The sequence below is a fragment of the Drosophila willistoni genome (genome assembly GCF_018902025.1).
Source record: "Drosophila willistoni isolate 14030-0811.24 chromosome 2L unlocalized genomic scaffold, UCI_dwil_1.1 Seg168, whole genome shotgun sequence".
Classification (NCBI taxonomy): Eukaryota; Metazoa; Arthropoda; class Insecta; order Diptera; family Drosophilidae; genus Drosophila; species Drosophila willistoni.
This window is the reverse complement of record NW_025814047.1, coordinates 16692189-16764277: the sequence shown is the minus strand read 5'-3', so window position 1 is coordinate 16764277 and position 72089 is coordinate 16692189. Positions and strand designations below refer to the sequence as shown.

At 37.5% G+C, this 72089-nt stretch overlaps 1 protein-coding gene across 1 annotated transcript; it reads left to right on the top strand.

Moving 5' to 3' along the window:
* Window positions 1-12804: 12804 nt before the first annotated feature.
* LOC111519658 lies at window positions 12805-62354 on the top strand. The gene is made up of 4 exons (XM_047009675.1): window positions 12805-13688; window positions 53868-54043; window positions 62067-62163; window positions 62232-62354. Exons 1-4 carry the CDS (start codon window positions 13005-13007, stop codon window positions 62352-62354), a joined length of 1080 nt encoding a protein of 359 aa, XP_046865631.1. The 5' UTR covers window positions 12805-13004.
* The last annotated feature ends 9735 nt before the right edge of the window (window positions 62355-72089 follow it).

The following is a 72089-nucleotide window of genomic DNA, read 5'->3' as shown; positions in this document are numbered from 1 at the left end:
CCATGTCCGTCCGTCCGTCCGTCTGGATCAACGCAAACTCCTAGACCGTAAGAGCTACAGAGCTGAAATTTTGCATATAGGCTTGCATATACTGCAGGGGTTGTATATCTCAGATTCAGCCGGATCGGACCACTATATCATATCGCTCCCATACAAACTGCAAATTCACGAACAGTGACTTTTCTCAATAACTTCATTATTTTGAGCTATTGTCGTGAAATTTAATATTGGTGAGTTAATTACACATATAAACGACTATGCCAAATTTTATCAAGATCGGGTGACTATATCATATAGCTCCCATAGGAACGATCTTTCGAAAACAGTGACTTTTTGTGAATAACTTCGTTAGTTTTAACGCGATTGCTTTCAACTTAAACATTTGTTAGTTTAATATATCTGTTGATGACTGTGCCGATTTTGATAAAGATCGGGTGACTATATCATATAGCTCCCATCGGAACGATTAGTGGAAAACAGTGACTTTGATCAATATCTTTCCTATGCTAAGATTGTAGGCCGTTCTTTCGCAAACTTTAGCCTTTTTAGAAAAAACGTTTTTCCATTTTGATGGCTATAGGTCCTTACCTCTTTCCTTAAAGAGTTACCAAAAAAGTAGCAAGGGTATACAAACTTTGACGCGGTCGAAGTTAGCCCCGGCCCTCTGGGTTTTAACTCTTCTAGCTTCTTGCTCCACTGTACTGAGAACATTTTTTTGAATTTTGGACATGTCTGTGGTATGTTTATATTTGCACTTTGTCTAATTATTTTGACTAAATTCGCTATTTCCTTGTTTACCTCATTGCTATTTGGCCTCTTTAAGTGAAAAAGTTCAGTTTGGGTAGCAAACTTTAGCCAATCCGCCATATCAAGTCTAAATTTAGGACGTCTATCTTGGTGTTCATAGCTTGTACTGCCAAAAATAGTTATGTAGATGGGGAAGTGGTCGCTCCCATGGAGGTCTGTGTCTGCTTTCCACTTAAGATGTGGTAGCAGATTCGGGGTCGTCAGAGTGAGATCTACATGTGTCATCGTATGGTGAGTAGAGTAGTGAGTTGGTGTGCCGTCGTTTAGGGTAATGAAGTTTGACTGGGAAATAAATTTGAATACAATATTCCCTTTAACATTGTTTTTTGGTGATCCCCAGCTTTGGTGCCAGCTATTAAAGTCTCCGCATATTATGGTATTAATGCTCGGGCTACCAAACATATTTTCTAAATTATGTTTGTTGAATTGTTTATTTGGTGGGATGTATGTGTTTATAATTTTGACTTTATATTTGGAATGAAGGATTATTTCAACGGCATCGAAATCATTATTTGTTCTGAGCGAGTCATATTGGAGAGATTCGTGGATTAGCATAGCTACTCCTCCATGTGAATTCTTTGATGAGTTTTTGTGGATTATTGTGAAGTTAAGTGGGATAGGGATATTAGGTTGGGAGTGGATGTGGGTTTCTTGAAGGCAAATAATTTTTGGGCTAACTGCTTTTATCGTTATTTGTAGTTGGTCGTAATTATTTACGTAACCATTGCAATTCCATTGAATTATTATTATCATTACTTCTAAATCTAAGTATGTTATTTATAACGATTTTACGAATTTATTAGTTGGTTAGTTTTACTTTTAAGTTGACTTTCTAGTTTGTCAGATTTGTCTTCAGCTTTTAGAGATTTGGTAAGAGGATTAGGTTTTGAGTGACTTCTCAGCTTACGATCTGATTCCGGTATCGATTTTTTTGGATGGTCATTTCTCAATGTTGGGTCTCCTTCCATGTCTTCTTCGGTGCCTTGTGTTGTTCCGGTAATGGGTGTTGGGTCGCTATCCATTATGTCATCGTATCTTTTGACTTGGCGAGGTTGGGCTTTATTTTGATTCTGTGGTGTTGGGCTGATGCTTGCTGGATGAGATGATTTGTCATTGGAGATGTTAGACTGCATTGATGCAATCTTTGCGTAAGGCGTAGGTTGATGTAGGTGGCGTGTGACATAAATTCGTGTAGCCGTTTTGTGATCGACTCTTTCTATTATTTTGATTGCCAATATTTCTTTTTGTTTTACAAACGCTGGACAAGATCTGTCTAACGGGCTATGGTTGAATTCGTCATTTATATCATGTATGCATTTGATGCAAAATTTAGGCTTGGTACATTATTAACCTTCTTTGTGCATGTCTGTGAAGCAGATTTGGCAATGTTGTTTTTCTTTTGGGGAGTTTTTTGTTGCATGTCCTAATCTAAAGCATTTTTTGCATTTAAGAGGTAGGGGAATGTAAGGTCGAACCTTAACCCTTTCGTATCCAATCATCATTGTAGTTGGAAGTTTTGTCGTCTCAAATGTTAAAATGACAAGTCCGGTTTCAACCAGTTCACCGTTTTTTTTATTTTTTGTACATAGGTTATTTTCTGTGTACTCAGTTCTTCTAATATTTCTTTTTCGTCAACGATCCGCAGGTCATTGGAGTAGATGACGCCTCTTGAAGAGTTCAACGACTTATGTTCGCTTGCGCACACTGGGAAGTCGTGAAACTGTGTTATTTTAATTAGTCGCTGCGCTTGGTTTTTGGTACATGATTCTACTTCTCCGTTGCACGAGTTATCAATGACTTTTTTAATAATGAAGGGTGACACTTTTTCGAAGCTGTTGTTATCTATTCTTCTTATTACAACTAATTTCGCTTCCGTGTCGGTAGATTTGTCCCACGGTGTTGGGATGCTTATGTCGGGCGGTCGCAACATTGTCGTTGTTGTTGGGCTGGCGCCCGCTTAGTTCGACTTCGTGACGAGTTCGTTGATGTTTTGTTTTTGGATGGTTTTTTTGTTTTTTGTGTAATTGTTTTTGCTGAGCGTTTTACTTGTTCAAGTGCACTTGCAAGGTTGTTGCTTTTGTAATTGTTACCACTGGCGGTGACGATTGATAGCACGTCTTTACTCCGTGAAGTTTCGACTGAGACTGATGTCTTCAAATAATTCGTTTTTTGTGTGCGAAAGCAGACAATCATTAATTTTGCTAAGTAGACTCCTTTTCCTTTCTTGGGTTCGAGAATATTTAACAAATAGAAAACAGAAGGTACTTTTTAAGTCTTCTTTTTCCGTTTCTATTCCTGTGACTTCTGGTGTACCTCAAGGTAGTCATCTTGGCCCTCTGCTCTTCACACTATTTATTAACGATCTTCCATCAGTCATTGTTCATTCGCGTGTGCTTATGTATGCTGACGATGTCAAGCTTTGTCTTACTTATAAAGATACAGATTCAATTAGTCGGCTACAAGCTGATCTTAAAAACTTTCAATCCTGGTGCCAGTTTAATCTACTAAATCTTAACACTACCAAATGTAAGGTAATGACTTTTTTTCGTAGCTCTCCTCAACTGGTCACTTATTTTCTAAACAACAGCCCCTTAGAACGTCTAAATAATATGAATGATTTGGGCGTACTTATGGACCATAAGTTAAATTTTAACACCCATATTTCCACCACGGTCGCAAAGGCCATGAGTGTCCTGGGTTTCATTAAAAGATGGTCAAAAGAATTTGATGACCCCTATACAACTAAAGTTCTTTTTACTTCGCTTGTCCGTCCTATTTTAGAGTATGGATCTTGCATTTGGTCACCTCAATATGAGTCGCACCAGATTAGACTAGAATCCGTTCAAAAGCAGTTCTTGCTATTTGCTCTTCGTGGCTTAAGCTGGGATCGCAATGTCAATTTGCCTTCGTATTCTAGTAGACTTCTCTTGATAAACCTTCCGTCCCTAACTAATCGTAGAATTATGCTTGGTGTCATTTTTATGCACAAGCTCCTAATTGGTGATATCGACTCGCCTGAGTTATTAGCTCAGGTGAATTTGTCGGTACCATATAGACGGAGTTGACATACTTTAATACCTTTATCCCTTAGTCGTTGTTCTTCTAACTATGCTATGCATGAACCTTTTAGGGTCCTCTGCTCTGATTACAATCTTCTATCCCCTGTAATCGGCTCAGAGTTTTCTATTAATATGCTTAAAACATCTATCCTATCCCATTTAGTTAATAGATAGCTATAGTATTATGTGTTTGTCTGTCTTTTCTATTGTGTATTTTGTCCACGCGATTCGTGCCGTGCGTTATACGGCTGCACCCCTCGGTCGGTCGGGTGGGAGGTGGGCAGTTATCTGCTAGGGCTCGCGCGTAACAGGCTTTGTCCTGGTGTCGTAGGGGCCACTTGAACGTACTGCGCATAGTATCGTCAACGTCCGCTATTTATTATGAAGTCGTCAAAGTCCTTGGAAACGATCGTTATGTAATCAAAGATATCCCCGGCATACAGATAACTGGACGTAAATACTGTTCTGTATACTCCTCGGAAACCCTGGTGTTCAAATATTCCTGAATTGGAGGTATCTGACGACGAAGATTCTCAATCGAGGGCCATCCGAATGCAGGATTGGCCGAGCTGTCACCAGACAGTTTATAAATATACTGATTCAGCCCTGGGCGAGCGACGTTATGCTCTTCCCCTGGTGTTATCGATAAGTGAAGAAAAAGAAGTTGGTAACAAAACGTAGACGAGAAAGTGTGCGAACGCATAAGCTCCTACGATCGGTGGTAACGGACGGCCATCACGAACGAATCCAACGGCATCGCTTTGCAAAGCTTTCTATTGTTCCCGTAAGCCGCACTCCCCGCGAAAGCTTTCCTGACAGCTTCTCCATCTACAATCTTCTACCGGGTAATGTGATTTACAACCGACATTCTCAAAAGTGGGTTTAGTAGGTGGCAGAAGTATATGTGCAATATGACATTAGTCGGTATTTGGCAGCGATTGCGGTCACATAAATAAGTTTGGTAGGTCCTTTTATTTTATTTTTTTGTAGTTAAAAACCTAAGTAAACGAAGAAAACACGTGGGCAACTTGAAATTACTAGATTGTTGATAAATTGAACTGTACTATGCCACGTGGGATACATTTCAGCACTGAAGAGCGTGGCTATATTCTAGGCATGAAAAAACGAGGGAAAACAATTGCAGCAATTGCTTCCCGCGTGAAACGTCATAGAAACACCATAGCAAACTTTTTCAAAAATGTTATCAATTATGGTCAAATCAAGCGTACCGGCCGACCAAGGAACATCCAAGAACGCTGTGAACGGGAAATTTGGTGTCTTGCTGCCAAAAAGGAGATGTCCTGCAGCGAAATTTGCAGTCATCTGAATCTCAACGTGTCCACGAGACGGGTCAACCAAAAATTTCCGAAAACAAAAACATTTCATATGCTTTGCGAGAGCCTGTCCCGAAGCTAATACCCCGCCACCTTAAGGCCCGTTTGGCGTTTGCCGCAACATACAAATTTTGGATTGACGAGTTCCGCAATGTAATTTTTTCAGACGAGAAAAAATTTAATATAGACGGTCCAGATGGGTGCCACAAGTATTGGCGAGAAATCCTACTGCCACGGCGAACGCGTCACAAACGCAACTTCGGAGGAGGGTCTTTGGATATCCCGGAAAGTTCCGAATATGCTTTATTCCGACAAAAACAAATGCGGAAATGTATATTCAACTTCTAGATATAGAGCTCATTCATTTTTCGGAAAATTTTTATCCTGACGATATAATTTTTCAACAGGATAATACACCAAAACACACGGCAAAGTCATTTTAACGGCCAAGGTTTACAAAAATGGACGTCAATTTGACTCAATAGTGCATCTCAAGGAGGCAGTGGTCGCTGAGTGGGAAAAAATTAGCAAATCCACTCTGGAGAAATTGATAGACTCAATGCGCAGTGGCCTAGACAAGGTTATTCAAGCAAAAGGCCATCATATTAATTACTAAACAAAAATAGATTAGTTGAAGTCATTGATATCAGATAGAATTTCGCCAAAAATTAAATATGCACATATAAGTTTTTCCTATAAAGGATTTTTTTTTTAAATATTTTTATGAGTTTAAAAAAAATTAATTTTTGTTATTGTTTTTTGTTTCTGTTCACGCCACCGGGTGAACAGCAGTGAGTGGTGAAGAGCAGTGTGGTGTGAGGAGTGAGGAGGGTTTTTTATCCTCGCCGGAAACGGTCACTCTGAGGAGCGCGACATTGGTTTCTGATGGGAGGCGCCATATTCAATCCAGGACGAGATTTTCATACGAACACCGGTTCTTTTTTCCTTGAGATTTTTCTTCCAAACCGATTGTACTTTTCTCAACCCGATTCATTTCGTGTGTGTCGGGGTACCTTGTGAATTAAACAAAGCATAACTATTTAAACGAAGTTCTCGCGCGTTCTTAATTCATTACTCGCTCACCAGATCAAGAAGAAATTCGCACCCGCCAAAATTGTAATATCATTGGATCCTTCCGCCCCTCAACGAACAGTTTCTTTTAATTAGGTTTATAAGCTACAAAAAAATTATTTTTTTTTTCATTTGAAATATAATTATACCCTTACAGAGGGTATTATAAAATTGGTCAGATGTTCGTAACGCACAGAAGGAGAGGTTTTCGACCCCATAAAGTATATATATTTCGTCCATGTCCGTCTGTCCGTCCGTCTGTGCGTATGCGTTTTACTCAGCCGTCTTAGGAGCTATCGGGCTGAAATTTTTTTTCGGGATTTTTTATTACCCGGGAAAAATAAAGGACCACTATATCATACAGCTCTAGAAGAACTAGAAGAAACATTTTCATTAAAATTGGAGTATGCTATGAAATTTACATTTGTGATAATATTGGATATAAAACCCCAGATCCCAAAATTTGAATGTGATCGGATAAATATAACAATATAACACAAGTTACAGTCAATATAATAATCTGCTCTGCTCCCAGCTCTGCCGGCAGCGCTGCTTGCTGTCTACTACGTCTTTCGTCATCAACAGAGTACATGCATACACAAACAGACGCAACGCTACATAAACTGTATGTGTATGCGTGTGTTGCTTTGCTTTGGGAATGAAGGAAGAAGAACAAATTGAACATGTAAAATTATTATTACCAAGGACTGCAAGGGTATATACACTTCGGCATAGCCGATGTTAGCTTCTTTGATATTTTTTTCCAAAAATTGTCGTGCACATATACTTATTTCCATAAGGTAGTACAAAGGAAAAGTGCGGGTCGTCGTGGAAAAATATCTCACTCGCGCTCGACAACAATCGCGACTTTTTGCTTGAGTGAAATATAGCAAAACGTCTTTTAACATTAAATGCAAACATTTTAGGTTTTTTCAAGTAAAGCTCAAATTGCCACATTTAACTGCGATCGCACAAGTAGTGCTGGCTACACCAGCAACGCAAGTGTCAGTGGAACGTCCATTTTCAGCCCTGCTCTTTATACTTAGTAAACGTCGGAATTCAAAAGGAGCAGAAAATCTAAGTTCTTTATTAGTAATTAAGCTAAACAATTAGACGAAATTATTGTAGTTTTATAAGGTAGTTTTGAATTCGTATATAATGTTTTGTTTTTATTTTTTCTATTGTTAATCAAGTATTTGATTGAAGCTAGAAAAAAAAAAAATATTCGGAGAAAATAAAATAAAATAAAATAAATATTTTTTAATTATTACTTACATTGAGAATAATAAACAAAAGAAACGAAAAAATAATAAAAAAGTGACAATTATATTACTCCCGAAAAGAGAATCGTTAAAAGAGTTCAAGACGAAGAACTCAACAACGAAGCTAAAGCGAAAACCAAAGCAAAATAGAAAAAACTCTCTTGCTCTGAGTGAAAGCAAATTTGTTGAGTTTTTTCGCTTCTGTTCAGAGATTGAGCGTAAAGAAAAAAGCATTCAATTGATATTTGCGAGCTTTGATGCAACATACAAAATATCATATATGTACATATACTTAAGAGCAGTGCGAAACATCGATGCAGTAACGATACATCGATGCTTCTCCTTTCGTAAAAAACATATATTTTTTCTCCGATGTTCGATGTTTTTGTCAGTTTTTCAATCACTAAGAAAAAACGCAGTAAAAGCTATAACGTATGTTCAGTAAGGCTGGAATCATAGTAAGCGAGAAGAGAAGTTCGCTTAAGTTTAACCATACTGACATGTTCCTTTTTATAAATTGTAACGAGTGGATCTCTGAATATGATTGTTTTATAGTCTTAAGTTTGAAAAAGATTGAATTATGTTTTATAGTACTATATTTGAAAAAGATTGAGTTTCTGTTATATAGTTTTGAGTTCGAAAAAAATGACTTTTTTTAAATAAAAATATATGTATTTATACATATATGTATATATGCATTGTGGGAACCAGCACCGAGATGCTAAGCGGCAATCGACGCCTACAAAGCAAAGCCCTTTAACTCTCTAACTCTCTCTCTCTCTCTATGATCCATTATTACCTCTCTTTCTTGGTTCTAATTAGTATATATTTATTTAGTATATTTGTGACAATCAAAGCGGGAAAATATACATGTGTTTATAAATTTGGAAGTAACGTGTTTTATTGGAAAGTACCGGGTTATTACATTGGCGACGAGGTAAAAAAAAAAAACAATTAATTAAAAACAATATAGCGAACTAGTAAATGAAATAATTAAATAGTGAAAAGAAAAAAAAGGAAAAGAGAAACATTAGCAATATATAAATGCAGCGTGGCTGTGCCAGTGCAAGTCCAATGCCTTGCTACGATCCGTTAGTTTTTTTATTTCTTTTCTTCCTTTCGTTTTGCGTTCTCTGTGCTTACGAGTTCAAGGAAAAAACTGAAGGAAAAATATTTTTTTTTTTTAAGAGAAATCCTAAAACGGTGTAATCATAGTAGGCATAAAACACAAACATACGTAAGCGTATGCATGGACATAAAAAAAAAGTAAAATGCATTTTTCACTCATAATAGAAAAAAAAGAGAAAAAAGCGAAAAGAAATCTGACAAATGTCAGAGGCGAAATGCCGATTAATTATTAAACAAATGTTTAATAAAGAAGTATCTGACAAAGGTCAGAGGTGGAAACCGATAAGATATTAAACAAATGTTTAATAAGAAGAACTATCTGACAAAGGTCAGGGGCGAAAAGCCGATAAGGTGTTAAACAGGTGTTTAATAACAAAAACTATCTGGCAAAGGTCAGAGGCTAAAAGCCGATAAGAGATTAAACAAATGTTTGACAAAAAGTTAAGATATTATCTGATAGTAGTCAGTGGCAGTCTGCCGATGAAAAATTAATAGAACAAATGTGTTGGGAATATTCGATAAAACGCAACTTGCTCGACAGAAGCATTTAATGAATGGTTGATTTTTGTTTTCAGACAAACATCTATACTTATTCGCAATGATCGAAAGCGTCATAAAACCTTTTCTGTGTGAAAGTTCGGGGAACGCATTGCTCCAAAATGAATGGGAAAAGTGGCTGCGCGCTTTTAAGATTTATCTGGAAGTGGAAGAAGTCAAATCTGTAATTCAGAAAAGAACAAAATTGTTACATTTGGGTGGTATCCAATTGCAGACGGTTGCATACGCATTGCCGGGTGCCATAGTAGAATTTAACGAGGCCGATCAAAATTATGTTTTTTCTGTGCCAGTCGATAAACTGACAACTTACTTCTCACCCAAGCAAAACTCGCCTTTTGAAAGACACCTTTTTAGGAAAATCTCTCCTGAATACAAGGTGAAATATTTGGGAAGTTTATTTTGCGTTTGCAAAATTAAAAGAAATTTGTTTGAAAGATAAAATCATTGACACCTGGGCTAGTACGGAACGAAAAAAGAAATTATTGGAAAAAGAACAAACTTTAAGCGAAATTATCGAAGCCTGCCAGGTGGACGAGGAAACAAATAAGCAAATCACTAATATGAAATCAAGGAGAATTAATCAGAGTGATTGTGGAAGGTGCGGACGGATTGAAGAAGATAATCCAGTGGAAAATAAGACAATCCAACGGAATTGTTTTAAGATAGACAGTGATGAGGAGTATGAAGAGATGATGCAATGACTTTAAAAACTTTATCTCGCAAGACTATTGGTTAAATAATTAAATTCAATTAAAGAAAGCAACAGTTTTTAACGTCCGCGGAAATTCGCAAAGTCAATTTAGGGGATACGCCTCAGATAAAATCCTTAAAATTATTTGTATTTTTGAGGCACCGATATCAATCAAGCAGAACCCCGAGCTGATTGCATCATTCTTTGTAATTGAAAAAGGACGGCAGTCAATTCTGGGACGGGAAACAGCAACTAAGTTAAATGTTCTGCGAGTTGGACTACCGGTTAACAACATTGAGATTGTGCCACCATTTCCCAAGTGGAAAGGTGTTAGTGTGAAATTAACAATAGACCCCTACGGTGATCCTATGAAACAACCAATGAGGCGTATTCCTGTTGCGCTCGAAGAGAAGTCAATGCTAAGTTGGAGGAAGCCTACAATCTGGACATTATTGAACCGGTCAAGGGTCACAGCCTTTACGGGAGCTTTTAAAGAAAGATCGGAAGTTTATTTGTGGACCAGCTAACGAAAATGGGTTTCAGAAGCTAAAGTTAGCTTTAACTAAAATCCCGAGTCTCTCATATTTTAACCCTAAAAATAAAACGGGACTAATCGCTGATGCTAGTCCGGTTGCTCTAGGTGCAGTACTGTTGCAATTTAACGATGAGGGCGAGCCCAATATAATTGCATTTGCTAGTAGGAGCTTAACAAATATAGAAAAGCGATACTCCCAAACGGAAAAGGAGAGTTTAGCTTTGGTCTGGGCGGTAGAAAAATACTATTTTTATCTGATAGGTCTAGAGTTCGAATTAGTGACTGACCACAAACCACTAGAAACCATTTTCAAGCCAACATCAAAGCCTACAGCGCGTATCGAAAGATGGCTTCTGCGTCATTTACAAATCAGGAAAGGAAAACATAGCTGATAGTTTTTCCCGTTTGTGTGAGCAAACGCCATCCAGTTCTTACGACATCAAGGATGAGCATAGCATATTGCGAATTATTGAAAACGCTACACCAATATCAATATCGATAACTGAAATAGCTGAAGACAGCACACAGGATGAGGAAATATTGGACGCAATGGTGTGCCTTCAGCAAGGTTCTTGCGACTCGGCAATGTCAAATAAATTATACCCATTTCGACATGAACTGTCAACTATTGGAACAATCATGCTAAGAGGAGTTTGGATTGTTATTCCGGCAACATTGAGACAGAAAGTGTTGGTGCTGGCACATTAGGGACATCCTGGCGAATCAGCCATGAAGCAAAGATTGAGGTCCAAAGACTGGTGGCCCCAAATTGACAGAGATACCGAGAAATTTGTAAAGAATTGTTTTGATTGTATTTTAGTATCCCAAGCGACAAAACCACCGCCTATGAACTTCGGTCGCTACAGATCTTTTAGGGCCACTACCAAACAATGAATATATTTTAGTCTTAATAGACTATTACTCTAGATACATGGAGTTTAAATTCCTTCGCTCCTTTACATCGGAATCACTAATTGGGGCGTGTGGGGAAATTTTCAGTAGGCTTGTTTACCCGAAACAGTTACGAACTGATAATGGCCGACAATATGTAAGCCTTGAATTCAGAAACTATTGTAAATCATACGGCATCGAGCAAATAACAACACCCCCTTATTGGCCACAGGCTAACGGCGAGGTCGAGAATATGAACAAGGCATTAGTCAAGCGGTTGAAGATAGCTCTTCAAAACAAGAAAAATCTTAAGGATGAAATTCAAGCTTTCACACTGATGTATAATGTAACCCCTCATGGGACCACAGGCTCCGCTCCTACAGAGCTGATGTTCAATCGAGTCATTAGGGATAAAATCCCGGGAATACAAGATTTAGTGGGAGTGTTTACAGACTCAGCGGAAAGGGATAATGACTGCATCAATAAACAAAAGGGAAAGGAAACTGCAGACAAAAGGACAGGAGCAAAGGAAGTAAATATCAATGTGGGAGATAAGGTGGTTCTTAAGGATGTAGTTTTTCCCCACAAACTAACACCAAATTTTGACACTACTGAATAAGTAGTGTTGAAAAAAGAAGGGAATATAGTACAAGTATGTGGGGGAGGCAAAACGCTCATAAGAAATGCAAATCACCTTAAAAGGGTCCCTGGTGAAACGGAATCGTCCGATGCTACCAACACAAAATCGTTTCCAATACCTGCCACAAATCAAACTCCACAGCCAGCCGCACAACTCGAGGAGCAAGCGCCAGAAGAGGATTACGAAAACTCTACCGAGGGATTAAAGCTTAAGCTCGTGAGAAAAGGAGGGATGTGGCAACCAGCACCGAGATGCTAAGCGGCAATCGACGCCTACAAAGCAAAGCCCTTTAACTCTCTAACTCTCTCTCTCTCTCTATGATCCTTTATTACCTCTCTCGATTGGTTCTAATTAGTATATATGTATTGAGTATATTTGTGACAATCTTAGCGGCCGCATTGAAGCGGGAAAATATACATGTGTTTATAAATTTGGAAGTAACGTGTTTTATTGGAAAGTTCCGGGTTATTACATACATCAAAAGATGTAGTATCGATACGTCCATGAATACCTGAACACATCAGCTCTAATAAACCTATTTATATATACATACGCAGACTTAGGCCTACAGATAAATGTATTATGGCATATCTTATATGCATAATGTTATGATTTATTTACTATATATGTAAAATATTGTTCTCTTTTATGTTAAAACAATTGCAGCATATATAAATTATTTAGTTCTCTGTGGCAGTTGTAAAATCAGCTGTTAAGATATTCTGTGGGAACCGGGCGTTATGCACCAACCACAAAAGAGATTGTGAAAGATCGTTAGTAGGAATCGGGTAATAGGCGGTTAGTTCCATTTCCATCCCTAATTGATAATCATGTGCGAACTATTAGTTCCGATTCAGGGCGCAGAAAAACCAATTTATTTCTGAGATGAACGTGGATTGTTGCAATGAAATAGTGACAAATAGTGTTTACATTGTTTTTATAATTTATTTTAAAATTCTTTTTTAGTCCCTTGCAATAGTATAGTTTACGACAATTTCGATTGGAAACGTTAAAAAAAAAATTTAATAATGTATTATGTACCACATAAGTTTCGTCAAGTTTGTCGATTGTGTCTCACATTGGTCAGTGAATGCGATATCGCAGAGCTACAAATATACGATTTTACACCAACACAAGCTCAGTCCAATGAAGATGAGATTGCCACTACGACCAACGCCAATGCAAATAACGTTCAAGCTGAATGTTCCTGTAAAATTCTCAACTTTACGAAAGGCGAAGGACCATGTCGATGTGTTAACTCGACCTTAGCAACAGCACCTCTAAACGATATTGAAATGGATGTTGACAAGTCCCCTTGCAGGTCACAATGCACATCTAATGACCCTTCTACTAGCACTATTGCATCAACAGTTACACAGTGCAATGATGAAGGGAATATAAAATACTCCCAGCTTCAGTCATTTCAAAATAAAAACACTTCGACGTCAAAACCGGTGGAATCAGCGGCGTCCGTATATAAATTGCATTCGCTCTTGCCTTTGCATCAAACAGTAGAAAGTGAAAAGGCTGATATTACAAAAGCAAGCGCAATTCCAATCTTACATCAGTCTAATTTTGTTGATGATAAACATTCAATTGGGGAAAAAAAATATTGTAAAAATGGTGGGCTTATAGGAATGAAACAAAAACAATTGCAAGATGATTCATCGTCGCACATTATAATTCAGATATTCAACTGCCTCTCTATTAAGGTAAGCCAAACAGAATTCAATCACACAAGTGTGATAGCAACAAATGTAGAATTAAATATGTACATATGTATGTACTTCAATTACTGACGCCCTGATATTTACATATACATCCATACGTACATATGTATATATGTAAATACATAATTATGTTTGTATGCATACATATGCAAAAAATATACATATTCATGTGTTAATGTGTGAATGTACTTACATATGTATCTGCGTGTGTTATTACGCCATAAATAAAAATAGTCATAATTAATTTTACTTGCACTTTCATATTCGAAATTTACAATCAATCATTACAGAATGCATAATTAATGGAATAAATAGACTATTATGGTTTTATGTTTACATATGTAGATCCATACATACATTAATGCATATATATGTACTTATGTATGTATGTACATGTTGGAGATACACATACATACATATGTACATATATTTGCACAAACACTTAAAAGTACTGCTTTACAAAAGAATACATACACATGTACATACATACATATATACATATATGTATGTACATACATATGCAAATATGCCCAATCATACACAATATGTAAGTATGTATGTATGTCGAAGCAAAATGAATATATTGCAATATTTTTAAACAAATAGAGTAAAAACATAAAAAATTAATGAAGTAAATCGCCTCGCCGTCTTCGGTATACCATGCACCAAGTAAAACAAATATTTGACATTTATATTAAATACATACATATGTATGTGTATACATTTAATGTATGTATTTAAAGTTCTGTTTACATGATGCTTTGAAAGCAAATCGCGCTCACTCATATACATCATACATACATACATACATACACATGTAAGCATATGAGTACCCTACCGCCGCCATCGGGCAACTCTACCTTTTTTAAAAATATGTACATAGATGAAATAGGGGGGTGGCAAAATCTTAATTCCTTGCACTGTCTTAATGAAAGCACTTGCTTAATTGTATGTCTCTAGCTTTGTCAAAATCATTTCTGTTTAAATTGCGCGGGCGTGTAAATATACTTGATCACATACACAAATTTGGTTTACATACCATATTTCATGGTTTTAGCTCTCAGTGTCTCCAAGATCTACAGCTGTGTTCGCAAAAATAGTAGTGAAGTAGATGCTAACAGAGATTTCAAAAATGTTTGCAAATTGGTTGTTCGCATATTCCGTTAATAAAAGTTAATAAAAAGTTTACAAATCTGTCAGTATTAAGTTTAATTAATTAGATAATTCCTTTACCCTTGCAGAGGTTATTTGTTTATTTAAAATATATCCGATGTTTGTAACGCAGTAAAGGAGACGTTTCCGCACAATAAAGTATACAGTCTGTCAAGAAACACTTGACACACTGGAAAAAGCTCAATTTTTTTGACATTATGTACAAAAGTAAAGAGTTTTTGTTTAATTTAAGTAATATTTTTCAATGGTTAACTGTTAAGTATGTATTTTTAAATCAAATTATAAAAAACAATAAAGGTAAAACTTAAAAAACAACCAAAACTTAAATTACACATATTTGACACTGTCAAGAAACTCTTTACACATTTCGTTTTGTTCATCTGTTTTGCTCTTATTCGTAGAAATAACGGTGATTTACCGCTAACTTTGCTTTTGGAAGTTCATCACGCAGCTCTTCTTTTGCATTCGCTTCGATTTGATTGTGAAAATTCGTTGAGTAAGGATCTAATAACCATAATAATCGGATTTTTAAAATGCCCGACAAAAGATTGAGTTTTGAAGTGGTCCAATTGATTTTATAGAATCGTCAATTGGGCAAATCTGTCCCAGAACTCGTAGAAATGTTTTCGGTATCAAGAAAAACAATTGCCACAGTGGTAAAGAAGCTAAGACCGGACATTGTACTCCTTATGTTTGGGGTCGTTGTCTTGGTAAAATTTGAAATTCGCCTTATTGTCGCCTACGCATCCAAATTCGATGGCACTTTGTGCTAAATATGCTTCCAATATTTCCAGATACTGCTAGGCTGCTGTTCATGGTATTATCAATAAATGTCAGTTCATCGACTCCTCGAATGGATATACACCCAAACCGTGACGGAAAGTGTTCCAAAGTTCAAAGTCGGAATAAAATCAATTGGACCACTTCGAAGCACAATCTTTTGCCGGGCTTTTCAAAAATCCGATTATTACGGTTGTTAGATCCTTACTCAACCAATTTTCACAATCAAATCGAAGGGAATGCAAAAGAAGAGCTTCGTAATGAACTTCAAAAGCAAAGTTAGCGGTAAATCACCGTTATTTCTACGAATAAGAGCAAAAGAGATGAACAAATCGAAATGTGTAGAGTTTCTTGACAGTATCAAATATGTGTAATTTAAGTTTTGGTTGTTTTTTAAGTTTTACCTTTATTGTTTTCGTTTCTGTTTTTTATAATTTGATTTAAAAATAACTATTAAACAGTTAACCATTGAAAAAAATTAGTTAAATTAAACAAAAACTCTTTACTTTTGTACATAAAGTCAAAAAATTTAACTTTTTAACACTGTGTAAAGTGTTTCTTGACAGACTGTATATTTTCTTGATCAGCATGAAAATCTAACTTCATATAAGTAGCCATGTGCGTCCGGCCGTCGGTGCAAATCAACTTCACACCTCCATTTGGAAATCTTGTCAAATAAAACGTATATAAACTACAGCGTTGTAAGAAATAATAGAAACGGCAACCTTTTTTGATTTTTAAATCTCGTTTTTCAACGTTGGGCAAATTATCCGACTTGAAAATCAGTGTATTCTTAAACAGGATAGTAGGATAGTAGTTATGTTATTTTAATTCATATCGACCCCTACTTTCGCGAAACTTTTTCTTCATGCTTGATAGTAAAACAAACCCGGTTTTCGATTGGAAAAAAATAGAAACGCTTCGTATATTTTCAGTCAAAAACATTTTAAGTCTCATAGATGTCAATTTTTAGTTTTAATATAATATTCTACATAAAAAATGTTTAAAGTCCATTAAATTTAGTAACATGATATGCAGTATGGGTCGTGGAACGCACTCCCCAGAGAAAGGAAGGGAAACTATAAAAAACTAACAAACTCTGGTCGTTCAATTGCAGAGATCGCCAAAGAAATAAATTGCTCAAAAGTAAAAGGGCTTTCCGCTATTCATTGTGAATACAAGCAAGTAAATCGAGGTCGTAAACGCGTCTCCAACGTCAAATTTCGAACAGGTCATCATGCTGGAAGCGAATAAAAACCCATTCCTTTCATCGGAAAAGCTTAAAAATAAGTTATCCGGGCAAGATTGATATCAAAGCTGTTAAAGGCATATAATGCTCGAAAAGAACCGTGCTTGAGCAAGAAAAATATAAAACATAGATCAGATTTTGCTACCCAACATGTGCTTCGGGCCTTTTTGAAAAAGTACTGTTTATGATCCAAAACACACTTTAAAGACCGTTAGGCACTAAGGTGGAAACATTATGTTTTGGGGATGCTTTCTTCGTCAAGTGTCGGTCCGTAATTTTGGAGAAATATCCTTAGCAATACAATGCTTCCTTATGCCGAACAAAAATTGCCTTTAAAGTGATATCAGCAGGAAAACGATCCCAAACACTCGTCCGAGCTAGCAAACAAGGAAAATAAAATTAGTGTTTTGAATCGGCCATCTCACTCCCAGAACTTAAACTTAATAAAACTGCCTTTAGGGAATATTAAAGAAAAGAACTTCTTGATATAAACCAAAAATAAGCAAGAATACAGGGAAAATATCTAGGTTAAACGATATTCTTTAAAACCAGCAATTTGCACCAAGTTATTTGATTCCATGAGATATTGTTGCCGCGAAGTCTTAAAAAATAAGGTTGAACAACTAAATATTAATTCAAAAATTTGTTGAAAACAACTTCATATTTTGTACTTTAAAGATTACCGTTTTTTATTTCATCTTCCAAGGGAATGAAAATAAATGCCTTCGGTTTTATTTAAATTTACTTTAAAAAATACAAAACATAATTTTTTTTTTATTCCTTGGTTTAACACAAGTTACAAGTCAATATAAATCACTCCTGTTTGTCCTCCAGCCAACAGCTCTGCCAGCAGCCTACCACGTCATTGCTTTAACCCTAATTCCTTACAGTATCATTTTTTACCATTTTTTTTTTTTTAATATTTTGTTCATTAATTGCTTGATTCAAATAAATTTTTTTTTAGTTTATTTTGTTTTTCGATCTTTTGGTAAACCTATTTTGGATATCTGGTTTTCCTGAACGTGAAAAAATGAAAAGTTACATGTTCCTTTTTAGGGTCAAATTTGACCCTACATGAAAATCCAATCGGATACGTTACAAAAGACCCATGTCCTAAGATAAATGTTCACATAAAAAGCTTTGATGTTTTATAGCATGATAACATTTCTTCATATGATTCGTTTTTTTGTGTGCGTAAGCAGACAATCATTCATTTTTCTTAAAAGACTCATGGAATTCAGACGTAAAACTGTTGCGAAAAAATAAGTCCACAGTGAAGACTTTTAATGAACTTGGATCTTACGATTCTAATAAAATTGAAGAAATAGGTTGTTTAAGATTAAACATCGTGTAAAAACGAAACAAAAACATAACACAAAAATAAGTCATAAAGATTCATATGACTATTATTGCTTAAAACCAAACAAAACATGCATCCACACTCTGTGGAAAACACTTAGGATTTTCACAGCGGCGCGATATCAAGTTGCCAACGCTGAGCATGAAATATAAACAATTTTCAACCCCCGAAAAACGTTCATTTATATACACAACAATTCTTTAAATTTTATTTAAGTTTGAGTTCATAATTTGAATTCAACGAATGAAGATTGGGTTATTTTCCTTCTCCTGGAATCCCTATTCATAGGTTCTAATTGGGAGCTCATTGTTGTCTTCAATTTAGACTTGGAAAAGTCACAAATTGAGCACGAATGTAAGGAGAATCCAGACTTGTTCTCCAAAGATGCGAAAGTTTATTAGCATACAGAACCGTCCTTCAAACAACTGAGGTATAGGAATCTATAATTCAAATCGATAGGTAAATAGGCACAAATAAGTTAAAAACATCAGAGGATAATTGCGCTTGCAAAAACCGGGTTTCACTTGTGACCAAATGATTGGTATATTCTCCTGCAAACGTGTCGAATGACCTATTTTCATATAGGTTTGCTAAGCACATCCGGTATTAGCGCATTTATCATTTATGTACATATATCAACATAAAGTCTGCATCCGCAGTAACATGTCGACGAGAGTGTTTGCAAAACGTGGCATATAAGCTGGTCACACAGAAAATGCTATTACTCCCGTCAAGAATACTCAAAATCAACTTCCATCATTAAGCCAAAAACGCCTATTATGACCAGCCCGAAAATAAGTGCTTGATGCGAATTATGTCCCTACAACGCAGACGGAAATAAGTAAGGGACTACTAAAAGGGTTTTTAAACAAGGAAGTAGGGTTAAATCAACAAAGCAGATGAGCACACATACACAAACTGTAAACGTATGCGTGTATTGTGTAATGATTTGAGTGTAAATTTTCAGATTTTCGTATGTTAATTTACGCGACGCATTCAAACGAAATATGTGAATTATAAAATTAAGAAATTAAACTAATATTTATTAAAATTAATTATTATTTATTTTAAACATTAGCTAAGAAATTACCGAACGTATTAGAGAGCTGAATAAATGATAGAAAAGTCAAAGTCAAATAAATCCATTCGAATTAATATCAAATGAATGAGTGACAACTACACAATGAAATGAATGAGTTTGAATTTTAGTACTTGTCAAATGCCCTAAAATATGTAGCTTTGTTTAATAAAAGACAATGAGTTGAGTGTACTAAATGTACTAAGGCGCTCGAATTATTCGAGTTGTCCTAATTAGATTGGGACGTTTTAAACAACAAAGATTTTAACGTAAATGTAGGGAAATATAATGGTGAAATGAAGGCTATTAAAATTTGAATATTCAATACACAAAAAATTTTACTGTGCCGTTTTGGACGTTTTGGGACAAATCTTGGAAAATCAAATTTAGAAGGATTTTCTAGTTGCCACGAACCGAAAAAACTTAAATAAGGATATCTAATGTATTATAAGCCTGTGGGCCGGGGCTAACTTCGACCGCGTCAATGTTGGTATACCCTTGCAAGTTGTTTCTTACTCCTTCCTTACCTATGGCATTCACAGTGGAAAACCGTTCAATCTAAAAAGTCTAATGTTTGTGAAAGAACGGCTTACAATCTTAGCATAGAAAATAACGAAGTTATTAATCAAAGTCACTGTTTTCCACCGATTGTTCCTATGGTAGCTATATGATATAGTCACCCGATTTTTATCAAATTCGGCACAGTCATTAACAGATATATTAAACCAACAAATGTTCGAGTTGAAAGCAATAATCGCGTTAAAAGTAACGAAGTTATTGACAAAAGTCACTTTTTTGGACCGTTCGTTCCTATGGGAGCTATATGATATAGTCAACCAAACTTGATCAAATTTGGCACAGTCGTTAATAGGCGTAATAAATTCACCAATATTTAATTTCACGACAATAGCTCAGAAAATAACGAAGTTATTGAGTAAAGTCACTGTTCGTGACTTTGCCGTTTGTATGGGAGCTATATGATATAGTGATCCGATCCGGCTGAATCAGAGATATACAACCCCTGCAGTACAACCCAAACCACTATTGATTGGTACGGCAAGTTTTTTTTCTAAGTTCGAATTTCGATTGGTTCTATTTATCTCCAATTGCTAATTCAATACACAAGTTTAAGGTTATTTTATTATCTTTCATTTGGTATCAAAATACTATTTTTTTCATATCAAAAAAAGATAAGCCTCTTCTGTTACTGTGCGGTGTTTTCTTTCCCATTGTTAACGCTGCCACTACCCGTCGGTCCTGCCTGATTCACTCATTACACCAGCCTGGCATTTAAACAATATAGATTCCTATCTATTGACTAACTTCATGTATTTCTATCAAAAATCGATGTAATCGATCATTTTAACATTGTTTGATCTGCCCAGTTGCAGATGGTACAAAACTCCAATGCTCAATAGCATGTGGAGTGGAGTGAGGAAAATTAAGTCTTCTCCTCTTCGAATTCCAGAAAGAAGTCATTTTTATATTTCGTTTTCATGAGTTAGAAGCTCTTCATGAGCCATGTAACAGAAGCTTTTAGAACATGTTAATGTAAATACAGTGGTAGAAATTCCGATAATCTTAAACGAATAATATAAGAAATTTTAATATATACAAATCTAAGTTAACAATGACGTCTCCTCCAACATACTCCCCCATTGAAGGATGAAGTATGACTCCTTCAATTTACATCAACGTCATCTCTTAAAGACAATGGAGCAAGTTTGCAGATTGGGCGACGAATAATTCCTTTCTTGGTGCGAACATCGGCTACTCTGACCCTTCCATCTGCACCAAGTATGGCTTCGACCACACGACCAGTAATCCAGCGTTGCGGTGGGAGATTGTCTTCATGGATGAGAACTAATTGATCCTTTGCGATGTTGTTTTCGGGATGCAACCACTTAGAGCGTTCTTGTAATTGATGTACATAGTCGCGCTTCCAGAGTTCCCAGAAGCGTTGCTTGAGATAGGTCACCCTTTGCCAACGAGATAGATAAGAAAGTTTTGAGTCATTTACTACCGGTTCAGGGATCGCTTGCAGTGAACATCCGATCAATAAGTGTGCTGGCGTCAGAGCCTCCCCGTCATTGGGATCATCGCTGTGAATGGATATTGGACGGGAATTCAATATCGCCTCCACTTCAATTGCAATCGATTGAAGCTCTTCATACGTCAAATGAGAAGAGGTCAAATTTTTGATGAGCAGAGTCTTCATTGACTTTACTGTGGCTTCCCATAAGCCTCCAAAATGGAGAGCATGCGGTGGAATGAAATTGAATTCAAAGCCGGCATTTCGGCTAAATTCCTCCAGATTTTTTGCATTGAGTTCTGAACAGAATTGCCGTTTGAAGCCTTCAAGTTGCGAACATGCTCCGACAAAGTTGGTGGCATTGTCACAATAAATCCTTTTGGGTATGCCACGTCGTCCGATGAATCGCTTCAAACAGAGAATAAAATTATTAGCAGATAGGTCAGAGATTAGTTCTGTATGAATAGCTTTTGAATAAAAGCAAACAAATATGGCCAAATATGTTTTGTAAGGAACTTTGCTTCGAATGCGGTACGACGTAAGAAATGGTCCACATAGATCTACTCCGCATATCAGAAACGGGCGTTCGGCCAGGAGACGGTCAGCTGGGAGGTTACCCATGATTTGTCGCATTAATACAGGTTTGTAATGATAGCAATGTGTACAACTTCTAACAACCTTTCGGACCAGTTCGCGAGCATTTACAATCCATACTGTTAGGCGCAGAATCGCTATCAAAACCTTAGCTCCCGCGTGAAGGTTTCGCAAGTGAAGATCTTCAATATATTTATAAGTGAAATTATGAGTCTTTGGAAGCAATAACGGCATTTTAGCGTCCAATGGTATGTCAGCCATTGCAAGACGGCCTCCAACACGGATAAGTCGAATATTTTGAGAACCTATCTGTTCATTTGAGATGAATGGATTTAACTTTTGAAGCTCCGGCTTCAGACTTCGTCCTGCTTGTAAGTCCTTTAGTTCTTTCGCAAACACATCACTCTGAATGGAAGAGATTATATGATTAAAAGCCAATTTAAATTCTTCTACTGAAATGCTTCTTGTAGCATTTATCGTATTATTGCGGTTAATAGGAACTCGGTTGAAAACTAGTAAAACGTATGCTAAGACTCTCACAATCATACGAAACGATGATAGTCTACTAATGATCTGCTCAACTATGCTCTTTTCTTTATAACTAGTGCTACATTTCAATACAAGGGTGTTTCGCAATTCTAATTCTTTGGGCTCGAAATCTGTCTTTCTTTCAGATTTCGGCCAATGTAATGCATCAAGTGTTAAGAACCTTGGTCCATGAAACCAAATTGTCTGCATCAAATCGCGCGCTGCACAGCCACGTGAAACAATGTCGGCTGGATTATCCTTTCCAGGCACGTGACTCCAAATGATATCCTGCGATTGAGTTTGTATGGTTGATACGCGATTGGCAATACAGCATTTTAGAGTTGATGGGTGCATTTTAATCCAATGGAGAACGACAGTTGAATCTGTCCAAAAATATGTTTTGCTGACAAGACAGTTTAATTTGTGTTTGATTTTAGTCCATGTTTGGCAGAGTAAAACGGAAGCACAAAGCTCTAAACGAGGTATGCTTTGCGATTGAGTGGGCGCAACTCTCGATCTCGAAATGATCAATGAAGTTACATATTTTCCGTTGTCCAAGACCCTTGCGTATATGCAACATCCATACGCTCGATTTGAGGCATCCGAAAATCCATGGATTTCACACTTATTTTTTGGTGATCTGTTAACAAATCGATTTACTCGAACCATGTCAAGATTAGATAAATCAGCTTCAAGTTGTTGCCATCTAGTCCGTAAGATCTCTGGCAACGGGTCGTCCCAGTCCAAGCGCTCGATCCACAAGTCTTGGATCAAGATTTTGTAGCGTACTACGACTGGCGCTAATAATCCTAGCAGATCATAGAGCCTGGCCATGATCGATACTATTTTTCGTTTTGTTGGTATTGCAGTTAATGGAAGATCAAATCGAAATAATATAAGATCTTCAGTTGGCAGCCACGACATGCCAAGAGCCTTGGTGACATCACTATTGTCAATATTGAGATTATATTCATAATCTGTTGGTGCCCCACTAAAATTCCACTTTGTCAATTCTAAGCCTGCCTTTGAGAGCAATTTGGTAACTTCATTCGTCTTAGCATTGAGTTCTTTGATTGAGTCAGCTCCATAAAGTAGATCGTCGACGTACATATCCTCAGCTAATACAGCAGCTCCAATTGGAAACAACTCCTTATACGTCTCTGATAAAAACTTTAAGGACCTGATTGCGAGAAATGGAGCGCACGACATCCCATAGGTAACAGTATTCAATTGAAATAATTGAATAGGTTCTTGCGGTGACTTTCGCCACAAGATTTGTTGGAAACTTCTATCCTCAGGTGCGACGAGAAATTGTCTGTACATTTTTGTTATGTCTGCTGTAATAGCATGGCGATACAAACGAAACGAGAGTAATGTTAGGATTAGATCTTGTTGAATAGTAGGATCAACCATGAGAATATCATTTAATGATATATTTGATGATGATTTAGACGAAGCGTCAAATACTACGCGAAGTTTAGTTGATGAGCTCTGCGGTCTAAGGACACAATGGTGAGGAATAATGTAATGATTTCCCGATTGCAAATTATCTAACGAAGCTACCTCCATGTGATTCAACTTAAGATATTCATCTAAAAAATCGATGTACATTTCCTTTAATTGGTGTTGCAAGTCGTCTTTCGAGTTGAAGAAAACGTCTTTTTGCACAGGACAACGAGTCTCCAAGTTGTTCAGGAGATTCCTTGAAAGGCAACCGAACCTGTATGTGCCCTGAATCCAGGAATTGTGTGTGCACCTGAAAGTGAGTTTCACATGCTTGCTCTTCTGAGGTTAACGAAATATCTTTATTTTGAATTCCATGTATTTCATCCATTTTCCAAAACCTTTCTAATAATATGTTAAGGTCCTGCTGTTGCGTTAAATTACAAGTGTATTGTTGAGTTGATTGAGGTTCAGCAATCTTACCCCCGACGATCCATCCTAATGCAGTTTCCACTAGATGAGGAAGACCAATTCCTAAACTAATTTTACCAGTTTTAAGTAGATCAAAAAACTCCTTTACGCTAAGCAATAGATCTACTTTTCCGGGCTTATAAAAGAATGGGTCGGCTAACTCAATTTCTTTGGGAATGGCCCAATTTGACACATCTAGTCTCTTTTCAGGCTGAGGTAGAGATATAGATTTAGTCACGATAAACTCCATATTCCATTCATCTGGAGATATTCTTGAACGAATTTTGGTAGATACGGAATGTTTCATATGTGTACGTAATTCACCGATTCCAGCAATCTCATAATGATCGTAACGAAACGGAAGCTGAAGCCTTTTGGCTAATTCTTCAGTTATAAAGGTAAGCTCAGAGCACGAATCAAGTAATGCTCTTGCGAGCTGAAACTCACCAAGTTTGTCTTGAATAAGAACTATTGCTGTTGGAAGTAATCCCCGCCGAGCGTGGCGAGTCAACATTGATGTTGCAAATGTTTTACTTTCGTCATGTGTATTATGAATAGTAGGTCCATGTAGTTGATAATTTCCCTGGACGTTTGAATCCTTATGCATGTTTGTGTGATGCAAACCTCCACAATGACGACATCTATTCAATGAAGGACACTTTGAGGCTGGATGACCCTTATTGAGGCAATTTAAACAAAGTGACGCTGTTTTAACAATCTTAAATCGCTCAATAAAAGGTAGCGAATTAAAAACTGGACAGAATGCTAACCTATGCTCAGTTGACTGACATTGAATGCATCTACTTTGGGCAGCAACAAATACTTTTGAAGTACTATGAATGTTGTCTCTGACGGGTCTTTCCTCTTGTCGGTTTCGCAGATACCCTTCCAAATATTGACAGTGTCGACTGAGAATTTGATAACAGTCGGCCCAGTCTGGCAATTTATTGTATTCTTGAACCCGATCGTATGCTTGTTTGGATTCAAGATCAATTTTTGACATAACAATGTGAATAAGTACTGCGTTTAATACATCAGCTTCAGACCCAAGAGACACTAATGATCCGCGTAGAGCTGAAACCGTATCCAAAATTGTACGTAGGGTAACAGCGTCTGCCTTTTTCATGCTAGCAATGTTAAATAAACTTGAAATATGTTCTACGAAAATAAGAACTTTCTTGTCATATCGCTCGTTGAGGCGCTCTAGGGCCTTGGGATAATTTTCGTCTGATATTTGAAATGGCGAGACTACGCTTAGAGCTTGGCCAGATAGACAACTTATTAGATAGTTAAATTTGTCAACATTGGACAATGAGTTGTCTTCATGTACCATATTTGTAAATGAAGTAATAAATTTTTTGAATTCCCCATATTTGCCGTCGAATTTAGGTAATTTGAGGGATGGAAGCCGATTATGATGTCCACCATGATAAGTCGATGAATTAAAGAAACTAAGTTCTTCTGGTTTTTCCTTTTTACTTGCGCCAATGCGCCGTAATATGATTGCCTTTGTTTCGATAAAAAGATTTTCTATCTCTGCCCGATTCGCATCTGCTGGATCTAGCTTCTCAATATTGGTTAGAACTTGTAATGCTTGTTTAAAATACGACTCAATAATTTGAGACTGACAATCTAATATAATAGGGTCATTTTCAAGATCGATTCTAGCTCTTAAACTTTGAATATTAGATTGCAGTTGATTCCGTTGTTGTCTGAGAGGTAGAAGCTGCGTTTCATTTGGTGGAGACATTTTGGGCCCTTAACGAAAGAAATGTAGCAAGTTAGAAATGAATTAAACGTGAGCTAAACGAGTTCTAGTTTTAATAAAAACACTCAAATGCATTAAGTTTCACTCAAGAGCTTAATAAGTGAGCTTTAATATGTAGATCGTTTCTCTATATGACAGTTTGAGTACTTACTCCGCTGTGCTTAATACTTAGCACGTGTTAAAGCTTACGAGTGTTTTACATGTGAGTGTAAAGCATGTGAAAGCTTTACGATCGCTAATGAGTGGTAATTGAGTCAAAATTTGAGTGGAAATTGATACTGTAAATTTACACACTCAAGTTGACTTAGGTTATGATAGGGCTCCACGTAAATGTCCACGATGATGTCTTGCAAATGCCAATGATGAAGAAGTCCGATGACGACTATCCAAGATGATTATGTAACGATGAAGAAGTCCAATGATGAATGTGATGATGATGTACGCGGAAAATTCCAATGATGACTGTCCAAAATGATGTAACGATGAATGCAATATAATGAACGAATAAACGACTTTATATAGTTTTTAAGTTTTTATGTTGGGACTTGCGAAGTGCAAGGTCCTGTCACGGTCGCCAATGTTTGATCTGCCCAGTTGCAGATGGTACAAAACTCCAATGCTCAATAGCATGTGGAGTGGAGTGAGGAAAATTAAGTCTTCTCCTCTTCGAATTCCAGAAAGAAGTCATTTTTATATTTCGTTTTCATGAGTTAGAAGCTCTTCATGAGCCATGTAACAGAAGCTTTTAGAACATGTTAATGTAAATACAGTGGTAGAAATTCCGATAATCTTAAACAAATAATATAAGAAATTTTAATATATACAAATCTAAGTTAACAATGACGTCTCCTCCAATAAACATATTAATAAAATTTTGTAATTAAAATAACAACAAATAAATTTTTCAATAGGTGCGTGCACTTCAACTTTTTTCCGATAGGGAAGGCGAACAAACCAATATTTTTTATTTTTCGCATGTCATTTATAAACTTCATTAGTATACATTTTATCATGGAACGCTACACACTTGAACAACGATTTCCAAATTTTTTATTTTTTATCAACAATTGGGCCTTTCTGTAGCCGTTGAAGCATTTGAAGCTTCATCTTTAGTGATGAAGCTCACTTTTGGCTCAATGGCTTTGTAAACAAGCAAAATATGCGTTACTGGGCAGAAAGCAATCCAGAAGTGATTCATGAGGCACCGTTGCATCCCGAAAAAATAACTGTTTGGTGCGGTTTACATGCCGGCGGCGTCCATTGGCCCATATTTTTTAGTTGACGAGAACGAATGCCACGTTACTGTGAATGGAAATCGATACCGCGACATGATAAATGAATATTTTTGGCCGCAATTGAATGGTATGGAATTGGACGACATTTGGTTTCAGCAGGACGGGGCCACAAGCCACACAGCACAAGTTACAATTGATTTGTTGAAGAGTAAGTTAGATGAGCGCGTTATATCCAGAAATGGACCGGTCGAATGTCCGCCGCGCTAGTGTGATTTGACGCCTCTAGACTATTTTCTTTGGGGTTATGTGAAGTCATTGGTCTACAGTAACAAGCCGGCGACGATTGGTAAGCTCAGAGCCAATATTGAACGCGAAATTGCTGGAATTTCAGCCGAAAAAAATTTTAATAATCTCTAACGTATTCAAAGTTTTTAAAGGATTTTCTTCAAATACTCAAAAAATACCCGAAACTAAAAATAGCACCACTTTTTAAATATTTACCTTAAATGAAAAAAAAAAAAAAACAAAATTCATTAATATATGTATTATGATTAGCTATTAAAAATATTAATAAATTAAAAACTCAACACTTCGGCAACGGCCCTTAGTGTCAAAATCCGCTACACAACGTCTTAGCATTGAGTTAACCAGGTCTTGACAGCGTTTGACCGGTACTTTCTTCCAGGACTCTTCCCAAAACGTCTTATTTTTGTTGGTTTTGCAACAGCAACTGCTTTTATAATGTCAGACCACAGATTTTTAATAGGGCTTAGGCCCGGTGACCGTGTCGAACACTATTATATTTAGAGAAATCTCTGAGAACCACTGCCTGGCTTTCTTACTGGTGTGCTTTGGGTCGTTGTCCTGTTGAAAGACCCGTATAAGTTGCATATTATCCTCAGCCTATGGTAGCATCACCGTCTCCAAGGTAATTACATAATCATGCTGATCCATAGACGTATTGACGCACTATATTAGACCGACACCTTAATAACAAAAACAGGCCCATATCATGACACTGGATTCGCCATGTTTAACAGTCTTCAGGGTGCATTTGGAGTTATGTGGACGCCAGACGTATACTCTAGTGCCCTTTCCACCATACATGACAACTTTACTTTCATCAGTCCGTAGCACGTGTCCTGACTTTTGGACAGGCCAATTCTAATGATTTTTGGCAATATGTCCCGCGTTCAAAAGTGGAAGCTTTCTGGGGGTTCAGGCTTATAAATTGCTCTTCCAAAAGTACTTGCAAACTATTTCGTCGCTAGTCGAGATGTTTAATTCCTTTTCCAGATCGCGTACAGCCTTAAAAGGATCCCTATTGTTCTCTCGGATTAAGCAACCGACTTCATGCTTCTTCAGTTTTGGTTTTCGTAAGCGAGTTTCAGACTTCTGTTTGAAATTGATCGCATTTCGAATCATTTTCTTGGAACTACCAACCAATTTTCAAACTTAGCGATACGATTATCTCTTAAAAACCTGGTTTTGGATGAGTTTTCGCTTTTGCACAGAGCAGTGTTTTCCCCGACCTATTACAGTTAAAAGTTTTGCATTTTTTTTTAGTGCTAGTGCTTTTAAAATTGACTTCGATACACGGACTGTTATTCATGTGTTTTTTACAATGTCATTCTGCGAAATATGACGGTATTTTGGCAAATACTGCAAGTGGTGCTATTTTTAGTTACGGGTATTTTTTGAGTATTTGAAGAAAATCCTTGGAAAACTTTGAATACGTTGGATATTATTAAAAATTTTTTTTGCTTCCATTAGTAGTAAATATTTTACGTTGAAAAACGTATTCACCTTGCCTTAAATTGAAGCCAAGAATCCTTTGAACACATAACCTTAGCAAGTGGTGCTATTTTTAAGTTCGCCGCTGTATGTTCAAAATCAATAATAAAATAAAAATTAGTTAAAAAAGTCAAACCGTTTGTGTTTTGTTTTTTAATAAAAAAGTTGAAGTGCTTTTACTGAAAAACACTTAACAAGCCCTCTTCAGCTTGTACATACCCTTCTTGCCCATAGAATGCGCCGAACAGCTCTCTCCTATGCTGACTCATTTGCATGGCGTCCCCCACTACTCCGCCTTTGACAAGCTTGGCCCTCCCTTTTTTCGTACACCTGCACCCGACTCATGGGCTTGCTTGTACCTCACTTTTACTCTCATTTGTACTCACGAACATCCGCGTACACCTATGTCATATGTGTAGAGAGCGCATCCATTTTCCTCTCTGCAGTCCAACGGTACCCACGTTCACCGCATTACACGTATACTGTTCGCATCACCGGTCACTTAACAATCACATGTATAGGCCTCTCTTGTTGTGATATCTTTTTGGGCTTGGGCTCTCTTCTGTTTGTGCAAAGTCCGATGCCCCCTTTTGTTGAGATTTCCCTTCTCCCTGGCACGCCCACTCATCAGCTGCCATTCTGACGTATTCGCTTGCGGTTGCGTGTGGTTTGAATCGAACCTGTTATGGTAGATCGGATTTTTCGTGTTTTATTTGCAACAACATAATGCTAATGATCGTCTGGAGCAACATGTTGCTTATATTTCTTTTTTATACCCTTGCAGAGGGTATTATAAAATTGGTCAGATGTTTGTAACGCACAGAAGGAGACGTTTCCGACCCCATAAAGTATATATATTCTTGATCAGCATGAGAAGCTGAGTTGATATAGCCATGTCCGTCTGTCCGTCCGTCTGTGCGTTTGCGTTTTACTCAGCCGTCTTAAGAGCTATCGGGCTGACATTTTTTTCGGGATTTTTGATTACCCGGGAAAAATAAAGTATGAAAACCATCAGGATCGGACCACTATATCATATAGCTCTAGAAGAACTAGAAGAAACATTTTCATAAAAATTGGAGTATGCTATGAAATTTACGTATGTGATAATATTGGATATAAAACCCCAGATCCCAAAATTTGAATGTGATCGGATAAATACAACACAAGTTACAGTCAATATAATAATCGGCTCTGCTCCCAGCTCTGCCGGCAGCGCTGCTTGCTGTCTTCTACGTCTTTCGTCATCAACAGAGTACATGCATACACACACAGACGCAACGCTACATAAACTGTATGTGTATGCATGCGTTGCTTTGCTTTGGGAATGAGGGAAGAAGAAGAACAAATTATAAAATAGAGAGTAAAAGAGTTTTTAGAGTTGTACTTAGTGGATATTTAAAATAAATAAATTAGAAATGTAGATTGATCAGAAGAGGCCGAAACATTATTAAAAACTGCAAACAATGGAAGGGAGATAGAACTTCGTTTTGAGTTAACCAAACTATAGAACTCTTTAGGATTTTCGGAGAATTGCAACTTGCAACGTTGTAAGTAATTATTATAGCATTTAGAATTAGAAACAATAAAATTCGATTTAGCAACCAAGTAACGAGACAGATCCGATGATAGACCCGTGACTTTATACTTTTTATAATACCTAGACTTAAGATTGTTCAGTTTTGGCGGCCCCCGCGTAAACCATGGTGATTTTTGCGTCACCACAGGTGACACTAGGGGTACACAGTTATTAAAGATTGAGTCAACAGTGGTATAAAATAAAGAAATGGCGGTATTCATATCCGTACAAGTGTATAAATTAGTCCAATCGGTATTAAGAAAGGCATTGTTTAGTGCGACAAAGGACTGTAGGATCACACTGGGAAACTTAATAGATAACTCTAAAGTTGGATGATAACTATCCTCTGGTAACACCATTGGACTAGTTCTAGATACCTCACAAAAACTAGGATCAGAGGTAAAAATCAGATCCAGAAATCTGCCAGACGTATTAGAAAGCTCAGCCAACGAAAGCTCAAGCAGACCATCAATAAAATCGTGACACCCAGAGGGCAGCAACGTTTTGCTAACATTAAGTGTTGACCAAGTCATAGTGGGCAGGTAAAAGTTCCCAAGGACAATTAATAAGTCTCTGTCAGAAAGTAGTTCAAGTATAAATTTAATAGAAGCTAAGTGTAGTAAATAGGTTGGCTATTCCGATTGGGGCGGAATGTAAGAACAGGTAACAAAAATGGAAAAACGAGTAAAAGATACCTTAACGCATATAAATTCGATACTACTTAAGACAGGTATTGTTATCAGACCCGATGATAGGGCGGAATCTACAGCAATAAAAAATCCACTACACCTACGGTCAGTACGATCACGTCTAAAAATATTGAAATTAGAGGGTAAAACAGTGGCGTCAAAAACGTCAGGTTTTAAGTCTCAGTAAAGACAATTAGGTGAAAATCAAAAGACAGACTATCTACAATCTACAAAGAGTTTAGTAAGTTTAGTATTAAGGCCTCTGACATTCTGATAGCCGACAGAGAAGGAAGTTGTTAGTTTTTTGATAGAGTAGAAGAAGGAATAGATAAGGAAGGAGTGGGAATAGATGAGGAAGAAAGAGGAATAGATGGTGAAGAAATCCTTGTTTGGCACCGTGTCTTTCTTTTTCTGGATGTAAACTCCTTCACAATTAAACTTTTCGGCCGGAAGTCTAGCTTCTGCAGATACAGTCAAAGAACTCAATTGGAACACTGAATTTAAAAAAAGAAATTTCTCTAGAATATGAAAATTTGAACTTTTCTATTGATATATTGGAGACATTCAGTTTAGCCCGAATGTGTGCGATGACATCATCCGATGTAGCATCAGGGAAAAGTCTCGAAACAAAAATGTGTTTTTTAGGTGGCACTCCCACCAATGGTTTCGGCATTGCAGGTATTGCATCAGCTACCGCATTTATTGTAGTATCAGTAACAACAAGTGGCACTCCGGCACTACTATCGCTAGAATCCCTATCGGCAAAATCCATGGGTGTAGATTCTTGCCCAGACAAAACGGACACTACAGACATCGTCTGCGGAATTGGAGTTTGCATTGGTTGAGAAGGGGTCGGAACCGATATAGATGTGGAGACCGGCAAACACAAGGACAAATCAAAAGTCTGTTCTCCTGCCTTCTTACGCTTTCGAGAGTCAGTCAGTAGAGTTAGACTACTAAACTGAGACTCGACAGCTTTAAACTCTTGCGAGAGTTTAACAAAACTGGCGGACAGACTTATCAGGTTATCCTTTGATTTCCGCATAAAAAGTTCCATTTCATCTTCCACGATCCGGCATGACTCACATCCCCATTTGAGACCCTTTTTTTGATCTAAAAGATCCTTTACCCTGCATGTAAAGCCGGCGCACTTAACATGTACTGTAGTTTTACACAACCAACAGTAAATAAAACTATTCAGGGGTGTGGCGGGCTGCAAACAATTTTTAACCGAACAGACAGGCATTATGAGTTAATTAGATGAATTAGTAACCAAACAAATAAAAATGAGATATGTATTGGTATTAAAATATATAACTCACTCGGAGGTCCAGAAATAATAAGAAAGAGAGATATTGAGGGTGCACAAGGGTTAAAAGATAAAGAGAGCACTATAGAAAATTAACTAAACTAAATTACAGACACACAACAGACTGCAGTATGAGCGCAAATAACGGCGACGAGTGAAACGAAAACGAGAGAAAAAAAAAAAAAGTTAAAGAGCGCGAGCGCGGGAGCTAGAAATCACAAAAACAAAAACACTGCAACAAGAACTCACAGAAATTTCAAGACAACAACAAATGAGCGTTGCTTGTGATTTACAAGAAAGAAAAAAAGGTGGGAAAGAGAGAAAGAAAAGAAAAAACCAACAAAGGTTTTAACAGAATTAAGGTTGTTAAAAATTATTAACACAAACACACAAAAACGCAAACGAGTGATATGGTGCAAGTTAGATTTAATATTATAATTATAATTTTCGATCGCGATGCCGATAACACAAAATAAAAAAAATTATAAAATCAGTTAAAACGCGGGAGCTTAAAAAAAACGTCAGTCTTCCTCGAGAGCGTTGATATGAGTGTTATTGGCTTTATAAAGCGCTGGTCGAAGGAGTTCAAGGATCCATATACTACCAAAATTCTTTATACTTCTTTATTCCGCCCCATATTGGACTATGGATCATGTGTTTGGTCTCCTCAATATGAATTTTATCAAAACAAATTAGAATCTTATTCTAGTCGACTTCAGTTAATTAGCCTACCTTCTTTAACTAATCGTAGAAATATGCTTGGCAGGGCCGCAGAAAGAAAATCAGGGTCCGGGGGTAACCATGTTCGGGCCCCCCACTTCCCTTCAAATAAGTCCGCTATTTTCGACTGTGATGTATCGCGGGCCCTTCTGAAAACTGCGGGCCCGGGGGAAACCCATCCGTTGTCTAATGAATTACTTTTGGTGTTATGCTAAAGTGGGCCCTTGAAGCCGGAGTAAATCGTGAACAAGATGGACCAAATTCACTTCACTAAGAGATACAAGGTTCCGCACTTGAAAACGTCCAAAATAGATGGCATTTCTTTCACACCAGGCCAAAATTTGGCGAGGAATACAGCACAGCGTCTTGCTGCCACTAACTCAATCAAAGTACAGGGATACGGTCATACGTCATTAGCTAGAACTATGAGCGTAGCCACAGATCACATGTTAGAATGAAGGAGACCCAATAACGATGGTCTGACTACTGCAGCATATTTCAACCGGAGGTTTTCGTTTTGCATCGCTGTTAAGAAAACTAAAACTGGCAGCTAGCAATACGGTGAACGAGCATTGGAACAGGATACAGCATGCGAGACGACAGATTGACAGCGCCGATGCTATGTCTGAGCTGCACGCATCTCCTGCTTACAAACTAAACCTTATTGATTGCACCAACCGAAGAAAATGTAAGGCAACCAATGGCAAGCGTAGCTTTGGCTCATCTATAGAACTCGCTTCAGGGTCGAGCAAACGAACTATATACCAACTCTTGGTTCTCGCCAGACACACAAATATCCTAACAGAAGATTGTAGTCAGAACATAGGACTCGAAAAGGTTCATGCAAAGAATAGTTAGAACTACAGTGTTTTAAGGATAGAGGAATAAAATTTCTAGTAGGTCTACGGGGTACAGATAGGTTTAACTGGTTCAATAGCTCAGGAGAGTCTATTTCACCTATTAAAAGTTTATGAATAAAGATAGCACCAAGCATTACTCTACGATTAATTAAAGAAGGAAGATTGATTAAAAGAAGCCTACTGGAGTATGATGACAAATTGACATTGCGATCACAATTTAGACCGCGAAAAGCAGAAATTGCTGTTGAACAGATTCAATTTTACTTTGGTGCGTCTCATATTGAGGTGACCATATGCAAGATCCGTACTCTAAGATAGGACGGATTAAAGAAGTATACAGAATTTTGGTTGTGTACGGATCGTCAAACTTTTTTGACCATCGTTTCACAAACCCAAGAACATTCAAAGCTTTACTAACTGTAGCAGAAATATGAGGATTAAAAGTTAATTTATGGTCCATAAGAACACCTAAATCATTGATAATATCTAACCGCTCTAAAGCAGTGTCGTTAAGATAATAAGTTGCTAAGTATGGAGTGCATCTATAAAAAGACATAACTTTACATTTAGAGCCGTTAAGGTTTAATAGGTTTGTTTGACACCAACTCTGAAGATCATTAAGATCCGATTGAAGTAGGCAAGAAGACGATATGTCTTTAAAACTGAGGTAAAGCTTGACATCATCCGCGTACATAAGCACCCGAGAATGTGACACTACCACTGGAAGATCATTTATAACCAGAGGGCCGGGGCTAACTTCGACCGCGTCAAAGTTTGTATACCCTTGCAACTTTTATGGTAACTGTTTCCTTACCTATAGCCATCAAAGTGGAAAAACGTTGAAGCTAAAAAGGCTAATGATTCCGAAAGAACGGCCAACAATCTTAGCATAGGAAAAAACGAAGATATTGATCAAAGTCACTGTTTTCCACCGATCGTTCCTATGGGAGCTATATGATAAAGTAACCCGATCTTTATCAAATTCGTCATAGTCATTAACAGATATATTAAACTAACAAATGTTTAATTTGAAAGCAATCGCGTCAAAAGTAACGAAGTTATTGACAAAAGTCACTGTTTTCGAAAGATCGTTTCTATGGAAGCTATATGATATAGTCATCCGATCTTGATTAAATTTGGCACAATCGTTTATATGTGTAATAAACTCACCAATATTAAATTTCATGACAATAGCTCAGAAAATAACGAAGTTATTAAGAAAAGTCACTGTTCGTGACTTTGCCATTTGTATGGGAGCTATATGATATAGTGCTCCGGTCCGGCTGAATCCGAGATATACAACGCCTGCAGTATATACAAGCCTACATTCAAAATTTCAGCTCTGTAGCTCCAGCGGTCCATGAGGAGCTTGCGTTGATCCAGACGGACGGACGGACGGACATGGCTATTTGAACTCGTCTCGTCGTGCTGATCAAGAATATATATACTTTATATGGTCGGAGATGCTTCCTTCTATGCTTTGCACACTTTTGACCAAAATTAATATACCCTTTTTGCAAGGGTATAAAAAGAGTGAATAGCAATGGACCCAAATGACTACCCTGAGGTACTCTAGAGGTCAATGGGGTGGTCTGAGAAAATGAAGACTTAAAGAGGACCTTTTGTGTACGCTTAGAAAGATATTGAAGAATCCAATCTAGCAAAAGGCTGGGGATGCCAAGTGCGTTTAATTTATATAAAAGCAGAGTATGATTAACAGAGTCAAAGGCCTTGCTGAAGTCAGTATAAATGACGTCAGTTTGCACGGCAGATGTAAATTCTAATAGTTTAGTAGTTGTCGATCTACGTTTTTTAAACCCATGTTGGGATAACGAAATGATTGAGCTACAAAAATGCTGCAATTGAGATGTTATTATTTTCTCAAATGCTTTGGGTATGGCAGACAATTTAGAAATACCCCTATAATTGGAGGCTTCGGACTTCTTTCCCTTTTTATGAAGAGGAATAATATATGATTCCTTCCAGATAGGCGTGAAGGCGGAAGATGTGACGGACAGTGTGTACAACTTAAGTATTGGCTTACATAGGGCTTCTGCACAAAACCTTAATAAACAGCCTGGTATTCCGTCAGGGCCCGGTTCATAGATTGGCTTGACGGAACTGAGCACGCTAAGAACCGAACTTTCATCAAACACAGGGTCTAAAATGCAATTAGACGATTGAATAAGTTGTTTTGAAAAAATCAGCAAGCATATCGGGAATTGCCTTATCAGTGTCAGCTTTATTGTTTTCGAAAGACAAGTAAGACGGTGCACTGATGTCTTACGTTTAACATTTACAAATTTATAAAATTGCTTAGGATCGCGAGAAAACCTAAGTTTACATCGCTGAAGATAATCCTTATAGCAATGTGAGTTCAGCACCATAAAATTTGATCGAGCAACTACATATAGGGAAAAATCCGATGCTTTACCGGATTTTTTAAATCTTTTATAACATCTCGATTTTACGTTCTTCAAGTTACATAACTCACGTGAGAACCAAGGAGGTCTATCAGACCATCCTAGAGTCACACGCGGGACACAAACATCAAAGAATGACTTAAGAGTTTTATAGAAGACAGAAATGGCAGAGTCCATATCGGTGCAAGTATACAGATATGTCCAATCATTAGTTAACAAGAGTTTTTTAAGTTTAGTAAAGTTTGTCTTGTGAAAACATCGGGTTGGAGGCATCGAGTTATTATGTCGAGACATAACATCAAAAGGAAGGTCAATGGTTATATCCAGAGTTGGATGAAAGTTGTCTTCGGGGATAACTAAGGGATCAGTCCTGGAAACATCGCAGTTGGAAGAATCCAACACAAACACCAGATCTAGTGATCTGTCACGACTATTCCGGACTGGATTTATTTGAGTTAGGAACAACTCAAGCAGAGCATCTATGAAACAATGTGACGAGGAGGGCAACAGTAATAAAGAATCAAATGAGAGGGTCCAGGCAATCTCAGGTAAATTAAAAACTCCCAGAACAACGAGCAAGTCTTTGTCAGAGAGATATGAGGAAATAAGCTTCCAAAAGGTGAGTGTATACTGCCAAGTCGGACTGTGGTGGAATATGTGAACCTGTAATATAGGCAGAAAAAGAATTAAACGAAATTTTAACACCAACAAATTCAATCTCCAGATTGGAAGACTGGACAATTTCAGACAAGAACGCCGAGTCAACAACGATCAAAACACCACCACCATTACGGATAGTCCGATCATGTCTATATATTAAATATTTTGAGGGGAAAATTGAAGCATTGGCAATATCAGGCTTCAGACAAGTCTCAGTAAAGGCAAGAATATGAAAGTCACAAGCTAGACTATCTACATAGAGTCTAGAGAGTTTAGTCTTTAGTCCGCGTACGTTCTGATAGGCCAGAGTTAGGGACGAAATTAGTTTTTTGACCCGCCAACAGGTGCAGACGAGCCAGAAGGAACGTTATTCACAGAGGCAGGTAGCAAGCTAATCGGAGGCCGATTCTTCTTTTTTATTGTATACTCTTTTACAACAATGTGTTCCGGCCAAAAAATTTTTATGACATATTTGACCAAAAAGATCTGGGGAGACACTTATTTTAAAGGACAAAAAACTTTCACTCGTTGCAGAGGACGGACGTGTTTTTTTTGCGCTTATCAGCTTTTATTTTTTCTCGCGATTAAATACTTTTACATAACTCTTAAATTATCGGTTTAATTAATAATAATTACAACATCCGAATTTTATTTTCATTTCGCGAGTTCTTGCTGTCGTTTTTGTTTAAATTTAAATAAAATCAAAACTTACAACAATACTTGCATTAGCGGTGTTGTTGTTTTGTTTATCTCTTTTGCTTTTGTGTCTTTACCGTTTTAACTAACTCTTGCGCTCTTGCGTACAAATTGTTGTTGCATGTGTTCAATTTGACGCGCTCTCCCGCTCTTTCCTATTCTTGATTGATTTGCGCTCTCGTCTTTTGCCTACCCGCGACTCTGTGATACGTGTTTTTGTTTTTGTGTTTTCATTTCTTTTTATTCTTTAGTTGTGAAGGCTTACTCTGCACATTAACCCTTGTGTCAGAACTGGTCAGTATATTCTTATACACAGATTTTTTACCTTTAGTAATCAAATTAAACTTTTGATAAAATGGTTGTCTGCTGAAAAAATAATTGCATAGTTGCCACTAATGCGGTTGACTCCCATGATTATATTCTTTGCTGGTTGTGTGACAATGCGGTTCACGTTACGTGTGCAGGTTACACAGGCAGAATTAAGGAGTCTATTGCTAAAGGTGGTGGCTTAAAATATGGATGTGATGCTTGCCGGAAGGTCGAGAATGAGATGCGCTCTTTCATGAGGCGGACTAGAGATAGTTTTGACACTTTAAGGGCAGGTTTTAATAAACTCCAAGCGGAGTTTACTGCGGTGGAGACTCAGTTCAGAAGTTTATCGCTTATGAATGAGTCTCCGAAACGTAAAAGGACCAGTCCTTGGGGTGTTTCTGTATCTGTAAATCCGCCAGCGTCTCTTATCGTCCCCGACCGGTCTCATGCACCGTCAACTCCTAATGTACAGTAATTGATATCGTTTAAGAGCCCGGTTGTGAATGCTATTAGTAATGAATTACCGGTATCACCTGGGAATGATCTCTTAAAAACGATGCCTATTGTAGTGTCCGATGTGTCTGGGCAATTACCCATTCCAATGGAAATTGCCGATAGTTCTAAAAGTATTGAGGGCCCCGTAAACAAGTTGACTGCTGCAGTGGGTGACTTGTCCAACGTTACTACTGCGGCTGAAGCTTCGGGACCGCGGCCTCTCGTTGGCATACCACCAAAGAAACATATATTTGTTTCTAGGCTAGACCCTGTTGTCACATCTGATGATGTAATAGCCTATATTCGGAAGAAAGTTAACGTCTCGAATATTGCGGTGGAGAAGTTTACATTTTCTTATTCTCGGGACATTTCGTCCTTTAAAATTAGTGTTTCTGCCAATATCTTCGACACTATATGTCGAGAAGATTTTTGGCCTAAACATATAATAGTTAAGGAATATACTGTAAAAAAGAAAAATCGGCAACCGATTCGCTTGCCTACAACAACAACTAATACTATTCCTGCCACATCAGCATCTGCTGGTGTGTCAAAAAACTAGCTTCGTCCCTTAACCTGGGTTACCAGAACGTTAGAGGACTGAAATCTAAACTTCCTAATCTCTATGTAGATAGTCTTTCTTTTGAGCATAACATTCTAGCTTTCACAGAGACGTGGCTAAAACCTGTTATTGCTGATGCATCGGTTTTTTCCACAAACTTTTCTATTTTCAGACGTGACCGGATTTCTCGCATAGGTGGTGGCGTTCTGATAGCTGTTGATGCTGCTTTATCATCTGAAATGATTCAATTATCTAGTACCCAGGAGTTTGTCGGTGTTAAAGTAAATTTTAAATCTTTTAATGCTTTCATTACTTGTTCCTATATTCCACCATTGTCAGACATGGTGGTATATTTAAATCATTTAGAGGCAATTCAGCTTGTCTCCTCTTTAGTGTCGAGTCAAGACATGCTCATAGTTGTAGGTGATTTTAATTTACCCGCTTTAGCATGGTCACTAACAGATGAATCTACCACGTTGTTGCCCTCTTTGTCACATGACTTTATTGATGGCCTTCTAGGCTTATCTTTATCCCAAGTCAATCCTGTCTTAAATTCTAATGGAAAATCGTTAGATCTTATTTTTGTATTGGATTCTTTTTATTGTGAGGTTTCTAGGATCGAACCATTTGTTCTTCCAGAAGACAAATTTCATCCTACATTAAATTTAAAAATTGATCTGCCCTTGCTTTCACCATTACTTGGTTCAAATGAGTTACCTCTAACTAGGTGCTTTCGTAAGACTGACTTTGCCAGCCTTAATGAAAACATTGCTACTACCGATTGGTCTTATCTGTACAATTGTAGTGATATGAACTCGGCTGTTCGTTTTTTCTATGATACTCTGAATTCACTCTTTGATATTTGTGTGCCTCTCGGTAGGCTGGAGCGGCTTAACAAACCTCCCTGGTTCTCTCGCGAGCTATCCAATTTGAAAAATTTGAAGACACGATATTATAAGAAGTTTCAAAAAACACGTCGTTCATCAGATTATGCTCTGTATACAGTCGCTCGTTCAAAATTCATGATGCTTAATACACAATGCTATAAGAATTATCTTCAGCAGTGTAAGCTTCAGTTTTCTTCTGACCCTAAACAATTTTATAATTTTGTTAATTCTAAACGTAAGACCTCTGTGCACCCATCTTTTTTGTCTTTTCAAAATAAAAAAGCGAGCACTGATCAGGCAATTGCCGATATGTTTGCGAGTTTTTTTCAAAACAACTTATTCCTCAACGGAATATCGAGCAAGTCCGTATCCTTATCATTTAAAAAAGGCTAATTGCATTTTCAATCCAGTGATTGATGAAAGTTCTATTCTTAGCGAACTTAAATTAGTTAAACCTGTTTATTCTCCGGGGCCAGACGGTATTCCTGGATGTGTACTCAGGTTCTGTGCAAACGCATTATGTAAACCCATTTTTAAATTATTTCTATTGTCTGTAGAATCTTCCTCTTTTCCATCTATTTGGAAGGAGTCGTATATTATTCCTCTGCATAAAAATGGCAAAAAGTCCGAAGCCTCTAACTATAGAGGTATCTCAAAATTATAACTTCTCAACTGCAACATTTTTGCAGCTCTATTATTTCGCCATCCCAACATGGGTTTGTGAACTAACCTTTTAGAATTTACATCAATAATTATCAAGGGGTTCAAAAATGGTAAACAAATTTTTTAACGATCTTCCATCAGTCATTGTTCATTCGCGTGTGCTTATGTATGCTGACGATGTCAAGCTTTGTCTTACTTATAAAGATACAGATTCATTTAGTCGGCTACAAGCTGATCTTAAAAACTTTCAATCCTGGTGCCAGTTTAATCTACTAAATCTTAACACTACCAAATGTAAGGTAATGACTTTTTTTCGTAACTCTCCTCAACTGGTCACTTATTTTCTAAACAACAGCTCTTTAGAACATCTAAATAATATGAATGATTTGGGCGTACTTATTGACCATAAGTTAAATTTTAACACCCATATTTCCACCACGGTCGCAAAGGCCATGAGTGTCCTGGGTTTCATTAAAAGATGGTCAAAAGAATTTGATGACCCCTATACAACTAAAGTTCTTTTTACTTCGCTTGTCCGTCCTATTTTAGAGTATGGATCTTGCATTTGGTCACCTCAATATGAGTCGCACTAGATTAGACTAGAATCCGTTCAAAAGCAGTTCTTGCTATTTGCTCTTCGTGGCTTAAACTGGGATCGCAATGTCCATTTGCCTTCGTATTCTAGTAGACTTCTCTTGATTAACCTTCCGTCCCTAACTAACCGTAGAATTATGCTTGGTGTCATTTTTATGCACAAGCTCCTAATTGGTGATATCGACTCGCCTGAGTTATTAGCTCAGGTGAATCTGTCGGTACCATGTAGATAGAGTAGACATACTTTAATACCTTTATCCCTTAGTCGTTGTTCTTCTAACTATGCTATGCATGAACCTTTTAGGGTCCTCTGCTCTGATTACAATCTTCTATCCCCTGTAATCGGCTCAGAGTTTTCTATTAATATGCTTAAAACATCTATCCTATCCCATTTAGTTAATAGATAGCTATAGTAATATGTGTTTGTCTGTCTTTTCTTGTCTATGCATGTCTTTTTTGTGTATTTTGTCCACGCGATTCGTGCCGTGCGTTATACGGCTGCACCCCTCGGTCGGTCGGGTGGGAGGTGGGCAGTTATCTGCTTGGGCTCGCGCGTAACAGGCTTTGTCCTGGTGTCGTAGTGGCCACTTGAACGTACTGCGCATAGTATCGTCAACGTCCGCTAAAAAAAAAAGGACGAAATGTCCCGAGTATATAAAAAACGGAACTTTTCCACAGCAATGTTTGCTGCTACTTTACCCTGGATGTAGGCTATGACTTCTTCAGAAGTAATATTGGGATCAAGCCTCGTAATTTTTGTAATTTTTGGGTGGAATTACAACAAGGGAACTAGGAATAATAGGCACAGCAGTAGCGGCTACAGCAGACGCACCAGCAGCTGCTATAGTAAACGGAAACGGATGTTTGCCCGGACGGTTCGGAAACTACAACCGATATCGTGTTAGCAGGTGGGATACTGTCTCCAGAGGAAATGTGAAGAGACTCCACACCTGCCAAAGCCGGACTCCTAAACCATATCAGCTGCTGTGCATTTGGTGACATAGGGTCATTGTCGGAAGCCGGAACTGGTAGAGACGAATGTGCCGAAGGACTGAGGGACGCGCCCTGAAACCTGGCCCTCCTTCGCGTCGGAGATTCAATCAAAAGTTTAGAACGCCAGCTGACAGGGTTTTAAATGCATCCCCAGTCCGTTTCATAAAACTTCGCATCTCGAGCTCCAAACCACGAAGTTAACGGCCGCGAGCGCGATCAGAAGAGAAAACAACTTGCTTGGCTCACGTTCGTCGGCTCATTTGACTCAACTTCGATTTCTACTTCAAAAATTATGTGTGTGGTAGCAGAAATTTGCTACACTTGTTACTTCCTCAGATTATGAATTGACTGCCCTGTGTGCTCTCTCTTGATTCTATTGGTACGTGTGGTACGTCTCTAGCGCAGCTACCAAGTTCCTAAAGTCCGGCATACTGGATGTCATGGGACGAACTTGATTGTCTCGGTATGACTTGGTATCAATGCCGATTGCTTCCTTGATGTAGGTGACCATGCCAGTGATCTCCCTCACATTGGAAATCAGAATCCCCAAATTTCAATAAGATAGAATAAATGGAACACAAGTAATAGACAATATAATATAATTGCCCGAAGTCACCAGCGCAACAAAACGTGTGCTGTGGGTGTGTACCCACATACCAACGCAACGCTATGTCTGCGTGCCGATCGCTGATATATATGTAAACATATAATGTGATTGTAAAGGATATGGGGAAGCGCTGGTATAGCTGGTATAAAGAGATAGTGTTTTGCCAAAACACATTTTCACTTCATATAAAAAACATAAAAACAGGACAAAAAATTATTTCTTAGTTTTTGGGGCAACTAATGGAAATGGTCGATTGGTCAAAGTCGAAAGTCTACTCGATTTAAGCCACTATAGTGCTGAAGCTTCAACTAATTTTGTCATTCAACACAATTGGTTTATCAAATTCTTGCTTTTAGATCTTTCAGCGAGGGTATATATAACCCTTTAACTATAACTTTTAATGTTGATTGGGCTTATGTACCAATAGCTTTCTAAATGGTGGCGTAAATTGTTTACACACCAATGGGCGGACGGACTGACTGACATGGTAATATCGACTTAGCTTCTCATGCTGATCAAGAATATGAGTCTATGCTTTACAATCAGCTTAACATATTAACAATAATAAATGGATAATAATGATAATAATGAAGTACGCGAGATCGTAAATACGAATATTAAAACAAATTTTTTTCTAAACTACTTTGTATATAACCCCTTAACTTATTTCCAACCACTGTTCGACATTTCGAACAGTAAAGTGTGTATGTTTGAACACATTCTGTATTTCGTATTTTGTAGAGTGACCTTTTAAAATTGTGAGATGCATTACAACAAACCCGAGGTCAATTCTAACTTCCAAGTTTTTTTTATACCCTTGCAAAAGGGGTATATGAATTTTGGTCCGAGGTGTGCAACGCATAGAAGGAAGCATCTTCGACCATGTAAAGCAGTGGTCGGCACAGCCCATTCCCCAGACTAGGGCATAGCACTGCCGCAGCGCCCAGGTCCAGGTAAAGAACTGAATTTCGCACGTACCATTCTGCTTCTGGATCCTTTTTTACAGTAGATGTACAGTGGTGCTCATAGACTTAAGGTACCTGGAAAAAAATTATTGAAAAAGTTAAAGTTTGCCCAATATTCCTTATAATTTTATGAATTTACTTTAATATTGAGTTGGAGCAACGCTTTGGCATTGAGCCTACAAGACTTGCGCACTGTTCAGGGGTGATTTTCTTCCACTCTTCTTACAAAAACCGCCACAAATATTTATTTGATAGTTTTTTTTTACAACGACTTGTTTGATAATTCCCCACAAGTTCTCTATAGGGTTCAAGTCGGGGCTTTGCGGTGGCCATTGCAAAACTTTGATTGCCTCTTAGTTAGGCCACGACTTGACTATCTTGCTGCAGTGTTTCGGGTCGTTGTCCTGTTGAAATATCCAGGCAAGTGGCACATTATCGGCATACTCTCCAGATAAATTGTTACTAAGGATGTCCCTGTACATTTCGCAGTTCATAATGCCTTCTATCTTCACTAGCGGACCTACGCCCGATGCGGTGAAACAGCCCCAGACCATAATCGAAGCGCCACCATGTTTAACGGTCTTCTTCGTGTATTTGGGGTCCAATTGTTTGTTGGGAGGACGTCGTACGTATGGTTTACCATCACTCTCAAAAACATTAAACTTGGATTCGTCGCTCCAAACAATCATGTTCCAAAAATTTGGATCTTTTTGAAAATGCTCTGTGGAGAATTGAAGGCTCTTTTTAACATTTTTAATGGACAGAAATGGTTTTTTTTTTGGGCAATGCGTCCATATAGCCCGAACTCATTTAGCCGTCTTCTTATGGTCTGAGATGACTCATTCACTCATTCATTTGACCTCTGATTTGCGTCGAAGTCAAGAAAGGATCGGCTTTACTGATTTTGGCAATCCCTCTATCGTCGTTTCTAGTGGTTTTTCTGGGCTTCTAACGTCGAATATTTTCCCCAGGTTCCATGTTTCTTATAAAATGCAATGGCATTTCTGACTTTCCCACGCGAAAAATTTAAAGTTTTACAAATTTGTAAAATATCTGTGTTCTTTGCGTAATATTCCCATATTAGCTTCCTTTCGGCCGGATTTGTATTTTTATTTTTAGCCATAGCGGTCACATTGTTTTGGCAAACGTATTTAATATTTAATATTTTAGTTTTGAAAACAAATAACACAACTTTTCCCGAAAAAAACACAAGTTTGACGATTTTAGCTCAAGGTAGCTTAAAAGTGTGAGCAGGGCGGAAAGCTTCATTTTGACATTTAGTCAATTTTTTGGGAACCCTCGTATTCCTACTGGTCATTTTTTTCTGTGATCAGCTACTTAAATAATAGTGTTGCAAAATGTAAAAATTTCAAGGCGAAATAAATATGTTCAAAAAAGTTATTAAGAAAACAGGTTATGGTACCAAACAAGATGTGACTTGTCGTAGGCCCGAATGGTCTTTCAAAATGGTTTTTACAGATCCTTCGGATATTCCGATCATCTTAGTAAGAACTTTAACAGTCAACCGAAGTAAGTCGTCTCGACGACTTAGGTATACCATACACCAGCACAACAAATATTTCAAATTTATAATAACAAATGCATTTTCGTATTTTTAAATTATTCTGTTCGAATGCTTTTTATAAACATATCTTAACGGCAAAGTTATCTGGCAAAACCTTTACACATACAAAATGTGCACATTTACTAAGGAAATATTTATTTATTTATTTATTTACGTCATCTAACACAGCAGTCGACGAAAAAGCTTAAGCTAAAGACAGATAGTAATTAATTGAAAACCAGAGGGCCGGGGCTAACTTCGACCGCGTCAAAGTTTGTATACCCTTGCAACTTTTATGGTAACTCTTTCCTTACCTACTGCCATCAAAGTGGAAAAACGTTCAAGCTAAAAAGGCCAATGTTTGCGAAAGAACGGCCTACAATCTTAGCATAGGAAAAACTAAGATATTGATTAAAATCGCTGTTTTCCACCGATCGTTCCTATGGGAGCTATATGATATAGTAACCCGATCTTTATTGAATTCGGCACAGTTATTAACAAATACATTAAACTAACAAATGTTTAATTTGAAAGCCATCGCGTCAAAAGTAACGAAGTTATTGACAAAAGTCACTGTTTTCGAAAGATCGTTTCTATGGAAGCTATATGAGTGACTATATAGTCACCCGATCTTGATTAAATTTGGCACAATCGTTTATATGTGTAATAAACTCACCAATATTAAATTTCATGACAATAGCTCAGAAAATAAAGTTATTAAGAAAAGTCACTGTTCGTGACTTTGCCATTTGTATGGGAGCTATATGATATAGTGATCCGATCCGGCTGAATCCGAGATATACAACGCCTGCAGTATATACAAGGCTACATGCAATTTTAGCTCTGTAGCTTTAACGGTCTAGGAAAAGGTTTGCGTTGATCCAGACGGACGGACGGACGGACGGACATGGCTATTTGAACTCGTCTCGTCGTGCTGATCAAGAATATATATACTTTATATGGTCGGAGATGCTTCCTTAGATGCGTTGCACACTTCTGACCAAAATTAATATACCCTTTTTGCAAGGGTATAACAAGATAGCTTAGCTATATACACAACTAAACATCCCCGACCCGGTGGAGGTGTTTTATTTGCATAAGGTGCCAGCTATGCCCCGAGTCACAGCCAATGTGGTCAGGGATGAGTTGCAGCCAATCAAAGTCCAGAATATTATCATTGGTTTCGCTGTAGATGATTAAAAAGTATAGCGCGAAGAGAAGTGACAGAAAGATGAGGAGAAATTAGGTGAGAAAGGTTGTTAAAAGATTGGCAAAGAACACGAAAAGGTTCGTGAAGAGAGTAGTTAGTCAGACATCTACTAAGGTGAATAGGAAAAAAGTTTCTGGTCCGACGTGAGGGAACACAAAAATATAGCGTATCTAGTAAATTAGTAGAAATGACTTCGCCGTTGACTAGTTTATGGAGAAAGAGAATGCCAAAAACGAGCCTACGGTTGTAAAGTGCAGGAAGGTTAATAAGAAGAAGTCTGCTAGAATAAGAAGGTAGGCGAAAGACTCGGGTCCCAATTAAGAGCGCGTAACGTAAACTTAAGGAATTGCTTCTGTACCGATTCAATACTACGCTGGTGAACATCATATTGCGGATTCCACACTGGCGAGCAATATTCTAGAGTAGGGCGAACTAACGAAGTGTATAAAACCTTTGTTACATAGGGATCATCAAATTCTTTAGCCCAACGTTTAATGAAGCCAAGAAGGCTGCATGATCTATTGACAATAGAAGAAATATGAACATTAAATGAAAGTTTTGGGTCAAACATCACGCCTAAGTCTTTGAACGATGGTACACAATCTAACATAACAGACTTAACAGAGTAATGAGCTAGGAACGGAGACAAACGACTGAAAGTCATAAAAGAACACTTAGAGGCATTAAGGTGTAATTTATTAACGTGGTACCAATCACAGAACGCATCGAGATCTGATTGCAAGTACTGTTGGAAAGAAGGATCATTATAGGAATAACAAATCTTGACGTCATCCGCAAACATGAGCACGCGTGAATGAGCCAAGGCCAAAGGCAAATCCTTTATAAACAGTGTAAATAAGAGTGGGCATAGATGACTGCCTTGGGGTACACCTGTCGCAACTCGAACAGTTTTAGATATCGAGGAACGAAAAGACACCTTTTGGGTTCTGCCAATATGATACGACTTTAACCAAGCCAATAGTTTCGGGGAAAACCCCATGATGTTAAGTTTCGCGAGAAGCATAGAATGATCAACCGTATCGAAAGCCTTACTAAAGTCAGTATAAATAACATCAGTTTGACACTTTTTACGGAAGCCATGGTGTACAAGGGTAGTTAATTCTAAAAGGTTAGTAAGCGACGAACGACCTTTCATGAAGCCATGCTGACAAGGAAAAATAGTGGATCTGGATAGGTGTTGAAGGGAAGACGTAATAATTTTCTCAAACAGCTTTGGTATTGCCGAAAGTTTGGCAATGACACGGTAGTTAGAAACATCCGATTTGCTACTTTTTTTAAAAAAAGAAATAATAAAAGACTCCTTCCTAATATCGGGAAAGCTACAAGTCTCACTCGATATAAAGAATAACCGAGATAAAGGCTTAGATAGGGAAATCAAACACATTTTAAGGATGCAACTAGGTACAGGACCGGGAACGAAGGAAGACGTCATAGATGACAAGCTATATCTCTAGCATCATACAGTCTTCAGTAATACTAGGAAAAAACATACAATTTAAATGTGGGATTGAAAAGGGATAGGGTGTGGGTTCCGAAACAGTAGTAGAATAAGTCGAGTGAAAGAATTTAGCAAACAGATCTGCAATATCTGAATCACTATTAGCAGTCTGGTCATTAAGTCTGAAGGTGGAGGGTAGTACATTAGAGCGTCTTTTGGAATTAACAAAGTTGTAAAATCTTTTGGGGTTCTTATAAAATTCAACCTTACAGCGAACGATATAATTATTGTAGCATTGAGTGTTTAAAAGACAAAATTGAGATTTGGCTATACAGTAATTTGCATAGTCAAGTCGCGAACCAGTTTTTTTTAAATCTTTTAAAATATCTCGATTTAATGTTACGGAGATTAGAGAGCCTACGTGTGAACCAGACTGGCGTGCTGGAGACGGTAGAGACATTCACATAAGGAACGCATTTATCAATTAGAGAATTAAGAGCAGAGTAGAAAAACTTCACTGCACGATCTATATCGCAGCACTCAAATAGAAATGACCAATCAAAAGAGAAAATAAGGCTATTAAGAAGATTGAAATTTGTTTTACGAAAACATCTACGACGAGAATTTGCTATGTTATTTAATGAATTAATAACGGAATTGTAAGAAATAGTAACTTTAATGGTAGGGTGATAGGGATCTTCAGGTTTCACTAGGGGCTGTGTTCGGGATACAGCACTAACAGTGGGATCAGAGACAAAAACAAGCGAGCGAAGCCCGCTTGGCCAAGATCCGTTGCCCCCTCACCTTGAGTGACTGAGCCTAGAGACCAGCGACTGACTTCGTCTGCAGGAGAATAACTCATCCTGCCGAAGTCCGCTGATCCTTCGGCTCCACTCAAATAGTTAAGTTGCCAAGGAAAAGGGAAAGGAAAGGGTATACATAAATTCGGTGACGAATAAAGAAATAATGCCGGGTGTGTTAAACGATCATAGTATAGAGTTTATTGCTAATTAATTAATTCTAAACATCTTTTGCAATTTGGGTCCCTACCGCACTCTGCTGCTGTTTGTTTCACTTGTTAACTTCTCACTGAGACTTCTGCTGCTGGTTTCACTTGTCAACTATTCACTGTCGTGGTTACTGGCAAAGTAATTTTCTCCTAATTCTAACTCTCTGTTGAAACCCACCCTTGCTCTGCCTACTTATGTCCTAACGGTGAAAACATACGATGCGCCTTGTGCTTTGGCACGCGTCACGATCGCAGTCTCTCTCTTTCACTTTCGATTTTCTCATGGTCTCTTTAGCGTCGGCATGCGGTGCAGCGTCCGCTGTCGGGAGGTTGTTCTCTCCGCAACGCGTCGACGCTGCAGCCGCATCAAGACGGTAGCTAGAAAGAGAGGGAGGCGTCGACCGTAAGTATTGACTATTAGAAAAAAGAACTACAGTTAGTTTTCATGTTGGGATATTTAATGTGCCCTCCATTGGCGTATAAAAGTAAAAATGAAAAGGGCCCTACATGGGCGTAGTTTAAATTACAATGATAATGTGACTCGTCACAAGATGAAAAAATTAAGAAAGATAGATTATCATCAACAAGCCAAGAAATATTAGGCAAGTTGAAATCACCTAAAACTATAAAGAAATCACGATCTTTAAGACGATTAAAAATAGTTTACAAAGCATCAGCATGGTGCATATAGGTCATGATATCAGAAGCTGGAGGAATATATGAACAAGAAATATATAAGCTAAAGTTGGAACATGTAACTTCGACGCAAATAAACTCAACACCTAAGGGCACATCAATCGGCACAACACTTGAACACAGATTCGAGTTAACAGCAATGAGTACTCCACCGCCACGACGACCAACACGATCAAGCCTATAAGAAATAAAGTTATTAGAAAGAATTTCATTATCCAAAACAGAGGAGTTAAGCCAAGTTTCAGAGAAAGCTAATATGTCAGCCGAAAACGTTTGGCTATCACAGAACAGGTTCGAGAGCTTGGTAAGAAGTCCTCTTACATTTTGATAATGAATGCAAAGACTAGACGTTATTAGTTTTTTGAAGCAGAAGATAAATTAGGAAGGTGGACAGGCAACGGACGGGAGCGCTTATTGGGCGCTAACTCGTGTACAACTAGGCCCTCTGGCCAGAAATTAGTGTCAACCATAGCTGAGAAATACTCATTAGGTACTGTAATTGTAAAAGAGGAGATTTCGCGAGGCCTAGAAAACTTAAACTTTTGAATTAAAACTTTACAGAGCATATATTACTAATGTAAGCTGCCACAGACGACTCAGAAGTATCAGGAGCAAGCCTAGAGATAAATAATTGTTTACGATGAGGCACTACAGTTAGTGGAGGCGGAGGAGCATTGGGATCCGCAAGTGATTGAGAGCTAGCATGATCCTGTGATTGATCAGAGTTCCCGTGAGGGATAGAATGAGGTACACCAGGGCTTGTAATGGGTACTTCAATCTGAAAAGAAGAGCATAAAGAGGGACAAGAAGATGGTGTAGGCGAAAGTAAAATGGGAGACGATGTAATAGAGAGTGCTGGCGACTGCTTGCGAGGCAACTCAAGGGTACATTTCTTGGGCGACTTCTCAGAAGGTGGAACAAACTTAAATTGCGACAATAAATGTACGCTAGAGTCACACTCGTTAGACAGCTGTTTGGCCAGTTTGTTTGAAGAAAGAAACTTTAAACGAAGATCCCTATACATACGGCTAAAATCAAGCTGCTGGCTGGCACAAGATGGGCAAGTCCAGCGCATTAAGCCAAGCTCAGGCTTAGACACAGACAGACAAACCAGAAAATTTGTCGCAGTCGCGGCCATTGAGGCCAGCACATTTTAAGTGAATAAGATTATCGCAAAGCCAACAAGATATACTGATCCACAAAACGATCAGAATGCTTGCAAGTAGGTAGACAACAAGCAATTATAAAGCCAAAAGAAACTCAAGGCAAAAAAAAAAATAAATTTATATATATAAGAATATATAGAAAAATTTAAATACACAGCACAAAGATAATTATCGATAAGAAATCAATAATCACAAATAAAATGAAGTAAGTAAGTCGTCTCGCCGACTTTGGTATACCATACACCAGTAAAGTATTTCAACTTTATTAAACAAATGCATTTTCACATGCTTCTTACAAGCATATCTTAGTATCTCGCTCACTCAATCATACGAGCACTCTAGCGCCCCTATCAGCCAACGGCCAACTCCGGCCTTATGGAAAAACGTTTATATGCATAACTCGACTGTTTTTTGTCCGATTTTGATCAAATTTGGTATTTTGATAGATATTAGTATTAAATTTAAGTGTGCCAAATTTGATTGCATAAGGTAAAAAAATACGGGAGATAATCAAGTTTTTCAAATTACGGGGGCGGAAAGGGGCGTGGCAAAAATTTGAAATAAACTTGATCACTCTACATACTACACGAGTCTACATACCAAATTTGGTGGCTCTAGCTCTTACAGTCTCCGAGATCTAGGTGTTCATACGGACAGACGGACAGACGGACGGACAGACGGACATGGCTAGATCGACTCGGTTGTTGATCCTGATCAAGAATATATATACTTTGTGGGGTCGGAGATGCTTCCTTCTGCCTGTTACATACATTTTGGCGACTTTAATATACCATTTCACCCTATGGGTGTATGGTATAACAAAGAGAACAGCTAGAGTGCACAGCACAAGAGAGAGTGCAAGAACAGTTATAAGCCGTACTTTGAGAGGCGGCCTTACAAAAGTGATTACGCTGGAGAGAAGCTGAGCACAAGCACAAAGCAGAGAGAACAACTAAGCCACTAGCACTGATGGTATGATGGGGGCGATGCAGAGCAACTGCAGAAGCAATGACGAGAGAGAAAAAAATAAAAAGAAAAAAAATTAAATGCATTAAACACTAATCACGAAACAGAAAAAACTGTTTAAACTATTTAATTTGGCGAATTATGGAAATAAAACACAAGGGTGTCAAGCAAACAACACCAGTGAAAGCGTAAACAAACTAAGCACAATTAAAAATTGCGCGAAAACAATAAATATTAATAAAAATTTAGGAGCTATGCAAAAACACGACCGTCACGTCAGAGAGCAGAAGCTTTTTTTTTTTAAATATACATACCAACTATGGTGTCTCCAGCTAGAATAGTTTTTGAGAAAATCGGTTTTATTTAATTTGCGGGGGCGGTAGTTGCTATAGTGTTTGAGAAACTCGGTTTTATTTAATTTGCGGGGCGCCCCCTACGGGCGTGTCAAAAATTTGAATCAAACTCGACAACTGTACATAATACACCAGACTACATATCAAATTTGGTGGCTCAAGCTCCGATATCTAGGTGTTCATACGGATGGACGGACGGACGGACATGGCTAGATCGTCTCAGCTGTTGATGCCAATTAAGAATATATGTATATGCCTGTTACATACATTTTGGCGATTTTAATATACCATTTCACCCTATGGGTGTATGGTATAAAAATCGAAGAATGCACTCTTGGTCGATTGGTAAACTGATTACCAATTATTACTGATAATGACATTGACATGAAATTTGGCCCAGATTTAACTAGCAATCCTGCCAACTCAAGGGACAGATCACTAGCCCGAAATATTGGTCAGATGTTTGTAACGCACAGAAGGAGACGTTTCCTACCACATACAAGTATATATATTCTTGATCAGCATGAGAAGCTGAGTTGATATTGCCATGTCCGTCAGTGCGTATGCGTTTCACTCAGCCATCTTAAGAGCTATTGGGATGAAATTTGGGATTTGAGCTACTTATAACCTGGAAAAAAGTATGAAAATTGTCTGGATCGGACCACTATATCAAATAGCTCTAGAAGAAACATTTTCATAAAAATTGGACTATCCCCATGAAATTTACTAATATTATAGTATTGAATATAAAACCTCAGATCTCAAAATTTGAAGCTAATCGGATAAATAGAAAACAAGTTCCAGTCAATATAAATCGGTTCAAGCGCTGCTTGCTGCCTACTACGTCATCATCAAATCAACAGAGCACGTGCATACACACACAGACGCAACGCTACATAAACTGTATGTGTATGCGTGACGTGCTTTGCTTTGGGAATGATGGAAGAAGAAGATTGTAGATTGAAGAAAAATTGTAGTAAAAAAAGTAATAATGTTTTGCTTGCAGGTAAAGAAATTTTAAAATGTAAAACTATTATTGCCAAGGACTGCAAGGCTATATAAACTTCGGCAGAGCCGAAGTTAGCTTCTTTGGTATTTTGTATTGTATTTTTTCCCCCTTTTTCCACACATGCTCTTACCTAAGAATATATTTCTTAAACGGTTATAAATTTTTATTTCCTACATCCTTTATAATAAATAATTGTATTGATTATTATATTTTTAGCCATTTCCTAGTGATGGATTTCCCAACGTTATTTGCCATGACTGCAGGATGAAACTTGAGTCATTTTCGAAATTCCGGAATATGGCCCATAATTCACACAAGGCTTTGCGAGAGTTTTTGGTGATGTCTCAATCTTTAGAACTGGTTAGTGAAAATAATTTATCTTTTACAACTATGTATGTACTACAGACCTGTGAATATTTTTAAAAAATGGGTATAAAACGTTATATGTTTCACCTATAAATAAGTACAGAGTGCCAGACAATAATATTTTTTGGTATTTTTAATTTTAAATTGTTATATAAAATGTAAAGAATTTCAAATATTTTAACGAACAATATCTCATTCTACACAAAATTAAAACTACTTTTGTTCCTACACGAAAAAAAATAATAGTTAAAAAAAAAACTATAAAACGTCGTTTGCGTAGAAGTCAGGAAAAAAGCCGAAAACTACACTCATGGACAAAGAAATAGGTGTGAGCCTCACAATTTGCCAAATCTCCATATAAAAAATAAATCAAGTTTTATGGACAGAAAACTGATACACAAATATTCTTAATACTATCATGAAGTAATATAAGTAAGTCCCAAGTATAATAGAAGCGCTTACAAAAAGTGTGCTATTTTAGTAGGTGCATAGACCTGCACATAATGATACATACAGCTGTGTTCACGAAAATAGCAGTGCCCCTAAGCTTTGACTTCAAAATACCATAAATTTAAATATATTAAATTTTCGACGGAACAAGGAGTCCCCCATTTTCAAAAACGAGCAAGATAATGAAAAAACTGCATTTTGAGCCGTTCATTAAAATAGCAGTGACAGCTAAAAATTTAAATCTGTCGATTATAAATTATTTGAAACTTTGAATTCAGGTCACCTTTGGTTCTTAGGACTTAATACTTAGTCCTAAACCAATTATTGGCAATGGCTGGTGGGTACCTGCGCTGCACCGACTCCAGCAATGCTGAACTAAGATCTGTTGCTATATTTCTTGGATATCTTCCCAATGTTAGGCTTATTTGTGCGGTTCTTTCTTTGTGACGCTTCTCTGAATGTTTCCCCATACATTTTTAATCGGTTACCAATCCGGCGACTGAGCTGGCCCCGGCATTAAATCGATTCTTTCGAACTAAAAAAAACCTTTTCGAGCTTGCTTCTATGTTTTTAGTCGTTGTACTGGTGATATGTCCATTTTATGGGCATATTCCATACGATATAGGAGAGTTAATCATGCCACATTGCTTAACCGTCTTAACGTGTCGTTTGGGTGGTATACCGTTTATTCTGGGCGAAGTACATACTGTTGAGATCTTGCACCACCAAATAAGACTACTTTTGCGGACGTTTGGCCCGAGAATGTTACGCTACTTTGAAATGGGAAGATTCATATGAAGTTTTGTCGAAATACAAACGCGATTTTACATGCTTCGAAGTCCAGAGTGGGACTTTCCTTTGATTTCGGGGTATAAGCTCTAGGAATCTACGCCAACAACCCCCACCGATATGTTTAGATCATGTTTGACAAAATTAGAAGATGCAAACTGATTGAATCTGCTGTATATAACAATTTGCCAGTCATCTCAAGCCGTTTGTGCACGTTTTAGGTCAGTAGAGAACATCTTTGCAGAATATGCAACTAAAATTTTAAATATAATTTTAAAGTTACACCTTGATTTTCAAAGTTTTGGATCAATTCCGTCTTCTTAGCATAGCAATGCTTTTCCGATTAGCATGAAAATTTTAGCCTTAGTTGACGGAAATAATAGTACACCATAATTATCTAATTAATTACACTTACTACTGACAGATTTGTAAACTTTTAATTTGTTTTTTTCGCAACTAAACGAAACACTGCTATTTTTGTGAACAGTTAAATTTTTGGGGTTAAGCACAAAAATGTGAAAAACTACCCGAAAATTAGAAAAATTAACGAAATTTTTTCGGGTTTCCTATGCCTATATTCCATTTTACAAAACCAAAGTCAAAAAACTGAATGTATAAAAAGGAATATGTAAAAAATTTTTGAATCTTTGTTAGCATCTACTGCCCTCCTATTTTCGTGAACACAGCTGTATATATAAGAGATAGATATGATCGGACTATCCGTAATGGTGGCGGTGTGTTGATCGCTGATGATTCAGCGTTTTCGTCTGAAACTGAACAATCTTCCAATCAGGAGATTGAATTTACTTGTGTTAAAATTTTTTAAAATTCTTTTTCGACTTGGCAGTATACATTTACCATTTGGAATTCATTCATTTTAATTCCTCATATCTCTCTGACAAAGAGTTGCTTATTGTTCTGGGAGATTGTAATTTACCTGAGATTGCCTGGCCCTTTCATATGATTCTTAATTACTATTGCCCTCCTCGTCACACTATTTCATAGATGGTCTCCTTGAGTTGTCCCTAACTGTCACCTAGACAGAAGGCTAAGCAAGCACATCGAAGCAAGAAAATCACAGCTAAAACTGCTAGTAGCTTACTTTGGATCATCAATGCTCGCTCCCCTCTACGTTTGGAGTATAAAGTCCTCCTATACAACTCAGTACTGAAGCCCATTTGGATTTACAGTGCCGTACAATGGGATAATGCAAGTACCAGCAATATCGAAGTAATAAAAAAGGAGCAGTCGAATAATTTAAGAAACAATCACGGGGGCTCCGTAGTACATTCGGAATGTCAACATTCAAAATGATCTAAATATACCTAGATTAAAATCTGAAATGGGTGCTCAGTAACTAAAAAATTCTGCAAAATTGGATGCACATCTCTTAAAATCATAAACATTCATTTGTCAAGTATTGCTTAAAACCAACCAAACATACATCCACACTCTGTGAAAAACGCTTAAAATTATAACAGCGGCGCGATATCAAGTTGCCAACGCTGAGCATGAAATATAAACAATTTTCAACCACCAAAAACGTGTGTCATTAGAATAAGTATTTTTAAGAACGGATTGTCGCCACCTGGATTCTAAGGGTTCATTTATATACACAACACTTTTGTAAATATAATCAGTTCAGAAAAAAGCTCAAATTGCTTTTGAACAGATTCAATTTTACATTGGTGGGCTCCATTTTGAAGTGACCATATGCAAGATCCGTACTGTAAGATATGACGAACTACATAAGAACACCTAAGTCATTGATAATATCTAACAGCTCTAAGGCAGTGTCATTAAGATAATAAGTTGCTAAGTATGGAGTGCATCTATAAAAAGATATAACTTTACATTTAGAGCCGTTAAGGTTTAATAGGTTGGTTTCACACCAACTCTGAAGATCATTAAGATCCGATTGAAGTAGGCAAGAAGACGATATGTCTTTAAAACTGAGGCAAAGCTTAGCATCATCCGCGTACATAAGCATACAAAAATATGTCACTACCAATGGATTAAAAGAGTGAAAAAAGTGAAAAAATTAACACTTGAAGAGGGCCTTTTGTGTACGCTTAGAAAGATATTGAAGAATCCAATCAAGCAAAAAGCTGGGGACGCCAAGTGTTGAAGTCAGTATAAATGACGTCAGTTTGCACAGCAGTCTTGAATCCTTTGATCGAGTGAGATGTAAATTCTAAATTGTCGATCTACATACGTTTCTTAAACTAATGCTAGGATGACGAAATAATAGAACTACAAAAATGCTGCAATTGAGATGCTATTTTTCTCAAATGCTTTGGGTATGGCAGACAATTTAGAAATACCATTATAATTTGAGGCTCCAGACTTTTTCCCCTTTTTATGAAGAGGAATAATATATGATTTTTTCCAGATAGACTGGAAGGCGGAAGATGTGACGGACAGTGTGTACAACTTAAGTATTGGCTTACATAGGGCTTCTGCACAAAACCTTAATAAACAGCCTGGTATTCCGTCAGGGCCCGGTTCATAGATTGGCTTGACGGAACTGAGCACGCTAAGAACCGAACTTTCATCAAACACAGGGTCTAAAATGCAATTAGACGATTGAATAAGTTGTTTTGAAAAAATCAGCAAGCATATCGGGAATTGCCTTATTAGTGTCAGCTTTATTGTTTTCGAAAGACAAGTAAAACGGGTGCACTCATGTCTCCCGTTTTACATTGATACAGTTAAAAAATTGCTTAGGATCGCAAGAAAACCTGAGTTTACATCGCTGAAGATAATCCTTATAGCAATGTGAATTCAGCACCATAAAATTTGATCGAGCAACTACATATAGGGAAAAATCCGATGCTTTACCGGATTTTTTAAATCTTTTATAACATCTCGATTTTACGTTCTTCAAGTTACATAACTCACGTGAGAACCAAGGAGGTCTATCAGACCATCCTAGAGTCACACGCGGGACACAAACATCAAAGAATGACTCAAGAGTTTTATAGAAGACAGAAATGGCAGAGTCCATACCCGTTTCAGGTCGTTTGAGACCATCGACAGCGAAATGTACATACAACAAAGAATGGTAAAAAATCGTTTATTGACAACTATTGGTACCCAATCTTATAAAAAAAAACAGCTGAGAATAGAGACAAACTTACAAACTATTGGTTGAAGTACTGAAATTCGTAAAAAATGGGTTCGATGGCAACTTTAGTATTCAAGGATCAGAACCCCAAGAAACTAACTTCAGGTATGCAAGTCGGCAGTCTAGTGATTTGGGTATATTTCGAATTATGGTCAAACAATTTACTAAGGCTGGTAGTTATTACTGGAAATAACTTATTTTACTTCATGATACCACCACTAATCATTGGGAATCGATTTGCTGATCATAAAACTTGCCATTAAAACTAGTATCAAAATAGTCAGTTCTCGAATGCCGAGGCTTACACCTATTTCCATGTCCATGCATTCCTATGGAGTTTTTATTTTTATTTTTAAAGCAAAAACAACCTAACCAAAACGTTTTTAGTTATTTTTTTGTTTGCTTCTGTAAATAGTTTAAAGCTTCTAAAAGCATGGAGAAGGGAATGTAAAAGTTTGGGGATGCTTTACTTGGTAGAACACAGGACCATTGCAAAAAATTTATGGTATAATGTTGAAAAAACATAGATTATGGTGGTGGTTCTTATATACAACAAATTATAAAGTTTTTCAAAATTTATTAAGCCCTAAGGGCCATGTCCTCAAGCGTCGTTTAGTGCTAATTATCGCATGTTTATTTTAACGTATTGTTCCTTTGCAATTTTCTTCTATACTGACTTCTCGTCTCAGTTCTTAGCTGGTCCTCTGCCTCGATAAGTCAGGATTGCATTCAGGTCGATACATACTAAATCTAAAAGGAAAAAGCGCAGGGGGACAGAAATTTCCAAATAGTCTCAAAAATATGTTTTGTTTTGATTATGAGCATATGTGAATAAATGTCCAATACTTATTTTTTTGTGTTTAAACAATATTATTTAAATTTTGTAAAAAACATGACCTGCAAAAAATTGATGCATAAAATAATGTCTTATAATGCATATATATATATGTATATATATTTACATATATTGTGTCATATTGTGATGGAAAGGTCATTCATTAATTTTCTATCGCAAAAGTATTTCAAGTTTATTTTTTTTTTAATTAGAAAGACATACATTTTTTTAAGGAATACCTTATTTTGTATGCGTATTGGAAACTTCAAATGGTCTTTTGACAGCTCCGTTTGGCTCTGTCTAAATTTTAATATCATAACATAAAGTAATTTATGTAGAAGTAAAATCAATATGAAAATTTTTCCTTAACTTGCCTCAAAATTAATTGGACACCAAATGCTTCGTGAAGAAAGGGAAAACAATTTTCCAAAAATTGTAGTAAAATTTATTTATTTTATTTATTTATTTATTTATTTACGTCAACTAACACAGCAGTCGACGAAAAAGCTTAAGCTAAAGACAGATAGTAATTAATTGAAAAAGATGGCTTAGCTATATACACAACTAAACATCCCCGACCCGGTGGAGGTGTGTTATTTGCATAAGGTGCCAGCTATGCCCCGATTCACAGCCAATGTGCTCAGGGATGAGTTGCAACCAATCCAAGTCCAGAATATTACTATTGGTTTCGCTGTAGATGATTAAAAAGTATAGCGCGAAGAGAAGTGACAGAAAGATGAGGAGAAATTAGGTGAGAAAGGTTGTTAAAAGATTGGCAAAGAACACGAAAAAACTTAAGGAATTGCTTCTGTACCGATTCAATACTACGCTGGTGAACATCATATTGCGGATTCCACACTGGCGAGCAATATTCTAGAGTAGGGCGAACTAACGAAGTGTATAAAACCTTTGTTACATAGGGATCATCAAATTCTTTGGCCCAACGTTTAATGAAGCCAAGAAGGCTGCATGCTCTATTGACAATAGAAGAAATATGAACATTAAATGAAAGTTTTGGGTCAAACATCACGCCTAAGTCTTTGAACGATGGTACACAATCTAAGATAACAGACTTAACAGAGTAATGAGCTAGGAACGGAGACAAACGACTGAAAGTCATAAAAGAACACTTAGAGGCATTAAGGTGTAATTTATTAACGTGGCACCAATCACAGAACGCATCGAGATCTGATTGCAAGAACTGTTGGAAAGAAGGATCATTATAGGAATAACAAATCTTGACGTCATCCGCAAACATGAGCACGCGTGAATGAGCCAAGGCCAAAGGCAAATCATTTATAAACAGTGTAAATAACAGGGGGCCCAGATGACTGCCTTGGGGTACACCTGACGTAACTCGAACAGTTTTAGATATCGAGGAACGAAAAGACACCTTTTGGGTTCTGCCAATATGATACGACTTTAACCAAGCCAATAGTTTCGGGGAAAACCCCATGATGTTAAGTTTCGCGAGAAGCATAGAATGATCAACCGTATCGAAAGCCTTACTAAAGTCAGTATAAATAACATCAGTTTGACACTTTTTACGGAAGCCATGGTGTACAAGGGTAGTCAATTCTAAAAGGTTAGTAAGCGACGAACGACCTTTCATGAATCCATGCTGACAAGGAAAAATAGTGGATCTGGATAGGTGTTGAAGGGAAGACGTAATAATTTTCTCAAACAGCTTTGGTATTGCCGAAAGTTTGGCAATGCCACGGTAGTTAGAAACATCCGATTTGCTACTTTTTTTAAAAAACGAAATAATAAAAGACTCCTTCCTAATATCGGGAAAGCTACAAATCTCACTCGATATAAAGAATAACCGAGATAAAGGCTTAGATAGGGAAATCGAACACATTTTAAGGATGCAGCTAGGTACAGGACCGGGAACGAAGGAAGACGTCATAGATGACAAGCTAGAGATAATACAGCCTTCAGTAATACTAGGAAAAAACATACAATTTAAATGTGGATTGAAAAGGGATAGGGTGTGGGTTCCGAAACAGTAGTAGAATAAGTCGAGTGAAAGAATTTAGCAAACAGATCTGCAATATCTGAATCATTATTAGCAGTCTGGTCATTAAGTCTGAAGGTGGAGGGTAGTACATTAGAGCGTCTTTTGGAATTAACAAAGTTGTAAAATCTTTTGGGGTTCTTATAAAATTCAACCTTACAGCGAACGATATAATTATTGTAGCATTGAGTGTTTAAAAGACAAAATTGAGATTTGGCTATACAGTAATTTGCATAGTCAAGTCGCGAACCAGTTTTTTTTAAATCTTTTAAAATATCTCGATTTAATGTTACGGAGATTAGAGAGTCTACGTGTGAACCAGACTGGCGTGCTGGAGACGGTAGAGACATTCACATAAGGAACGCATTTATCAATTAGAGAATTAAGAGCAGAGTAGAAAAACTTCACTGCGCGATCTATATCGCAGCACTCAAATAGAAGTAAGAAGTGTAGTAATTTCGATATTAATTTGATTCAGAAGATTTTTGTTATTAAAGATCAAATAAAAATATCTCTGTAGGAACAAAGTTACAGAGAGACGCACTGTTCTGTCCTACAGTGCACTGGCTATAACATACCGCCTCTACAACAAAGGTACTTCTCTACTATAATAAAAATGCAGAATATCATATCACGCAGAATTTCACGAGTTTTTTAATGCACTCCGTAAATGTTAGACTAAACGAAAAAAACCGCGTTGGCGATAAATAATTATTTTGTGTAGGACTCTTATTCGCCTAAGCGACGTTTATGCACAATCAAATTGCTATTAGTTTCATCTCATGGCAATAAATAGTAAATTGCTATAAAAAATTGTCTAATTTGGAAAAGACATACCGACCAAGCTCTCTCGATCCTCACCAGCAACAGCTACAAGAACAACTTGTACAACATCGACGCGAGCGTCGTCTCTCTGTCCGCCGACAGAGTAAATTCCCCACTAAATGCTACCGTAAACACTAATATCGAAAATGCAAGCCACTCATAAAACAACAGCAATTAAGCCGTCAGCTATTTGACAACCACAACAACGACGGCAGCAACAAAAACTACTATGCCGACAGCAACTACTATAACGTCTTGAGAAGTATTGACCAGCCTCAAGCCGACAACGTTTAGTAGCCCAGAGTCAGCCACAACGATAAACTTAACGCCTTCTGTCCAAACTGGAATGGATAGATATATTAAAATATCTAAGAGGAAGTTATGCCCGCAAAAGAAAAAAAGTGGCGAAACGCCAAAAATAACCAAACCAAATGAACTAGTAACACCCTTAAACGGGAATCTTTTTAAAATTCTTGCCTATCAGCAAGACGATAAAGCCGGCGCTGTAGAAAAAGTTAAATCGGCTATACCACCCCCCTTATACATCCATGGAGCCAACTGCAGCACTCTAATTTCGAAGCTAGTAGAAACAGTAGGGGCAAATAACGTTGTGTCCCCTCTCAAAAGGGGAAACATAAAAGTAACTAAATGTCAAACACAAACTGAGGACAATTTCCGCATCATCGAAAAGTACCTCCGTTCTGCTAACATCAACTTTTATACCTACCAACTAAAAAGCAGTAAAGGGATTGGTTGTGTTAATGGGGTTCGAGTCATCTGTTCCAACACAACAAAATATCAGACTTGTCAATATCATCAATAGAAACAAAGTAGCACAACCGCTTTTTAAAATCGAGCTCCAACCAAATGTAGAAGTATTGTCGCACTAATATTAGTGCAGTAACTGTGGAGGGAACCATACGGCCAACTACAGAGGATGTCCTGTTTTTAAGAACTTTTAATGACACTTAAACGGACGCACCAACGGCATACTAGGTGTATACCCCCCGTGGGGGTTATACTTCGCCAAGGCTTTTAGATCACCTACCATACCTGCTAGTACCAGCCCCAGGGTATTCTTCGCTTTAAACTGGACAGGCAGAGCCCGCAAAAGAGACTACGTCCCTTTACTATCCACCGAATCCGTCACTTAGCGCACCAGAGCTTGACCAGCAAACTCCAAGTGGTTTAGAGGCTCTATTAATCTCACCGCTTTTATGTCGTTTATGCAAAACTGCATGCATGCACTAATGCGGAATCAAAATCCGCATATCCAAAAGCTTATTAATAATAAATAATGGCCTCCCTACGTCTATGTCCTTAGAATGCTAATGGCTTGTCCGAACACAAATCAATGACGTCGATCATGCTGATATCGGAAACATACATATTTAACAAAAAGAAATAATTTTCAAATGCCCAATATAATATCTTCTACGCAACAAATCATCCAGACGGCAAATTTCATTGTGGGACTGCTATCCTAATCAAGAACCGGATAAAACACTCTTTCCTGAACAGATTTGAAGCACAGTACCGACAAGCAAGTGCTATAAGTGACCAAACATTGGTTGCCGTGTACTGTCCATCACGCTTCTCAATATGTGAAAACGTATTTACCGATTTCTACAACATCCTCCGAGATTGATTGCGTTTCACCAGGTCGACATATTTTCAGGAATACAGACCCACGTAAAGTGTCTGACTTGATTGATTTTGCAGTAACCAAGAGGATTCCGCGTAATCGGATCAGTGCGCAGACACTGCTAGATTTAACTCCCAACCACTCTCCAATGCTATACACACTATTAACAGGACCTCAAGTACTTGATCGCCCATGCAGGCTTACAAATAAAAAAAACAAATTGGCTTAAATTCAAAATGTACAAATTGTGTCAAATTGACTTTACGCCGACACTGGATGTTGCCGAGGACATTAAAATGTACGTCTCTGCACTTGAGCCAATGCTGGGAGCCGCAGAAAGAGTATATACCCCACCTGCTTCTACTTACACCGAACCTGTTGACAGGCCTACAATCCGGCGGATAGAACAACTAGTAACGGAAAAACGATGTCTGAGAAGAGAATGGCAGAGTACTCGCTCACCTGCAGCAAAACTTCGCCTCAGAGGCGTTAACACAAGAAGAAAGCTGCGCCCAAAGGAAATACATAGAAAAGCTCAGTCCAAACAACACTAAACATTCTCTTTGGAAAGCTCACCCAACTTTAAGCGCTCCTACAGAGACAGTTTCACCGATAAGGAGTCCAACCGGCGGATGGGCTTGTAGTTACGAAGAGTCTTTGCCACACATCTTAAAATGGCTTTCCAGCCAAATCCAACATCAAACTCGTTTTTTACTTCCCCCTTCGAGCAATAGTGAGTACTCGGAACTCCAATCGGATGAGATATTAAAAACAATTTAAAGCCGAAAAAAGCTCCCGTCCATCATCAAGAGGGAAAGGGCAAAACCCAGCAATCATCCTAAAGGCCACTTAGTTTGCTGTCTTTTGTCTACTTTTGACGATGGCACGGCAATTCTCAGCAGATCCAAATGCCAAATACAAACCTCTGCAAAATTAGAGGAACACCTAAAAACATGTAAAATTTACGATTAACAGAAGAAGCTGTCCAGCTCTAATGCTAAACAAAGTACCAGTTCGCCAAGCCGACCATGTGATTTATCTTGGCATCCACCTAGACAGAAGGCTAAGCAAGCACATCGAAGCAAGAAAATCACAGCTAAAACTGCTAGTAGCTTACTTTGGATCATCAATGCTCGCTCCCCTCTACGTTTGGAGTATAAAGTCCTCCTATACAACTCAGTACTGAAGCCCATTTGGATTTACAGTGCCGTACAATGGGATAATGCAAGTACCAGCAATATCGAAGTAATAAAAAAGGAGCAGTCGAATAATTTAAGAAACAATCACGGGGGCTCCGTAGTACATTCGGAATGTCAACATTCAAAATGATCTAAATATACCTAGATTAAAATCTGAAATGGGTGCTCAGTAACTAAAAAATTCTGCAAAATTGGATGCACATCTCTTAAAATCATAAACATTCATTTGTCAAGTATTGCTTAAAACCAACCAAACATACATCCACACTCTGTGAAAAACGCTTAAAATTATAACAGCGGCGCGATATCAAGTTGCCAACGCTGAGCATGAAATATAAACAATTTTCAACCACCAAAAACGTGTGTCATTAGAATAAGTATTTTTAAGAACGGATTGTCGCCACCTAGATTCTAAGGGTTCATTTATATACACAACACTTTTGTAAATATAATCAGTTCAGAAAAAAGCTCAAATTGCTTTTGAACAGATTCAATTTTACATTGGTGGGCTCCATTTTGAAGTGACCATATGCAAGATCCGTACTGTAAGATATGACGAACTACATAAGAACACCTAAGTCATTGATAATATCTAACAGCTCTAAGGCAGTGTCATTAAGATAATAAGTTGCTAAGTATGGAGTGCATCTATAAAAAGATATAACTTTACATTTAGAGCCGTTAAGGTTTAATAGGTTGGTTTCACACCAACTCTGAAGATCATTAAGATCCGATTGAAGTAGGCAAGAAGACGATATGTCTTTAAAACTGAGGCAAAGCTTAGCATCATCCGCGTACATAAGCATACAAAAATATGTCACTACCAATGGATTAAAAGAGTGAAAAAAGTGAAAAAATTAACACTTGAAGAGGGCCTTTTGTGTACGCTTAGAAAGATATTGAAGAATCCAATCAAGCAAAAAGCTGGGGACGCCAAGTGTTGAAGTCAGTATAAATGACGTCAGTTTGCACAGCAGTCTTGAATCCTTTGATCGAGTGAGATGTAAATTCTAAATTGTCGATCTACATACGTTTCTTAAACTAATGCTAGGATGACGAAATAATAGAACTACAAAAATGCTGCAATTGAGATGCTATTTTTCTCAAATGCTTTGGGTATGGCAGACAATTTAGAAATACCATTATAATTTGAGGCTCCAGACTTTTTCCCCTTTTTATGAAGAGGAATAATATATGATTTTTTCCAGATAGACTGGAAGGCGGAAGATGTGACGGACAGTGTGTACAACTTAAGTATTGGCTTACATAGGGCTTCTGCACAAAACCTTAATAAACAGCCTGGTATTCCGTCAGGGCCCGGTTCATAGATTGGCTTGACGGAACTGAGCACGCTAAGAACCGAACTTTCATCAAACACAGGGTCTAAAATGCAATTAGACAATTGAATAAGTTGTTTTGAAAAAATCAGCAAGCATATCGGGAATTGCCTTATTAGTGTCAGCTTTATTGTTTTCGAAAGACAAGTAAAACGGGTGCACTGATGTCTCCCGTTTTACATTGATACAGTTAAAAAATTGCTTAGGATCGCAAGAAAACCTGAGTTTACATCGCTGAAGATAATCCTTATAGCAATGTGAATTCAGCACCATAAAATTTGATCGAGCAACTACATATAGGGAAAAATCCGATGCTTTACCGGATTTTTTAAATCTTTTATAACATCTCGATTTTACGTTCTTCAAGTTACATAACTCACGTGAGAACCAAGGAGGTCTATCAGACCATCCTAGAGTCACACGCGGGACACAAACATCAAAGAATGACTCAAGAGTTTTATAGAAGACAGAAATGGCAGAGTCCATATCGGTGCAAGTATACAGATATGTCCAATCATTAGTTAACAAGAGTTTTTTAAGTTTAGTAAAGTTTGTCTTGTGAAAACATCGGGTTGGAGGCATCGAGTTATTATGTCGAGACATAACACCAAAAGGAAGGTCAATGGTTATATCCAGAGTTGGATGAAAGTTGTCTTCGGGGATAACTAAGGGATCAGTCCTGGAAACATCGCAGTTGGAAGAATCCATCACAAACACCAGATCTACTGATCTTTCACGACTATTCCGGACAGGATTTACTTGAGTTAGGGACAACTCAAGGAGACCATCTATGCCAATACTTAAGTTGTACACACTGTCCGTCACATCTTCCGCCTTCCAGTCTATCTGGAAAAAATCATATATTATTCCTCTTCATAAAAAGGGGAAAAAGTCTGGAGCCTCAAATTATAATGGTGTTTCTAAATTGTCTGCCATACCCAAAGCATTTGAGAAAAATAGCATCTCAATTGCAGCATTTTTGTAGTTCTATTATTTCGTCATCCTAGCATTAGTTTAAGAAACGTATGTAGATCGACAATTTAGAATTTACATCTCACTCGATCAAAGGATTCAAGACTGCTGTGCAAACTGACGTCATTTATACTGACTTCAACACTTGGCGTCCCCAGCTTTTTGCTTGATTGGATTCTTCAATATCTTTCTAAGCGTACACAAAAGGCCCTCTTCAAGTGTTAATTTTTTCACTTTTTTCACTCTTTTAATCCATTGGTAGTGACATATTTTTGTATGCTTATGTACGCGGATGATGCTAAGCTTTGCCTCAGTTTTAAAGACATATCGTCTTCTTGCCTACTTCAATCGGATCTTAATGATCTTCAGAGTTGGTGTGAAACCAACCTATTAAACCTTAACGGCTCTAAATGTAAAGTTATATCTTTTTATAGATGCACTCCATACTTAGCAACTTATTATCTTAATGACACTGCCTTAGAGCTGTTAGATATTATCAATGACTTAGGTGTTCTTATGTAGTTCGTCATATCTTACAGTACGGATCTTGCATATGGTCACTTCAAAATGGAGCCCACCAATGTAAAATTGAATCTGTTCAAAAGCAATTTGAGCTTTTTTCTGAACTGATTATATTTACAAAAGTGTTGTGTATATAAATGAACCCTTAGAATCTAGGTGGCGACAATCCGTTCTTAAAAATACTTATTCTAATGACACACGTTTTTGGTGGTTGAAAATTGTTTATATTTCATGCTCAGCGTTGGCAACTTGATATCGCGCCGCTGTTATAATTTTAAGCGTTTTTCACAGAGTGTGGATGTATGTTTGGTTGGTTTTAAGCAATACTTGACAAATGAATGTTTATGATTTTAAGAGATGTGCATCCAATTTTGCAGAATTTTTTAGTTACTGAGCACCCATTTCAGATTTTAATCTAGGTATATTTAGATCATTTTGAATGTTGACATTCCGAATGTACTACGGAGCCCCCGTGATTGTTTCTTAAATTATTCGACTGCTCCTTTTTTATTACTTCGATATTGCTGGTACTTGCATTATCCCATTGTACGGCACTGTAAATCCAAATGGGCTTCAGTACTGAGTTGTATAGGAGGACTTTATACTCCAAACGTAGAGGGGAGCGAGCATTGATGATCCAAAGTAAGCTACTAGCAGTTTTAGCTGTGATTTTCTTGCTTCGATGTGCTTGCTTAGCCTTCTGTCTAGGTGACAGTTAGGGACAACTCAAGGAGACCATCTATGAAATAGTGTGACGAGGAGGGCAATAGTAATTAAGAATCATATGAAAGGGCCAGGCAATCTCAGGTAAATTACAATCTCCCAGAACAATAAGCAACTCTTTGTCAGAGAGATATGAGGAATTAAAATGAATGAATTCCAAATGGTAAATGTATACTGCCAAGTCGAAAAAGAATTTTAAAAAATTTTAACACAAGTAAATTCAATCTCCTGATTGGAAGATTGTTCAGTTTCAGACGAAAACGCTGAATCATCAGCGATCAACACACCGCCACCATTACGGATAGTCCGATCATATCTATCTCTTATATATACAGCTGTGTTCACGAAAATAGGAGGGCAGTAGATGCTAACAAAGATTCAAACATATTTCACATATTCCTTTTTATACATTCAGTTTTTTGACTTTGGTTTTGTAAAATGGTATATAGGCATAGGAAACCCGAAAAAATTTCGTTCATTTTACTAATTTTTTGGTTGTTTTTCAAATTTTTATGCTTAACCCCACAAATTTAACTGTTCATAAAAATAGCTGTGTCTCGTTTAGTTGCGAAAAAAACAAATTAAAAGTTTACAAATCTGTCAGTAGTAAGTGTAATTAATTAGATAATTATAAAGTACTATTATTTGCGTCAACTAACGCTAAAAATTTCACGGTAGTCGGAAAAGAAACGCATTGCTATGCTGAAAAGACGGAGTGGCTCCAAAACTTTAAAAAACCAAGCAAAACTTTTTAAAAAATCCAAATTTGCCCTAGACTACCAAAAATAACCTAAAAACGTGGCTTAAAACGTGTAAAAACGTCTTTAGATGACTGGCACTTTGTTATATACAGCAGATTCAATCAGTTTGCATCGTCTAATTTCGTCAAACATGAACTAAACATGTCGGTAAGGAGTGTCACTTGTCGGTGTAGACTCCTAGTACAAGAGCTAATATCGCGAAGTCGAAGGAATGTCCCACTCTTGACTTTGAAGCCTGTAAATCACGTTTGTATTTTGACAAAACTCCTTATGAATCTTCATATTGCAAAGTAGCGCAATATTTACGGGCCAGGCGTCCTTAAAGTAGTCCTGTTTGGTGGTGCAGGGTCTAAACAGTATGTACGTCGCCCAGAATATACGAAATACCACCCAAACTACACGCTAAAACGGTTAAGCAATCCGGCATGATTTGGACTTGTTTCTCATATAAAGGACTTGGTCCAATACATAAGATTCATGAAAATATGAATCGAAATATCTACGTGGACATCATAAGGAAGGTTAAGCTCTCCTATATCGTATGGAATCTGCCCATAAATTGGACATATCACCGGTCTAACGACCCAAAACCTAGGAGCAAGCTCAAAAAATTTGTTTTTAATTCGAAAGAATCGATGTTATGCCAAGGCCAGCGTAGTCGCCGGATTGGTAACCCATTAAAAATGTATGGGGAAGCCTCATAAAGAGAAAACCTTCCAATAAAGCTTAGCATTGGGAAGTTATCCATGAAAAATGTCTACAGATCCCAGTTCAGCATTGCTGGAGTCGGTGCGGCGCAGGTGCCAACCGGCTATTGCCAATAATTGGTTCAGGACTAAGTATTAAGTTTTAAGAAACAAAGGTGACCTGAATTTAAAGTTTCAAATAATTTAGGTTCGACAGATTTTAATTCTTAGTTGTCACTGCTATTTTAATGAACAGCTCAAAATGCCCTTTCTTCAGTATCTTGCTCATTTCTGAAAATGGGGGACTCTTTGTTCAGTCCAAAATAGTACTAATATTATTATATATAAATATAGATTATGAATTTATAAAAGATTGGTGCATCTATGGTCTTTTTAATATGATTTATCAACTTTAAAGTCAAAGCTTAGGGGCACTGCTATTTTCGTGAACACAGCTGTAGCATCAGCAATATCGTGTTGCAGCCAAGTTTCAGTAAAGGCAAGAATACAAAAGTCAAAAGCTTAACTTATCCACATAGAGTCTAGACAGTTTAAACTTTAGCCCCTGTACGTTCTGATGTACGTTCTGATAGCTAGGGACAAAACCAGGTGCAGATAGCAGGCTAATCGGCCGATTTTTCTTTTTGATATCCTTGTAGAAGGTATTATAAAATTGGTCAGATGTTTGTAATACACAGAAGGAGACGTTTCCGACCCCATAAAGTATATATATTCTTGATCAGCATGAGAAGCTGAGTTGATATAGCATTGTTCCTCTGTCCGTCTGGCCGTCCGTCCGGCCGTCTGTGCGAATACGTTTTACTCAGCCGTCTTACGAGCTATCAGGCTGAAATTTTTTTTCGGTGTTTTTTATTACTTTATTATTAAAAATAAAGTATGAAAACCATCAGGATCGGACCACTATATCATATAGCTCTAGAGGAACTAGAAGAAACATTTTCATAAAAAAAAAAAATTTCACAGTACCGGCGACTAGAGGGACAATTGGTCCCGTGCCCAAGACCATTGAGCGACATTTGTCCTTCTGGTCGGCAGGCTGTCTATTAGTCGCTCTGTTCGCCGGCGACTGGAGGGACAAATGTGGCTCAATGGTCTTGTGCACGGGACCATTGAGCGACAATTATCCCTCTAGTCGCCGGGACTAGAGGGACAAAAGCGACAAAGCGGCGACACAATGCTTGTTTGTCCCGGCGTTCGGCAAGACATTTGGACATTTGTCTTGGCGACTGGAGCGACAACTGTCGCTGGGTTGTCGTTCCGGTCTTGAAAGCTAGGACATGCAATGTAAAATGTCGCCACATTTTTAATGGGAGTGTCGCCAGTTTGTCCCCGGGGACAAGCGACATGTCTCCGGAGAATCCCGGCGATTCTCCGGCGACCGGTACTGAAGGGTTTCGATTTTTCTATGAGACATTTGTTGTATTTGTAATAAATTTTGATGTTTCATCATGAAATGTCTACTGACGTGTTATAAGCCAGGAAAACTAAACTTTTAACTATGAGTCTAATAATATGGCAAGGGACTGTACTTATAACACGTGTAAGATAGAGTATGAAAATTGTTAGGATATCATATACACTGCCGGTCAGGAGAACCGCACCACTTAAAAATTTTATGTGTTTTTGGAATCGTTCAGATAAAAATAGGAGAACAAGGTTTCTATATTAACAATAAGATAATTTACTATGAAAAAGATGTTAAGAAGTAAAATATTTTTTTCTATAGTATGGATATCATTGATTTTTGCCCCAAACCAAAATACAGAAAAATTGACCAAAATTCAATGCTTATCAAAGAAGCTAACTTCGGCTATGCCGAAGTTTATATACCCTTGCAGTCCTTGGCAATAATATTTTTACATTTTGAAATTTTCTTTTCCTGCAGCTCAATTCATCAATACGCAAACAAAACATTATTACTCATTTTACTACAAGTTTTTCTTCTTGAACCGATTTACATTGACTGTAACTTGTGTTCTATTTATCCGATCAAATTAAATCTCTGGGATCTGATGTTTTATGTCCAATACTATCATATTAGTAATTTTCATGGGGATTCTCCAATTTTTTCACCTATGTTTCTTTATGATGATTTTCATACTTCATCTTATCCGGGTTATAAGTAGCTATGCTTCTGTGCGTTACAAACATCTGACCAATTTT

What these genes read in the sequence shown, in the direction of transcription:
- LOC111519658 (XM_047009675.1), top strand. Translation starts at nt 13,005, where the DNA reads ATGTATTATGTACCACATAAGTTTCGTCAAGTTTGTCGATTGTGTCTC. An exon ending in AATTTATCTTTTACAACTAT is followed by an intron (nt 54,044 to 62,066) that starts GTATGTACTACA and finishes AATTTGGAAAAG; the next exon opens with ACATACCGACCAAGCTCTCT. An exon ending in TCTCTCTGTCCGCCGACAGA is followed by an intron (nt 62,164 to 62,231) that starts GTAAATTCCCCA and finishes ATAAAACAACAG; the next exon opens with CAATTAAGCCGTCAGCTATT.